At 38.5% G+C, this 69,478-nt stretch overlaps 8 protein-coding genes and 1 non-coding gene across 24 annotated transcripts in view; 6 read left to right on the top strand and 3 right to left on the bottom strand.

Moving 5' to 3' along the window:
- LOC108428821 (BTG3 associated nuclear protein) overlaps positions 1–13,430 on the bottom strand; it is a 49,117-nt gene extending 35,687 nt beyond the window's left edge. The window contains exons 1-9 of one of the 4 annotated variants that reach the window (XM_017700132.2): positions 13,314–13,430; positions 10,406–10,487; positions 9,594–9,679; positions 9,281–9,480; positions 8,996–9,100; positions 8,512–8,780; positions 5,628–5,867; positions 3,012–3,173; positions 611–738 (exon numbers count right to left, since the gene is read on the bottom strand). In XM_017700132.2, coding sequence (XP_017555621.1) covers positions 611–738; positions 3,012–3,173; positions 5,628–5,867; positions 8,512–8,780; positions 8,996–9,100; positions 9,281–9,480; positions 9,594–9,679; positions 10,406–10,481 — 1,266 coding nt within the window. In that variant the 5' untranslated portion in view covers positions 10,482–10,487; positions 13,314–13,430. The other 3 variants (XM_017700134.2, XM_017700133.2, XM_017700135.2) reach the window with 3 other exon arrangements.
- A 1,155-nt stretch (positions 13,431–14,585) lies between these two features.
- On the bottom strand, positions 14,586–19,057 carry pdcd2l (programmed cell death 2-like). The gene is made up of 6 exons (XM_017700149.2): positions 18,925–19,057; positions 17,786–17,949; positions 17,256–17,693; positions 16,097–16,207; positions 15,117–15,274; positions 14,586–14,756 (listed from the first exon to the last, which is right to left on the bottom strand). Exons 1-6 carry the CDS (start codon positions 19,015–19,017, stop codon positions 14,626–14,628), a joined length of 1,095 nt encoding a protein of 364 aa, XP_017555638.1. The 5' UTR covers positions 19,018–19,057; the 3' UTR covers positions 14,586–14,625.
- Positions 18,373–18,445, bottom strand: trnar-acg. Its single transcript has one exon. It is a non-coding gene; the product is annotated as a tRNA-Arg (tRNA).
- Positions 19,058–19,085: 28 nt separating the features above from the next.
- syt8 (synaptotagmin VIII) lies at positions 19,086–27,012 on the top strand. 11 transcript variants are annotated; one of them, XM_017700140.1, is made up of 12 exons: positions 19,096–19,181; positions 20,806–20,904; positions 21,568–21,596; positions 21,675–21,775; positions 23,909–24,098; positions 24,402–24,571; positions 24,665–24,760; positions 25,247–25,414; positions 25,600–25,767; positions 26,053–26,170; positions 26,304–26,437; positions 26,599–27,012. In XM_017700140.1, exons 5-12 carry the CDS (start codon positions 23,939–23,941, stop codon positions 26,836–26,838), a joined length of 1,254 nt encoding a protein of 417 aa, XP_017555629.1. In that variant the 5' UTR covers positions 19,096–19,181; positions 20,806–20,904; positions 21,568–21,596; positions 21,675–21,775; positions 23,909–23,938; the 3' UTR covers positions 26,839–27,012. The 11 variants fall into 11 exon arrangements, with proteins under 11 accessions (XP_017555627.1, XP_017555630.1, XP_017555635.1 ...); XM_017700141.1 differs by lacking the exon at positions 20,806–20,904 and having other exon boundaries at positions 19,094–19,181; XM_017700137.1 differs by lacking the exon at positions 19,096–19,181 and adding an exon at positions 19,581–19,652 and having other exon boundaries at positions 21,568–21,775.
- A 3,303-nt stretch (positions 27,013–30,315) lies between these two features.
- Positions 30,316–36,785, top strand: LOC108428825. Of its 3 annotated transcripts, none has more exons than XM_037543038.1 (5): positions 30,316–30,428; positions 31,443–31,531; positions 32,077–32,163; positions 33,755–33,939; positions 34,123–36,785. In XM_037543038.1, exons 2-5 carry the CDS (start codon positions 31,453–31,455, stop codon positions 34,993–34,995), a joined length of 1,224 nt encoding a protein of 407 aa, XP_037398935.1. In that variant the 5' UTR covers positions 30,316–30,428; positions 31,443–31,452; the 3' UTR covers positions 34,996–36,785. The 3 variants fall into 3 exon arrangements, with proteins under 3 accessions (XP_037398935.1, XP_037398933.1, XP_037398934.1); XM_037543036.1 differs by lacking the exon at positions 30,316–30,428 and adding an exon at positions 30,775–30,852; XM_037543037.1 differs by lacking the exon at positions 30,316–30,428 and adding an exon at positions 30,860–31,048.
- A 1,298-nt stretch (positions 36,786–38,083) lies between these two features.
- Positions 38,084–42,598, top strand: LOC108428757 (troponin I, fast skeletal muscle-like). The gene is made up of 7 exons (XM_017700012.2): positions 38,084–38,153; positions 39,862–39,894; positions 40,138–40,174; positions 40,376–40,504; positions 41,626–41,715; positions 41,821–41,997; positions 42,224–42,598. Exons 2-7 carry the CDS (start codon positions 39,887–39,889, stop codon positions 42,317–42,319), a joined length of 537 nt encoding a protein of 178 aa, XP_017555501.1. The 5' UTR covers positions 38,084–38,153; positions 39,862–39,886; the 3' UTR covers positions 42,320–42,598.
- A 936-nt stretch (positions 42,599–43,534) lies between these two features.
- On the top strand, positions 43,535–49,218 carry tnni2a.2 (troponin I type 2a (skeletal, fast), tandem duplicate 2). Its single transcript, XM_017700013.2, has 7 exons — positions 43,535–43,605; positions 45,814–45,843; positions 46,031–46,070; positions 46,189–46,317; positions 46,812–46,901; positions 46,977–47,153; positions 48,888–49,218. Exons 2-7 carry the CDS (start codon positions 45,836–45,838, stop codon positions 48,981–48,983), a joined length of 540 nt encoding a protein of 179 aa, XP_017555502.1. The 5' UTR covers positions 43,535–43,605; positions 45,814–45,835; the 3' UTR covers positions 48,984–49,218.
- An 8,732-nt stretch (positions 49,219–57,950) lies between these two features.
- On the top strand, positions 57,951–61,650 carry LOC108428826 (troponin I, fast skeletal muscle-like). Its single transcript, XM_017700152.1, has 7 exons — positions 57,951–58,046; positions 59,195–59,228; positions 59,489–59,525; positions 60,318–60,446; positions 60,687–60,776; positions 60,873–61,049; positions 61,328–61,650. Exons 2-7 carry the CDS (start codon positions 59,221–59,223, stop codon positions 61,403–61,405), a joined length of 519 nt encoding a protein of 172 aa, XP_017555641.1. The 5' UTR covers positions 57,951–58,046; positions 59,195–59,220; the 3' UTR covers positions 61,406–61,650.
- A 97-nt stretch (positions 61,651–61,747) lies between these two features.
- LOC108428827 (troponin I, fast skeletal muscle-like) lies at positions 61,748–65,329 on the top strand. Its single transcript, XM_017700153.2, has 7 exons — positions 61,748–62,426; positions 63,618–63,650; positions 63,800–63,836; positions 63,986–64,114; positions 64,645–64,734; positions 64,826–65,002; positions 65,140–65,329. Exons 2-7 carry the CDS (start codon positions 63,643–63,645, stop codon positions 65,215–65,217), a joined length of 519 nt encoding a protein of 172 aa, XP_017555642.1. The 5' UTR covers positions 61,748–62,426; positions 63,618–63,642; the 3' UTR covers positions 65,218–65,329.
- The last annotated feature ends 4,149 nt before the right edge of the window (positions 65,330–69,478 follow it).

Genomic DNA, 69,478 nt, shown 5'->3' with positions numbered 1-69,478 from the left:
TTATGATAAATGAAGATAAAATTCTTTCTGATGGAGGAGGTGAGTCCCAGCTGCTAAAAACAGTTGGCCAGTTCACTGTGAAGCAAAACCTCTGTGGATGAATTTTTAAAAAAATCTGAGTCAGTTCTAATCATGATCTTGGGGAGAAACAATTTTTTTAGATTGAACAAAAAATTTATATGTACTGCCAAAGCACCTATGTAGTTGTTATAATGCTCCAATGATTGTACTGACATTAAGAAAATGTTATAGACTGGATGGATGAAAATTATTTTTTTTTTAGGCTTCTATGCACTGTGTGTGTGCATGTGGGAGGAAGTGATCAGATGCAGCTGTATGGTTCAGGAGTCATGGAAAGGCTCATGAGGGAAACTATAGGAGAGGGCACAGAGGAAGCGTTCAGCTGACAAAGCTCAGCTTGATTAAACACTAACACACACTCAGGGCAGGGCCACACACAGATGCTCTCCTGTGGAGATAACGGAGATAATGTGTGAGCATGTGTGCTCGACTGTTTAACAAGGAGGATGAGAAACAGTGCATAAATGTTCAGATGTGTTTCAAAAACTGACCAATGGACTCCACAAGCCTCCGAACAATGTGTACTTACCACCTGCACCTGACCGTCCTCTCCTATACGGTGGATCTGAACCTGCTGGGCAGCACCAGCCAAGGCATACTGCAAAGCCTGCTGGGTAGAAGAGTCTATGGACGCTGTTTCTGTTACAGAGACTCCCTCTGCACAAAAAAAGAAAAACACACATATACACACATCACATCGCAGCACATAGCTGGCAGGTCAAAAAACTTATCTATGTCAACTGGGTGGTTCAAGAAGAGGGAGGAAGAGAGGGACTGCATCATTATACATCCAAAAAGGGAAGGACAAGCGGATGTCCAGCACTGTCTGAATATATGCCACATGTTTATTCTCTTGCAAACATTCTCTTCATTCACACTCAGGAATAGGCTACATACTGCATTACCATTTGGCCTTTAGCAAGCATATATACATATGGGCTACACCTACTGCACATGTATATTTTAGCAAACACACAAGCATACACATACTTCAAACCAGAGGAATATCCCATACCCCATTTCTTACACTTGGAAAAGGTCCAGATTACAGTTTGTTTATACGGCATAAACCATCTCCAAAAACACAACACGGACTCTCCAGTGAGCAGTCCAAACACACTCGTACCCCTGCAGCCAAAAGTAAACGCAGGCCCATAGTCTAAACACTCACTATCATCACTGCGGCAGTCACACCCAGCCGGGGTGATGCACACTACTGACCAGCACCACACATATGCCTTACAGACTGCCATTGTACACATATAAAAATGTTACATACTTATAGAAAATCGCACATAAACACATCACACCTACACTCTTTTAGGCCTCACTCACAGTGGTACTCTCACAAATAAGACAGAGCAAGTCAGGCTTTGATGAGGGGGCTTGAGTCATTTAAGAAAAACAAAACACAACTGTTGTGACTGGGAGCAATGGAACCAAATATTTGGAGAATCGGCGATGGTACCTAAGGCCTAAGACTACTACTTTAATCTGCAACTACCCACAATACATACTGTGAAAAAGTCAAAGATCACCTATCATTTATTTAATTTCTAGTCTAAACAGCCATTAAGCACAAGTTATTCACTTTTCAGCATCAAGAAAAAAGCAGAAACACTTACTTAACAGAAAACTACACAGAAGCCTTAACAGCTAAATATAACAGCACATTTTTCAGTATTTAGTATGTTAGTATATCCTGTCTAGTATATCCTGTCTTCTGCTCAATGACAACTGGGACATACTCCAGCACCCCCTGTGACCCAGAGGGATAAGTGGTTTAGATGATGTGTGTATAGTGTGTTCACTTTTTACCATTATTACACATTTCAGGCTTTTCAGAGGACTTTTTTTTTAACAAATCTGCAGGGAAATTTTCCACACCTCTAAAAATCAATCTTAGAACTTTTTTTGCTTCTCACAATTACAAGTAATCCCAAACACATTCAGTGACTCCAGGGTGATCAGCCTATTGTTCGGAGAGCAACAGCTGGTTCTTTATTTGACTTACAAATTGTCTTCTTTTTTGCCAATTTCCTTTTCACAGTAACAGATTTGTTAAAGATAAAGATTTTTGTTCTGATCCACAGTGTTCAGCTGTCTTTTTACAGAGGAAGAATGGACAAAAAACGGATTTGGATTATTTATGCCTAATCTCCTCTGAAATATTTCTCAAACAAGAAAACATGTACTTAAAGGCCATTTTGATTAAATTTTAGATAAACAATGATGTAAGTGTTTCTATGTATAATGTATATGTGTTTGTATGTATGTACATGAAAGCAACTTTTTTAAGAACCAGACTAAGAAATGCATGACTCCCTACACTTTGTGCCATGCTCAGCGAAAATTTCCTGCTTGTTTTTCCTTGCTCTGTAGCACTCTTGATTTCTGCATAGGCTGTGTGCCAGGTGGCTTCTAGAGGCGAGCACTTCGCCTTGCTTGTTCTCTCCGTCATTACGAAATAACAGTTTAAACTAATGGCCAGAGAGCACTGTTTCCGCTGGGCCACAGGAACACAGAGATCTAGCCCCACAGGGTGTGTGTGTGTGTGTGTGTGTGTGTGTGTGTGTGTGTACACTGCAGCATTGTAGGGTGTGTGTGCACATATGACAGGACTCCAGTGCATGTGTTTATAGGACACTGCGGTGGGTTTATACAGGATATTTGGGTGTGTGCCAACAGGTCAGAGGTGGTGACCCACAGATCTCAAAGAGGAAGGAACAGGACAGGAGGCGTTATGCCGAGATTACAACCATCTGCTGCATGCTAGCACACCAGTCAAAAACCCTGCTCTCTCATACACTAGAAGTAAGAAGTTAAACCTTCTCTTTAAAGCAGCTGGGCCCCACACTCAGCATCAAAATCAGGAGACCAAAGGGTGACGACGCAGTGCCGGGTAGTCGCAAGACTGTTGCCATGGTTACCTCCACTGGTGCGGGCTGCAGGCGCTCTGCGAGAAAAGCTCTTGACGGCTAGGCTCTGTCCCCGCTGTTTCCGCCTCCATGCTGTGCGGCACTTCGAATCGATGCTCTGCTTGATGCGGTACCAGTCAGACTCTGTGATCGTGAACTTGTGAAACAGATGACCTATACACACATGTAGGGCAAAAACATTTGTGAGTTCTCTCATTAAAGTAGTGTTTAACTTTTAGAACTTGTTCTTGGTTACTGGCACTGTATCAAGGCTCCAGACTAACGCCATCCTATCATCCCAGGGACAATAAAAAGTAACTGGTGGGATGGTGTTTAAACTGCTTTAGGGAGCCTCCGGGATGATTAACTTGTGTGTGTCAAAACAATATGTCGGTAAAATATATAAGCGTAAAATTATGAATTTGCCAGCCATTCATAACCAGCCTAAAAAAAAGCAATGTTTAATCTAGAAATGTTTTTAATTTGCTTTATATTTAGCACTGATTGTACTGCTAGCATAATGCTAAGTTCCATTAGCCCATAAATGGGCATTCTCATGTAAAATTAGCATCAAGCTAACAAGTGTGTCTCATTCTTTTAACAGGTTCTACCTCTAACATGGACAGCTAAAGCTTTGTTTTTGGTTTACAGTCTCTCTGTAATCTAGTTCTGTTCAGTGTTTAGCATATGATGTTAAATAGTGCTGAAACACTGCACCCTTTAAGACCCAAATATAATGGTAATAATAAGTTATAAGAATGTTTACTAGCCATTTCCGACACCCATTACATTGTCTGTACCTGTGTTAATTTTTATAGAATAAAGTATGTCACACAGTGTCAGCAACAACATAGACAAGTCTGTTTGAATTTACTGAAAAACTTGACACTGTCTGAGCTAAGTGAGTGATAATTCATTCATGCAGTTTGTTATTTTGCAATCATAACCTCCCATTACTTGTTAGCTACCTCAGCCACATAGCTCTGCTGTAAAACTAGAATTTCAAATGCCAAATTTGAGAGAAACAAACAAGTTCTCCAACTACTGATCGACTACATATAAAATATCTATCTAGCCACATATATGTGTGTGTATATATCACATACATACATATATACATACACATTATATATATATATATATATATATATATATATATATATATATATATATCGCTGCTGTCGGAACAAAACCTTGTATCTCCATTTTCAATGTTTTTCAGTTTTTGACATCATTTGAAAATGCTTGTGGCCCTTTACAATATAGGTAAATTTCATGACGAATGGAATAAAAGAAATGGCCTAAAATAACTTGGATAAAAATTCTGGTTCCACTGACTTACATTAAAAGTAAGGAACGTATTTTTTCTTCTGTTATTTGACCATTTTGAAGATGTTTTTGATAGGACAAGCGGCGAGATATACATACATATATGTGTGTGTGTGTGTGTGTGTGTGTTTTTTTTTTTGCTGAACTGATCGCATGAAAAGGGTGCATGAAGACTATAATGTTACATTCATCCTCATTCCAGGTGGAAACCAATTTGCTGCAAATAAGATCTTAACTGCGCCAATCAATCTGTGAAGAGTATACACTAACCTTGTGTACCAGGCTAACTGTAAGGGAGTGTGTTGCTGTAAACTGAGTCGGGTTTGTTTAGAGAGATTTCAGAGAAGAAAAGGTCACACTGACGGGGCAGGTGTGTGAGTGGTCAAGCGGATAGAGGGCGGGAGGCACTGGGTGTGGGACTGCTTTGCACATTCAATAGCCACTTTTATCTCAATTGCGCAATCGCTGCTATAATCTACAACATGACTCAACCGTGTGTGTGTGCGTGCATGTCTTCAAGTACAGACAAGTACAACAGGTGTTCTATGTGTAGCCTCAGATTACCAGCTTCTTGCTGGTAAAGAAAATACTCTTCCTTGTTAAACCATCATCTTTAACTGTTTAAAATAGCCCCTAGTAGTGAAATTAAGAGGAATTATTCATTAAACAGCAACTTCACTTGAGTGTACAGCACTACACTGAAGCATGCTGCCTAAAAGGTCATGGCTGAAGTGCTGCCTTAATAATGCTCTCGTCAATCATCACAGTCACCCATTGAAAATCATTAGAGCATTAGTTGTTGCATGGAACGTGAACTGAATGACCTATGTGCATGCCATTTAGGATTTCCTTTGGTATTCAGTCTGTTCCATATCATTGAAGAAAATATGTAATGAAGAATGACTTTAACTTGTTTTGACCTGCCCTGAGAAAAAAGACAGAAGCTTCCTCTTGATCTCATCATAATTTTGTATATAGAATGGGTCACCACCCATGATAAAATGGGACCTCTGGGCTTTGCCTTTTCTAATAGAATAGACAGAGCACCATAGGTAAAAGATGCCAAAACATATCAGGTTACAAAAATGGCCCTACACAGAAAAACTGTATCCTGTGATTCTTCAGAATGCTCTTTCTGAAATCTCACATGCATGACTTTTCTCTAACAGTCTAAATTAGGGATGTTGTGTTGACATTTCAGATATAAACTCATGGCACAGTTGTAGCCATATATTAACTTTTGTGAAGGTCACTGTTTCAAGTGATTAGACTAAAATGAGTGCTTTGGCACTGACTCACAGCGAATGCCGTAGATCATGAGAGGGTCTAGCTGCTTCTTGCCGTGCTTTCCCTGGCCGGACAGGTTGGAGACAGCTTGCACCTCACGGTGGAACAGGTAGTCCAGCAGTGTGAGGGCCATCTTCTCTGGTGTGCGACAGTTGCTGCTGATGTGCAGCATGTCAGCTGCTGACACAGGGCAGCGTACACGCATTTCCGGATTATTCTCATCCCCCAGCCATGTACCTGATGGGTAGTCTTCTGCAGACACGCACAAGAGAGAAGAGACAAGGAAATATTTATTCTATTACGGATTGGATGGTTTTGTCTATTTTCCAACTAGTTTGTGCCTTTTGGATTAGGTGGCATAATCGTAAGCCCTTTTTTGTGTTGTATAAAAACAGCAGTACTTCTGTTTACTTAATGTCTTGCTCTATTTATATATTTATTGAAGAAAATAAAGAAATCTTGAAAGAGAGCTCAAGAATTGGGTAAATATTCAGTGAACGAGATGAGAGTGTATGCAGAAAAGAACCACTAAAGCAATACAAACTAGTGGACTGCTATGCACACCACATGAGTGTGCATCTTTGAAGCAACAAGCCTGAGAAAAAACAGACTGCGTGTAATACCCCATTCTCTCATAGACAGCAGATGTCTCTAGGTCTAAAAAATTTGCAGACTATGAAGGGGAAACACTTTTGAAAATAGGTGGGCAAGAAATACCCACTTTAACCACTACTTTTAACATAGTGTTCTCACTTGATACAAAACTGACCCCTGGTGGTCACTGTAAATACCTAAAGAGAGAAGCACAAAACATTTCATGACATACTACACACTGTGTGCATAATGTCAAAACTCTTTCTTTCCACAGGTTCAGTGACTACTATAAGATTTTTTTTAAAGAAAAAAAAGGTATGACATAAAAAAATAAAAGCATTACTGCTGTCTTTCAAATTCAAATGTTTATTTAGGCTAGAAGTCATTAGGGGACTTGAGAGTTAATACTCAAAGGCCATGCTCACTCTATTATGTCATATTTTTTTAAACCGTCTATGATTTTATATTCAACACAAGTTTTACACAAACATTTCTCTTTTAAACCATCTGTTAGAGCTCACCATACAGGCGTGGATTGAAATTATCTAAGCAGTGGGTGCAGCTTTTTTTTTGCATGTCCAGAAGAGCATCAGGGAAACCTCATAACAAAAACAGGTAATGCTGACAGAGACAAAGACATAGGAGATGATGGGTTTGATCATGAGTAATATATTCCAGACTGAGTTGACAGAGGGAACTGAATGGAAAAAAAAACATCAATAGCAGACGCTGTAAGAAGGAGAGAGAGGGAAAACAGAGAAAACATGCAGAGAAAAACAAAAGGATTTTAAAGTCACATGCTGTCCTACAGCAATTTGCTGATGAAAACACACTGTCATTGAAATTCACAGCTCCAAACATGTGCGTATATGCAGAGGAATCATTTTGAGGCCACCCTCTGAACTGCAACTCTGACAACAAATGAAACAAGCCAAGGCAGAAACTTTTTGATCAGAACCTGACCAAAGCCCATGGATCGTATATGTCCTATATGGAAAATTGTACTGCATTTATTCAAATTGTGGTCCTACAGTAAAAAAAAACTACATACAAATAACAAAGACTTTTTAAAAAAATTGTAATTTAAATATTGAAACCAATTTAAACCCAAGACATTAACTGAGTTAATTAACTGAGTAATAACCTAAATACATACAACTACATACAAGTTTCAACATTTGTTTCTCTGTGTTTTGGAACAAGCAGGCCAGTTTAGCACCCAGACTCTTACTACGGGAGCCATGCTGCTGTTACATATGCAGAATGTGGTTTGGCACCATCTCACTGAAATAAGCATGGCCTTCCCTGAAAATGTCACCTGGATGGCAGTATATGTTGTTCAGCATTAATGTTGCCTTAACAGGTATGTAAATCACCCATGATGTGTACTGATGGACCCCCATACCATCACGAATGCTAGCTTTGTAACTGTGCACTTTTATCATGCTGGATGATCCCTCTTTTCTTTAGCATTGTCATTTACACACCATCATCAATTCCAAAAAGAATTTAAATTTTTGGTTTGACGGAACACAAGACAATTTTCCACTTCGTCTCAGTCCATCTTAAATGAGCTCCAACGGCAGAGTTACAACCTGCATTTATGGATGCAGCGACAAACTTGTTCACAGACAGTAGTTTTCAGAAGCGCTCCTGAGTCTACATGTACCGATTTCCCCTACAGAATTATGTCTGTTTTTAACACAGTGTGCCTGAGGGCCCAAAGATCGTAGCCAGCCAATACTGATCTTCTGCCTTGTCCCTTGCACACAGAGATTTCCCCGAATCTTTTCAATCTTTAATGATATTGTGTACCATAGATGATGAAATCCCCAAATTCTATGCTATTTTACAATTGAGAAATCTTACTGTCGAATTGTTGCACTATTTGCCTGTGTAGACTTTTACAGAGTGGTGGAACCCTCCACATCTTTACTTCTGAAAGACTCAGCCTCTCTGAGACGCTCTTTTCATGCCCAATCATTTAACTGTCCTGATGTCAGTTGTGAGATGTTCCCGCAGGTGTCCTTTCTGACATCACACAAGTTCATGAGTATTTAAACATATTGCTGGCATTACATTGGGCCAGTTTCAATTAAATACAGGGTTTAAATGATTTGCAGATCATTGCACTCCTTTTTAATTTACATTTCGCACAGCGCCTCAATTTTTTGGAAGTGGGGTCAATTTATACAAATGATTTTCATACAAAATCATCATTTACAAGGTACTTTCTGTTGTCACAAATGCCAACCCCTGATATTTAATTTCTAGAAATGATCAAATTTAAGTGATCTCTCACCTTCTGAGTTGAGAGTGATGAGTGTGACATTGTTGGTGTTTTGGCCCGAGGATTGACCGCTGTTGGACACAGAGTCGCTGGCCTCTGAGCCACTGTCCTGTTCTTCCTGGCTCTGTTCTGGCCCCGGGACCTTCAGCACAATTGTTTTTTGCCTTCCTCTGCCTACCGTACTGCCAGCCGAACAGTCAACTGTTAATGGCTCAGAGTCACTAGCATAAGACTTTTTGGCTTCAAACTCAAAAGGCTGACATCCGTGTAAATCAAGAGTTCTGGGCACAATCAGAAATACACACAGCATCTGTTAAAAAAGCAAAAAACTGAAGCCACAGAATGAGGGAGTAGCTAGCAAATTAATGTAATTGTCTTTTAAATGGGAGGACTGTGCATCATGTGTCTTCACAACTACACATAAAGATTAAAAACTGTTAAAACCTACCAGTTTTCAAAGAATTTTTCACAGACCTGAGACATATGCAGAACTCACTTGCTGAGTAGGTTCTCCAGAGAGTCTGTGGCGCGGGGTATAGTCTCTTCCTGGGCAGCTTTAGAGCGTTCACTACTCACCACCACATTGGTCTGTGGCACCATACTGAGAACACACAACAATCCAGACTCAGTTAATGACATTAAAACCAGCATGACATGAAACTGGTAACATCTTTTTAGGTTTGTTTTGAGTGAGTCAATAGGTAAACACAAGAAAATGTTTAAGGGAAAGAAAAACAGACCAGCATATGTGTCATAATAAACGGTCTCCTGTTACACTCACCAGCGAACTTTGTCACAGGTTTGTGTTGCACCGAAAGGAGATCCAGCCACCATGGGGACCTGGATAGGCCCATGGTTTTTCCCCATTACTGTGTCAAGCTTCTCTTCTAGAGCTCGACATGTAGCCTCCAGTACCTGCAGTTTGGTCTCCATGCTGTCCAGCCTCTGGCAGATGGCCTGGCTGATGGACACCAGCATCGTCTAGAGAGAGACAGTGCCAGACAGATAACTGTAAAAAAAAATTCATCAAAACAATCTAAGTATCATGTTACTAAACCTAGTAATAAACAGAGAGACCCCAGCATTGCTCTCACCTTAAGAGTTGCATCCTGATTACTGCTTTCCATCCTCGCCCGCTTCCGCTCAGGCTTATCGGCCTCCTCATGGTTCTCCAGCATGTCTAAACCAAATCCCAGCATCCCCACACACACAGCACACGTTTTACACAGCAAATGCGCATACACCATCATTAACAAAGTTTTTCAAATAAATCTCATTGCACTTTAATAAAGTGCTGAGGAAACAAGACAACAAACCCTGAGTAAGTTTAGAAAAACATAAAAAAAGGAATTACTATATAACATATGACATATCATTACATCAAAAAACTAGGTTAATGAAAATGTATAGAAAAGCAAATTATTAAAATAGTAACTATATTTACAAAATAAATTATATTACTACAGAAAAATACTGCTTTAATCTTAGAATACTGCAATTTATCAACTGGGAAGGAAGTTCACAAAAGAATCTTAGTGTAAAGAACATCTTTACTGTCAGACAGTGTTGAGTGTGATGATCATTCTAGCACTTAAGAATCATGTTTTACTATGAGGATTCCAGAAAAGCCAGCCCAGATCATTGATCAATGTAATGATAGAAACCATAATCCAGGATCTGAAATTTCATTTTTGTTAAGAGTTCATTATTTATTTTCAGAGGATTAAGTTAAAAACAAAAACATGTGCACATGGGTGGACACAAGTACTTAGCAGCAGTACTTGAGACAACATCTAGCAGCCTCAAATGTATGAATCTTTCTATGCTGACCAACCCTGCTGAGCAATTTCTCACACAATATTTATAAATATTACATTCACTAGAGGCAGTTTAAACCATCTCTTACCTCCATCATGATCCTCATGATTTAAGTCTGCTACAGCAATTTGGACTATCTCCACTAGATCCTGCTCTGACATCATTCAAGCCTGAGAAACAGGAAAATGAGAAGTAACTGTGTGTTGTGACTGTTGCACAACACAAAAATAATTTAAGGACAAATTATCTCTGTAACAATGTGCAGCAGTGAACTGTAGGCTATGCTAGAATTGGCTGACATACAACCGGGTAACTAAATGAATGCAATGTGATTTTTTTTTTTTAAGTGATCAATTCGGACCAATTCTGTTTACAATTAAAAACACTCTCAAAGTGCAAAGTTTCAAAGTGCAACAAGAAAGCAGGAACTGATTAAATTAGCATACTTGGTTACTTATGATTGTCAGATGTGTGTGTGTGTATATATATATTTATACACACACACACACACACACACACACACACACACATCTTCTTCTTCTTTCGGCTGCTCCCTTTAGGGGTCGCCACAGCGGATCATCTGACTCCATCTTGCCCTATCCACTGCCTCTACTTTCACACCAACCACCTCCATGTCCACCTTCACTACATCCATAAACCTTCTCTGAAGTCTGCCTCTTCTCTTTCTACCCGGCAGCTCCATCTCCAACATTCTTTGACCAATATATCCACTATTCCTCCTCAACACATGTCCAAACCATCTCAACCTGGCCTCTCTGGCTTTATCTCCAAACTGCTCCACCTTCACTGTCCCTCTGATCTGCTCATTTCTAATCTTGTCCAGCCTTGTCACTCCCAACGAAAATCTCATCATCTTCATCTCCGCCACCTCCAGCTCAGCCTCCTGTCTTTTAGACAGAGCCACAGTCTCCAAACCATACATCATAGCATAGCATAGCATAACCTTCCCTTTCACTCTTGCTGCTATCCTTCTGTCACACATCAGCCCTGACACCTGTCTCCACCCACTCCATCCTGCCTGCACCCTCTTCCTCACCTCTTTTTTGCACTGTCCATTGCTCTGGATGGTTGACCCAAGATATTTGAAGTCATCCACCTTTATGACCTCTATTCCTCGCATCTTCACCTTTCCACCTGCCTCCCTCTCATTCAGACACATGTATTCCATCTTATCTCTACTGACCTTCATTCCTCTCCTCTCCAGTGCAAACCTCCACCTCTTCAGATTCTCTTCCACCTGCTCTCTACTCTCACCACAGAGTATACACACATACATATACATACATACATACACATATATATATATATATTTAACACAGAAAGAAAGTTGACTACTTTCGAGACAGCAGAGGCCCTTTGGTAAAGCAGCAAAGATCATGCTATGTACAAGTAACGATACAGGCTTGTGCTTCTATACCAAAACCGATCATAATTAATCTTTATTATTTTTCAACCTTTCTGCATCCCTTACAACCGTTTTAGTTACTGTGCCTTTAATACTGAAAGATGTAAATGAGCTCTGCTTCTGATTGGCTGCTCCCTATTGCGCCTCCCTAAAAAGCTGTCCAAGCAGAAACACTCCTTAAAAAGTAAGTGGGCGGAGCTACACTGCTGTAGGCCGAATAGGCGGGCGGGCGTTCGACGTCACAAAAAACATGAATTAAAAATACGACCGTGTGGTCCAAGCAGTGAACGGGGCGCTTAGAAACTTTACCAGTGTTTACACACTTTATATCACTCGTCAAAAAATGTGAGAAAAATTATTTTTCTATAGCTCAGGCCTTTAATCATATATGATAATATTTCTACAGGATTAAGGGGAATGACTAAACTGAGGTGAATACACAACACATGATGAAGAACTGTAAAAGGTTATTTTGCATCTCACACAAGTGGCACTACCACTCAAACTGCAACCTTTTATTATCCTGTAACAACGCGTATAGATTTAAACACAAACACACACTAATTAATTTATATATATTATGTTTATAACATACATATAAATTGGAACATTATTTTTAGGTATTTCATTCTGCACGGCAAGAATGTGACTTGATAACTTCGTAAACAGGAGTCCTCCAAAGCTCGATCCAACCTTCTGCTTTAAAATGTGTTATTTTATTTTCTGACTGATTAACTTAATGTTATATGAAACGTGTTTTGCACTGTGCTGCATAAGAACAGCTCTTCTATAACCTAGTTACATATCCGCAACAAACGTCTCTTTATATTGCGGAAAACATCGATCCCAAACTTTTGAACAGTACTGATGCAGCTAATGTTGCTTTCACTGTGTTGAACGGCCAGCAGCGCCAATTCAGGACTCTGGGAGCCGGAGAGTGGGGAGGCTCGATAACTAGATACCTGCTGATAAGACTACAGCCCCAGTGTAAACAGCGGTCTGCATATGGTTCGCAAAGCTAACCTACATAACTATTCTTTATCTCGCTAACGCTCCTCTCAGAAGTCAGTCGTAACTAATGTCAGCGCCAGCAAAGCCACACGCCGCGCTGCGCTTTCCCCGAGCTAACCTTAACGCTATGCTAGCGGGTCGGCTAGCTAGCACGGTTCCTCCTCTTATTACTGATTTACTCCTAAACGTCGCGACTGGCTATACTGCTAGCCGGTTAAACATGGCAGAAGACGTTTAAATCATCGCTGTGGGGTCTGTGCTCTATAACAGGCCCAAGTACCGTGAAGACAACACCCCGCTAGCTAGCTAATCTCGCTAATAAACACAGCTAGCCTAACGCCGGCTAACTCGCACCGATGTGCAACAACATCGAAAGAGAGCAGGGAAACGGGTCCGGGCCTTGTAGCTACAGCCTTAGTGCCCCCCGCACAACACGTATTAGGGACAAAAGAAAGCAGCAGAAAGGAGCATTTCCTTCCATAAGAAGCGTCTAACACGCGAACAGCACGGAGGCGTCCGCTGCACTGGCAGTGTGCCGCGCAACGGCGGGTTATATTACCGTGTGAAGGATGAATTCTCGTGTTGTTTGTAGGGATTCCGATAATGGCGTCCTTCCTCGCGAGAGATGAAGCCTTCACAACTCTCCGCTTTTCCTCTGCGCTCCTGAGTCGCGCAGGACAAACCGGGCATTGCAGCCTCGCGCGTCTGAGCGGTGAAACGCTCACTCCTGCTTTACTTCATAGCCAACTCTTCACTCAGGCACTCCCAGCACCAAAATTCACTCATATACTCAGTCAAACCGCAGCACTAACCGGCGGTGCCGAGCAGTTTCGAATACATGAGGCACCAAATTACTCAGATCGTATTCCTCTTACCCCAAATGTGCTTGATTAGACGATATACTTGCATTACCTGTTTCTTTAGTTTTGCATTGAAGCTGTAAAGGCCAAATCTGTGACATGAACAGATTTTTGACTTAAGATCTCATCTACTTCTGGCAGGGCTGCACCAATATGAAAAATGTGGGCCAATGCTGATGTCTGACATACCTTATGTACACATCTGCTGATGTCACGATGATACAAAAACTTTCATAAAGCACATAAATTGGGACTGCATCTGGATTCGCTTTACAGAGAAACATAACTTTTACTCTGTTTCTGTAGGGTTACAAATGCAGTAAAATGAATAAAATACAGACATTTTATCTTAGCAGCCCAGCACCAACCCAAACGTTCCGCTCTGCTGGTGCACAATAAATACATAACCAAATGTCCGTTCAAAATATCAGTCAAATCTAAACATCTGTCCAATGCTGATATTTTTTCTTAAGCTAGTATCTGATACCAGTATGATTCTGATAACATTTGTGCATCCCTACTTTGTAGTGACATTACCTTCATGGCCCAACTAAAGAAGCAACTTGAGACACCAAACACACATTTGCCAATGGACTATATTTTGAGTCCGACCAAGTATGGCTACTTTTGATTTTTCACTTGGGTATTCCGGTAAGGTGAAAGAGTCCGACACTCTTTCAAAGGGCTTCACCAATAAGGAATCTATTTGAATGATTGGTGAAACATCTTCAAAAAGAGCAGTGCTCCATGAACCTGTTAATGAAGGTTTTCAGGCTTGAAGTTGCTGAATGGTCCAGCAGCAGTATAGTCTTAAGAAAGCCTTAAAGGGAGTAGTGAACTGTCTTCAAGGTTACATTTCAAGTCCAGTAGCCTTTGCTGACTACTACTACAAATCAAGAGTTCCTGGAAACACTGCAGTGATTGGTCTATGCTAAATAACAACATTAAAAGATAAAAAAAGAGAAACATGGTGCATTTGATTTGCTCTTTATTGTCTATCAGTTATTACTGTCACTTAAACAGCTTTTGATCTGGGTCAGCTTGCACAAAGAGGAATTCTTTGACAGGAGCATTTGATCCAGATGTCCAGCAGCTGTCTCTGCAAGTGTAGACTAGAACTGTTCCAAACTCCAATACAAGCTCTGAAAAAGTACAGAAAGAGATAAACACCAGACTCCATCCATCTATCTATCTGTTTATTCGTTTATTTATTCATTTGACTTTAATCTGCTGTGCTTTGTACCACAGTGTTTAATTATCTTGGAAAATGAATAAAGTTGTAGTAAAACCTTTATAATAGATGTTTATATTAAATAAATCACACTTATGATCTACTAAAACTGCAAACAGAAACTCCATTTCAAGAAACAAGTAAAAGTAGCAAAACTAATTCTGATATGAAAAATGTACTGCAATAGCCAACATGTGTAGTGTTTAAAAACCCTGACAGAAAATACCATAATCTAAAGATTTACCAAAAAATCTCCATAATTCAGACAAACCTGAACTTAAGTCTTTACTGCGGAGCAAGCTGACGAGCGTGGGCATCAGCTGAAATTCAAAAACTCTCGGACTGCCACACTGTGCACAGGTTGGCACCATCTGATTTATGTTTGAAGGAGGTTCAGCTATAAATAACGGTGACCCACTCCAACTGTATCTGCAAGGCACAAGAATAATGAATAAAACATCATATCCACAATAATGCAAAGCTACAAGAATGTTAAAATCAATTTAATGCTAATTGCTATCCAAAAGCTCTGTAGTGGTAATACCTTGACCGAAGAGTACAGGCATTTCAATGCTCTGGTCTGGAAATCATTATTCTCCTACACTGTCTTTGATGCATAAACACCATCACAAAATTGTCCAATATAACTGTTTATTAGGTACTGGCTGGCTTTTTTGCACCCACATGGAGTCTGCAAGGAACTAAGACCTTAAAGGGTATTAGTGATCCAACAAAAAGCCATACCATAGGCCAGTTTTCAGAACTTACAATGTATTCCACACAAATATAAGAATTTGGGCAGAGTATCAGGATAATCAGTAACACTAATATCTATGAGGTCCAGCACTGATGATGTCTTGCAACAGCCCAAGCGCAAATAAATAAGCATTACTCACTGCTGCCATAGCACCAGGCAGAAGTTCGAAGTTGTTTTTGTAAGATCTTAAATGCATAAACTCTGCTATCTATTATTTATCTTCATTTGCCTCAGCCCAACTGATGAAAACACCAATTCAGGTTCTGTTAGTTGTGAAGCAAACAAGCAAACTGTGGAAAATAATGGTGATCAGTTCAAATAGCTGCGATCAGGAGATAATGTAATAACTGTGACTGGCCTATCCAGAACCATCTGGCTTCTCAGATGAAGTATGTGACTGCTTACTGCATTTCTTGGAGACTAAAGTGGCAAAAATGTAACATAAAATATACGTTTAGCTTTGTTACACTAACAGTACTGTGTAGTCCACTCACCGAAGAACTTGTTCTGGACAGAGAGAGATTCTTTTCATGAAACTTGAGAAGACTGCATCTCCATGTTTGGCTTCTGCTTTCTCATACTTCTCGGCCCTTTCACCTTCACAACTGAACAACACAATCATAACAGGAAAAAAAAATCATACACAACATGAGCTGTTCCTACCTTTACAAAGTATTACCATGACACTGTAAGCAAAATAGATTATGACTAGTATCCAAACAACACACTGTATCAAAGCAACCAGCTTAAAATACAAAGTTGTTCTATGTATTTGTGTCTTTACTCATTTCATGACCCCCCCCTGCTGGAGAACAGATACATTTTGCACAATTATATCATTTATTTAGTATATAGACTTTTCTTGTCAGTGTACATCAAGTGCATAAACCTATTACTCTCACTCCTATGTAATTGTATCTTACAATAAATCTAAAAGAGCTGAACATTTCCTGATGATTCAGCTCAGTGCAGGTCCTGCAGCATTCACAAACTTCCATACACCATAAACACATCTAGACTTCATATTTATGTCTCTCTGATTGATGTATTTTCCATAAAAGTAATTTTTACTAATTGTGTACTTAAACTTTATAATAATTTATGATTTCTCATTCACAGCCATCAACAATATTGGCCTATGCTTTTACTTCACCGGCTTGAAATTCCCTCACTTGAAATGATCTGGCAGACAATGGCCCAGTGGTGAATTGGAAGCATATGTTTTTTTTTTGGACTTCAAAACTTTTTAATTAGCTCTTCACGTTGATTTAATTGGCAGAGATCACACAGGAGGCAAATTGTGAACACATGTGGTGAGAAGAGCCAGCCAGCCAGCATTGCTGTGTGTACATGTAAACAGGCGATCACTACGGCAGCTTAAATCAATTTTATTCATAATCTTTAGATTGGAAGCTAAAATAAGCTCAAAATAACTGTTTTTAATGAGTGCATTAGTTGCACTCCTTTTTGTCCAAAAGTTTGTCAGTAGGTGCCTAACTTGGGATACATCAATGTAAGTTGGCTTGATTGCTGATAGTTGCAAACTTTCTACCTCCACAGACAAATAAAAAATATATTTAATTAGTGTTCAGTCTCTATTAAAAGCTCCAGTAAAATAAACAATTGAAATAAAAAGAACAAAGTTATCCTTACGTTCCAATCTCCCCAACAGCCACTCCCTCTCTCTCCTCATATTCCCTCAACAGTTTATTGGCATGTTGCAGGTCGTCATGGCCCACGAGGTCTGCCTCCTCCACAACACTGATGTAAAATGGTTGAAAGGTGGGCACAGCAGTGGGGGGTACAGCACCTCCATGGTCCCCTGGCCAATTTAAACAAAGGCCTTGAAGCCTATTGCTGACATCCAGTCCAGCTGTAAGGCTGTCCATCACTGGCTGGGCTGTTTCTGTGTGAGCCTGTGACCTGCTCTCAGGTTCATTGTCCTCAGCCTCCATCCCCCAGTCATCAGCTTCATCGCACCAGTCCGTTGTTGACATTGCAGCTTGTTTTACTTGTAAACCATTCATATCCTGGAGCGCTAAAGGTTGTTTCATCTCTGATTCCAAAAACTGGGAACGCAAAGCCTTCCAGCTAGACATAGGAGAGGCCAACAGGATGAATATTGTGAAACAGTGTGAATAAAACGAACTGATGTGCCAATGAATTTGGAAACTAGTATTTACCTTTCTGGCTTGCCACTACACTGTGGATTAGGGCAGGCAAACACATGAATGGTGCGGTGATACGGAGATGCCGCAAGGGGGCAGTAGATCTGCACAACATGACCGAGGATCCCATCACATACAGCGCATTGGTTATATGCATGGGATATACCAGGAATCGGGTCCTATAATCATTCGAGAAAATACAATTAAAAATATATTACTTGTGGTACCTTAATATCCTGATTTTTTTAAAGCTCACTGGTAACACGCTTCCTGACCTAGTGACACCAAGCTGCGTCATTGTTTTATATACTGTTTTATACTGATTTGTTTTATATATCACAGTCTGTCTTATGGCCCCTACTTAAAACTAGGTGTTCCACTTGACTATACAGATTTCAACTTTTATCTTGTGGATACATTTACTAGCTTTAGATGCTTCTATTAGTATCATTGAGGTTTCTTTGTGAGAGCTCTTAATATAAATTGTTCTATGTTAAACTGTACTTATAAACGATGGGCTAATGACTTTGACTCCGCTTCTGAAGTTTCGGAAAGCTAAAAACTGAAGTTACTTATGTGTTTAAAAAGACTCGAAAAGATTCCGAGCCAGCCAGGAGTCGAACCTAGAATCTTCTGATCCGTAGTCAGACGCGTTATCCATTGCGCCACTGGCCCGATACAGACTGCCGTTTTCGCCCAGTCTATAAATGGCAGCCAAACGGCGGAGATGCCCTTTACACAAAACCGGAAAAATGCTGTGACTATTAAACTTTTATTTGAGTGTCCTGAGACCTACTGGACTCGCAAAACTAGGTGTTTATAACTCCCTAACGTTAATCCACTGTTTAGACACGGGCTAACTATCTGGCTAAACATCTAAGCTAAGCTAACTGTTCAGCTAGCTACTAGTCAGTAACAACGGGTTATTAGCTTGTTCGGCTACACCCTAATATCTCCAATCAAGCGAACAGCGTCTGTCATCATCTCTCTTACTGAGCTAAACAGACAGTTTACCGTCTGTTGGCTAGTTACGTTAAGTTCAGGCAACAGTCATGAAATGTGTAGCTAGTTAGCACGTAGACAGCTTAAATAGCATGTAGCACTGTTTAAAACTCTTTAGACAAGACAGCTGGACGAGAACATGCTCCTCTTACCGGTGTGCCTCCGATTTTATTAGTGTAATAAAACGTGCCTTTCTTCTTCTCAATGGGGCCGTCAGAGAACCCTATGAGTGGGGACTCCTGCATTGTTGCCTCCAGCAGCGAGCTAATGTAGAAACCACGTGTGACAAACTTTAAGCGGACTAACCCCAACGTTCAATGACAAATGCATGTAGCTATCTAACGTTAGCTATACACAGAAGACGACCCTTTCTCGACGTATTGACTGAGAAGACTGAAAGAGTGATCAGGTAAAAACAGCCAACGATGGTCTCACAAAACGATGTTGTCGTTACGTTGCCATTTCGGACTAGGCTGCTTGTGTGTGTATTTATTATATTGGGAATATAAAACGCACTTCCCCATTTTCAGATGACACACATTGTATGCATCAAAATTACGAGATATGAGAGCCTCAAATGGGCAAGTTTGCCAGCTGTTCAGGTGTAAAGCCCATGGATGAAGGGCTATAACTCCTGGCAATGGCTTTAAAATGGGCTCATGACTGTGACGGGACAATTCTTAATGAAAGGGTTTTCATTTTAACCCTTACGTTACTCAGCTGCTTCCTGATTCTAGTCCTGATTCTAGACCTGCGCTGCCCTGCAAATTCTTATTCCCTGCCCCAACACACCTGATCAAACTTATCAGTTATTACCAAGCCCCTACTGAGCCTGTGCCGAGCAGTGGGATCCCTGTGGAGGATCAAGAAACACAGTAGAGTAACGTTACCGTTCTAACCGTTTGTCTTAATTGATTATATTTTATTTGCATATAAATAGTAATGAAAGTATATCTTAGTTTGTTCTCTTTACTCTTTTAGCTCTTGTGTCACTGTGTACAGCCCTTTGACTTATTACTTGTATTAAATATGCTAACTATATAATTGAACATTTGATTGATGTCACCTTTTCTTAATTATTAATCAGCGTCACTGCAGCAGACGTAGGATTCGAGACTTGATCGGACAGACGACGTATCGCGGGCTGGTACTATTATCAGCCAATCAAATCACAGCTCATACCACAACTCTACCAGGAATGAGAGCCTCGAGCCAATCACATCGCAGATTGGACCAATCAGCTGGCCCAGCAATTAGTGGAGCGTTTAAATTTGTACATAGCGGTGATAAAAGTTACATTTATCTCAGAGATCAACACGAAGGTTAAGCGATGATCACAGCTCCTGACAATAAACACAGGACTGTGTCGCACACGGGATTCAAACCGCCCGAGGAGAACAATTAGTTGTGTGTGCAGCAACCAATCAAATCAGGGCGATTCTACCAAGAATGGAAACCTGGCGTCAATCACAGTTCAGATCCCTGCCATGATCCGACCAATCAGCTTCCTCACCAATCGGAGGAGGGTTGCTGGGAGGGGTATAGGCCTGTAGAAGTTCACAGCCAGACAAAAAGTTGTCTTAGTTACCAGTAAAAATATTTAGATTAATTTTCAGTTCTGTTCTTTGATTTGTTGGTGTTGGTGTGGCATTTGCAAGCTTAGTCCTCTGTGGTGACAAGGCTTCACACCTTCTCACATTTACTTTGGTCTGTCAGTTTTTTGTCTTTCTTTTTTTCATAATAGTCTTGTTTGAATCATTGGGTGATGATCAGCTAGCTGAATTAGAATTAGTTTTATTTTATACATTATTTGTGGCTAGCTTTTCTGTTCCACGCTTCCTTCTAACAAGTCATTTTGAGGTGAATTCATGTGGTGTTCTGATGTGATGGAAAACAAGCAAAATCTTAAAACTGAATCCATTCTTAATGATAAAATAGGTACACATTTTTTTTCCTTGTTTCCTTTCTTTCTTTAATCCTTCAAATATTTCATATGTGCATTGAATTTTTTACTTGCATTTTGTTTCCTACAGACATCGACAGTGAACCACAGTATAAATGCAATACAATAAGCAATAACTACTAAACTGGATTAAACACAAGACAAGGCAACATTAACTGCATAGATACAGGTAGTACACAATGCCCACAATAAACAAATTTCACTGGGTCAAGTAAAGTGACACATAGTCAGTAAAGTGACAGTGTCTATTCAGATTAAGGTAGTACTGTATATGCAACGTGTATAATAGGGCAGTATAGCAGTACACTCATTCACAAGGTGTTCATACAATTCATACATAAAGGCCTAAATAGGGCCTTTTGAGCTTCCTTTCATTTTTTGTGTCTCCTTGATATGTGATATCAATTGCCTCCTTGATATATTGATATATGATATCAATTGTCCACATGTTGTCATATACATAAGAAAACAGTTTCTAAAACTAACTGAACTAACACCTGAAGTCTGAGTCAGAGCAAGGCTCAGAGAGTTTCTGGTTACACAGTGATATTACTAACAAACAGTATTTACACAGAACTGGTTTCTATCCTTACTTCCACCCTCAAGTGCAAATATATTTGTATGCTCTTTTTGTCAACACCCTTGTGCACTGTTAAAGTGAAGACCCTGACAAATGATAGAGGATGCATTATATAAGTCCACCTTCTTTAGCAAGTAGAAGACTGCCTCTTAGAGCTGTATTTTTTAACTGTATTTGTCACCTTATCTGTATTGACTTTTTTCCTCCAAAGGTTCCACCTCACATAACTTGAACAATTTCTGTTCCTTTAAGGCACACTGTGTGAAGATGAGGTGTGGCAGGTAGCTGTGTGAGAGAGTTTGGTACACTGTAGGGAAAGCTGCCTCCATGGCCTGCTTATGGTTCTCCACTTTCTTCAGCATGCAGAAAGTGGCACGAAGAAGCCTACGGAATAAACAACCTTGATGGAATTAAAGGAATGAAAAGGAAAATATAGGCTTAACTGAGACAGTATTAAAAGGTATGTTTAAATTGTATATATTCTTGATAAATGAAATACACCCTGTAAGCAAATACTTTAGTGAGCAAATTCTACACATCATTGTAACAAGGTTAAAGGAGAATTGCACCAATTACAATAATTTCATGTCCCAGACATAAGGCAGTGTATTCAAAATCATTTTGCGCAGTAACTTCTGTGAGGTAGTTTTCAAAGACATTCAGTGTTTTCAAAATTTCTGCATAATTCACTTGTTGAGATCAAGTCAAGTCATGCAGAGAGGTTTGATGTGAATTAGTTAGTCATAGATAAACTTACTGACTCAGATTTGTTCACAGTGGTGATGATAGGAACCAGGGTATGTGATGTCTATAACGTGAACATAGCTTTTTTAATATAGTTATTTATATATATATATGCAAAATAACCAGATTTTCTTCAGCGACTGTTTTGCCTTACAACACCTTTCATGTACTTCTCTGCCCCTCTCTCTCTCTCACTCTCTCTCTCTCTCTCTCTCTCTCTCACTCTCTCTCTCTCTCTCTCTCTCTCTCTCTCTCTATATATATATATATATATATATATATATATATATATATAGAGATAGATAGATAGATAGATAGATAGATAGATAGATAGATAGAAAATCTTTTTAATGTGGTTTACGTCAAAATCTTATCTATAAATCATCGTAAAACAATGTTTTTGGTATCAGACAGCGTATTTATTGCATGAAATGGTTATAAATACCATTTTGTGCAATAGCTTACAGTGAGATAGTTTTAAGAGGCTTTAAGTGTTCCATATATCTGGTTATTATCACCATATCATAATTAGTTTCTCTGGAACAGAGCGTTTAACTTCAAACCGTTCGGATTTACTGTTTACACCTTAACCATTAAATTAAGGTGGAATTTTGAAAACATTGGTGGAATTTCTCTTTGAACATTTTAGATGTCCAGCTCCTATTACCACCACTGTGATCAATCCTGATTCACCAAGAATCTCTTCTCTTCTCTTCTCTTCTCTTCTCTTCTCTTCTCTTCTCTTCTCTTCTCTTCTCTTCTCTTCTCTTCTCTTCTCTTCTCATCCAAACACTCTGAATTACTTTGTTTACAGCTTAACTAGTCAATTATACATTTTGACATATAGGTGGAGTTCCCCTTTAAGTCTCCTCGCAACACTATAATAAGAGGGCTGAAATAAGAAAAAATGGTAACAGCACAGACAAGCTAAAAGCCTTTGTTTCATTTCTGAGTTGATTGGCCTTTGCTTTGGGAAGTAACTTCCTTCCCCTCTCCATTAGCTGTTGTGTAGTGTAAAATCTTTGGAACACAATAGGAGCACTGTGTTTTACCCAGGGGGCTAGGACCACAACTGAAGACGGCTACTAAAGTAAGATTCTGCGAAAGTGAGTGCTATAATGATGTGAAGTCTTGGAGTTGCTATATACACATTAAATTTCATCTTTTTTGCTGCTCTGTTAGCTTCATTGTTGATTGTCTGGTTGTATTACTGAAATAGAGCACCAGTGTTTTGTGGTCTTCTTGTAACTGTAAGCTTTAGCGTGTTGGGAACATTCACAACTAATTCTCATATTTTCTTTCTTTTTGCATGAGAAACTGCTTTGATATGCGATGTCAATGCAACAAATATCTACTCTGTAGCACTATGAACCAAGTTTGAAGTTCTCTTCATTGTTGCGTATAAATGTAACACAGTCATTTCTGTGTGGATCTCCTTTGCCCCGGTGCTCTGTTGAATAGGGACATGTTTCATAGTAAAAGAATGTTATCACCACAGAAGCACACCCTGTTTAATGGACTGTTGTAGCAGATGTCAACATTCTTTGCAGTTGTTTAACTATGGTGGTGGCTAAATATGCGCTCTTTGTCAAGTATTCTATATACTTGGTGCATTCAGGTCATGCAGTTTTTTTTTGTTTTTTTTTTAGCTCCCAGTGAATCTCATTCCACACATGCTCACTCATTAGCCCTTTTTAATGATTGCTTCTCTTAGTAAATGAACCTAAGGAATTTCATCCCTGTTCAAAGAAGTGTAGTTACCATTTTATCCAGCAGAGAGTGATATTGAGCAACATTTCTTTCCAGCAGCTAAACACAAGACTGCTGCTCTTTTTACATGTATTCACAGTGAGCCTCTGACCATCTCCACGCATCAGCCATGGCATCTAATTCTACATTAAACCGCACAAGCACTAACACGTCGATCAGTGTCGCTTCAACTTCTATTGCTCTCAGTGTCACCAAAGTAACTACCAGCCCCTTCAACTCCACGACTGCAGCTCCTGGCTTTTGGCCCTCTCTGCTAGACAAGATCCCATGTAAGTATCTACAACGCTTGGCCCCTTTGGCTTTCCGCCCCCCTGTCTGCCCTGTTCACCCCCTGTCCCAGGATGGAGTACTGCTGACACCTGTTCCATGCAGCGTATCTAATTCCACTCCCAGCGCACATTTCTTACCTCTCACTTTTCACTTGTTACAAGTTTATCTCTCTTTAATCCTGCTGGCTGTGCTCTTGCCTAATACTTCAGATGTGTGCCATAGTGCTGGCTACAGCTACACCAGCTTTGCCAGTCTGTTTCTACAATATTGGGGATAAAATTCATTTTAAACCCCTCTCACAGTGCCAAGATGGGCCATCTACACTATCATCGCCCTCATCCTCCTGGTAATATTAATTTGTGTGCTGTGCTGCTGTGTAAAGTGCTGCTGCAAAGGGAAAAAGAAGAAGAAAAAGAAGCCAGATCAGAAGATCAACCTGAAGGAGCTGAATGGAAGCACTACAACAGCACTGGTGAGATAATGGGCATTTTAACTTTGAGCAGATACTCATTGGTGAATTTAAAGGTGGAGTCTTCTTTGACTGGATGGCTAATGTGATTGACAGGTGCAGCCTGAGACTGAGGATGCAGAGTATGGATCAGTTGATGAGAGGAGAGGGAAACTACTTTATTCCCTAGAGTACAATACAGCACGCTCAGAGGTCCCCTTTTAAGTCTACTTATTATGTGAATAAGTGTTTTTCCAAACTGGAGCTGCAAAATGTATGAGTTGCAAGAAATTGAATCAGTATTGTAAGATTTCACGTGTTCCACACAATTCATTCATCCATTCATTTATTCATTCATTCATCCATGTATATTCAGGAACAGCTGTTCCATGTGTTTCTCTTGATGATCAATACAAATTTCACACCCCATCTAGTTATTTACGATACGAAGGGTTTTGTTCCAAAATACATGACAGCCCACTTTCCAATTATTATTACTTTTTTTGTTCATGATATACATTCTTAGAAGTGGGTAAGAAATATTAGTGCTATATTATGGTGAATATTATCTTTATTAGGGAAATAAAATGTATTTTCTATTATACATCCAAAATTGCTACAAATGCTACTGCACTTTGGAATTAAACTCTTCATTTCTTAGCTAGCATTTGACCTTGCTATGGCTGTTTTTTCTTTTAGATGACTGTTGGAATAAAGGAGGCCACAGAGTTAAAGGCTATGGACCATGGAGGAACGTCTGACCCTTATGTAAAAGTTTACATTCTACCCTACAAGTCCAAAACCTTTGAGACCAAAGTGTTCAGAAAAACTCTCAACCCAGTGTTCAATGAGCACTTTAAATATCAGGTAAATGAATCATTTCCCAAAGGGAATAACTCTACAGCACTTACTGGCAACAAAATGGCTATGGGCCATAACGAGTTCTTTATTGTTGTTGATTCCAATTTGATATTTTAGAGATTTTTTCTTTCTTAAACATTAGGATTCTTCTCATTGGTCATTTTTCTCATGGCTGTTCGCTCTGTGTTTAGATGAGTCAAAAGGAACTCAGTGAGTCTACACTCGTGATGCAGGTCTACGATTTCAATAGATTCTCCAAGCATGATGTGATTGGTGAGCTGAGGCTTGAGCTTTCTGCTGTGGACTGGAACCATGTGATTGAAGAGTGGAAAGACCTGAGCAAGCCCTCAAAAAATGAGGTATAGATTTGACCTTCTTCTCTCAAGGATTTGGTTATAAGAACTGTAAATATGTCATACCAACACTCAAAGCCTCAGTTATAAGTTCAAGAGAGCAATACTAAACTGTTTTATACGGCAGTTATGCAGTAGTGATCACAGCAGCAAATGATTCCTAGTCAAACAAATCAGTTAATATGAAGAAAATCAGGCCAAGGTTAAGCTTATTATTTGAGTTCGCCAACACACATGAGTCAGGACCAAGTCAAAGTGCACGTTTTAATATAGCAAGTTGTACCTTCACAGCAAGAGCATCTGGGAGAGATTTGTTTCTCACTGCGATATGTTCCTACTGCAAGTAAGCTCACTGTAGTGATTCTAGAGGCCAAGAACTTGAAGAAAATGGACCATGGGGGATCTTCAGGTTAGTTGTAAGGTCCTTTCCTTAAGTGAGAAATTGAGCATGAGTTTGAATTGTCAGATTTAAGTGATTTTGCTGAAATGAATCCATACAGTTGTGATTCAGATTTCTCATTCTGGTTTTGACAATATTATAGACCCATATATTAAAGTTCAGTTGATTCTGGATAAGAAGAAATGGAAGAAAAAGAAGACGACAGTGAAGAAGCAGACACTGAATCCTTATTTCAATGAATCGTTTACCTTTGAGGTGTCCTTTGAACAAATTCAGGTGAGTCATATGTTTACTGTTTAGCAGTCCAAATAAGCAAAGTTTGCTACATTTGACGTAGAGATCTCTCAATATAATCAAAAGTTATTCTCAATTTTATTGGACATAAATCGTACACACTTAAACTATAACCGTCTTTTACATCAATTCTGTCTAAACAGAAAGTGCAGCTTGTAATCTCTGTGTGGGACCATGACAAAATGAGCAGGAACGACGCCATTGGGAAGATTTTCTTGGGCTGCGATGCTACGGGTAATCAACTACGGCACTGGGCGGATATGCTGTCAAACCCACGTAGGCCAGTGGCTCAGTGGCATACACTGCTCTCAGCTGATCAGGTGGATTCAACACTGGCCTTAAAACACACATTGAAAATTCCATTTACCAATAAGACTTTCTGAAAGTGCTGCACTACAGTACCCCACTTCTCCAGTCTTCCACTTACTGAGTGGTGCTCTGTTGCCACTTTTTAAAAACTTTACAAATGTGCAATTTCTGTAATACATATTGGAAGGAGGTGTTGTCTTGAATATTATGTAAAAATGACCTTAATAAAGGAACAACTAAGACTAAGATTTTATAGAGTGAAAACAGTCACTATTAAGACTTTTATGTATTTTTTCAGTTTTATGAAATTGTACACAAACAGTGAACACTGATACACGGGTGAAAGTTTTAAACTTTTAGACTATATTTTTCACTATGCCCAGATTTTTGCATATATTAATACAGATGATGACTGATTGTCTTTTTGCTATTAAATATATCAGTAACCTTGGTAAACAGAAATCCCACTTACATCTTAATTAAAACTTATTCTGCCTCCATGTTACCTTCTAGTAGGTTCTACAGGAAAGACAGCATAAGCCTGGGGAATGTTCTCCAGTACATTATATGCATTGATTTCTCTGGTGGCAGTACACACACGCAAACAGATTTCTCTGGTGGCAATAATAGATAAGGGTCTGTATGCACAGTGTCAGCACACATCTGGTTTAATTAGGCCATTTTAATGAGAATTCAAGTCCTCTGTGGCCGCACACAGCTACAACATTGACGAAATTTCACACTGATTAACATACAGCCAAGAATAACACATTAAAGTGATGGTAAAAGCAATCACTTATTACTTTAGCTGACATCTTCTAAGCTTTGGAATTGCAAACAATTATGTGGGGCTGATAAAAGTTTGTTGACAAGCAAACTGTGTATTATTTTATGGAAAATAAGTCTTAATTAGGCCATGTGTGTTGGTTGGATACAATTTTTTTTCTTTCTTGGAAGCCCTCCCAATCCTAAGATTTAAGCACTCTACTTTCTGAATGTTGGTCCTAAAGCATTTTTAGCAAAGATCTGCATTTGCTGATCATAAGAGAAACCATGAACACCATGTAAACAATCTCAGCCGCACAGAAAAGGGCACCCTGTAGCATCAGAGCCATCCAGCCGGCGTGACCTTCAAGCCGTTTCTTATCCCTGCTGTGAACACTGCAGAGCTGTGATCCTCAGAGAGGGACAGCACTGATAAATGGACAGCTAAGAGGGCTACTGACAGGCTGACACATGTCCAACTGAACTGCCTGTAGGGGCTGCAGACCAAACCAAAGCTTGGATGATCTACGGAGTAACATGCGTGCTGTCTAGTCTAATCTGTTAGACTTCATTTCAGCCGATCACTGAAAATGACGACTCACATAGATGTAATCTCTCTGCCATATATGGAAAGTTTTTTTCATTTTGTCCTTTGACAGATCTTTGTGTTTCAGCATGACCATAAATTGAAGGAACACACAGAGTGAGGAGTTTTTAATAATCACCTCACCCACTAATTTATGAAGTAAATCTTATTTACATGCTGGTAATCACACTTGTCTGTTCAGAAAACTTGTGTGTGTGTGTGTGTGTGTGTGTGTGTGTGTGTGTGTGTGTGTGTGTGTGTGTGTGTGTGTGTCTGTCTTCATTGTACTCAGGCCTACGAGAGTGGTGGTTTTAAGATATTCACATCTTGTCTGAAGCTGAATGCGAGGGAGCAAGGGACAGCTCTTTGTAATGTAAATCAGACAACCCACTGGTGTGGACTACATCTTCATCTTTATGATGCATCTGTAAGGGTCGATTAGCCCCACGTCTCCTTTACATCATATGCAGTTTGTGATGTAACCTTTCAGTATTTAGTATTAATAAAATCTTCAAATTAAAAAGCAGAGCCTGTCTGTCAACAGCTCAGTTTTAGTTTTAGTTGATCAAATCATTAGTTTAATTTCATATCATTCTCTTATTTACCAGAACCAATGAAGATTTATTTTATCCATCCATTCATCCATCCATCCATCCATCCATCCATCCATCCATCCATTTTCTAAGCCGCTTCTCCGTTAGGGTCGCGGGGGGGTGCTGGAGCCTATCCCAGCAGTCTTTGGGCGGAAGGCAGGATACACCCCGGACAGGTCGCCAGTCCATCGCAGGGCAGACAGACAGACACAGACAGTCACTCACACACTCACACCTAGGGGCAATTTAGCATGTCCAATTGGCCTGACTGCATGTCTTTGGACTGTGGGAGGATTTATTTTAATGATGCAATAATACAAATCTCATTTTTTTATAAATATAAGTGTTTAATGTAAAATATACACATTGTTAAAGTTTAAATACATTCTGTTTACTCCACAGTCCATATGGGAAATAAACTGCGAAAACAATCCGCTGTGAATTCACCGTATTTGTAATGTCGCAAAAACAACAAATTTACATCTACCCACCTATTCAGCCTACAGCAGTCTAAGCTTGCTTGTTCACAATGAAGCTAAAAAACTGTTTTAGCCTGTAGTGCTTTTTAAATGAGGGAATACAATCAGAGCAGAAGTCATTTACATACATATTTTGAAAGGTCACTAATGTAAACAGCCTATTTAAAGGGGAACACCACTGATTTAATAGTTCTACATTATGAAATAGTTGAGATGTAAACAAAGTCATTCAGAGTGGTGTGAAATGTTCTGTTCTAGAAAACCTACTCCGAAGTAGTCTGAACTGTTCACAGTGGTGGTGATAGGAACCAGCTGTCCACCTCTAAAAGCTCCCTCACTGAAAGGTCTTACAAGAAATGGTTATGAATTCACTGCCTGATACCTGAGACAGTTTTGGGATGAGGTTTTGGCTTAAAATTTGAATCAATTTAACTTAATTCATTCATAGTGGAGGGGTACATGCAAGGTTCAGTAAGGCAAAATAGTCCCTAAAGAATATGGCTATTTTATCATCATCAACATTACATATGAAAACTCAGAAGACGCATACAGTTTCACTGCTGGCTTTATAAATAAAATGGCTGTATTGGAATTGTAGACAATGTGAGCCCTGGTTCCTATCACCCTCACTGTAAAGAAATTTTTACAATGAATCTTTAAGTTTCTCTATAATTCATCTTTCCCCATCAGGCCACTCTGAATGACTCTGTTTACATTGCAGTCACTGAATTATGCAGAACAAAATTGGTGGAATTCCCCTTTAATTCTAAGGGTTAAAGATAATAGTCTAATGTTTAGAAAAACAGCTCATTCTTAATAGTCAATAGTTATTCTAATAGTTAGAGAGTATACTGTTAAAATGAATTATGATGCAGACAAATATGGACTTGAGGCAGAAATACAATACAAGCAAAATGCAGGATATGATCCATTTACCTCCACGCATTGTATGTTTACCCTGTGAGCAAATAAGTCGCAGGTAGGATGTGGACTGGATTAGGCTTGAACAGGTTACTGGGGCAGTCACCACCGAGCAGAGCATGACATCATTGTCATGCAGGGTTTCCTGGAAACCCAGAGAGGTTGAAGCAGTCCAATCAAACAGTGATAGGAGGCAGAGGGGCCTCAGAAGTGATTGCACGGTCTGATTGTCCCTAACGCAGATAACAAACAGTGCTAAGCTCCCTCAGCCACCTGACAGCTTTGGTCCACATCATCAGCAAGAAAGCAAATATCACCAGGTAAGTGAGCATCTGTGACTGAAAAACAACTGGAATAGCATGTTTCTTTTCCCCTTGCTCCTCTTATAAGAGAACGTTTTCAACTATGCTTTATAATAAAAAGTAAATGTAAAGAAAAAATAGCAATAAAACGTATTTTACTAAGACTGTACATAATTTCAAAGCGAAATACTCAAATAATATTTCAAGCACATGTACTGGTTTCTGCTAAGCTTATCGTAAAGTGGCTCCAAATTAATATACCGTATCAATTTACACAAGAAATGCATTAGAAAGAGAAGCAGCGCGCGGTAGTCCACTGCAGAGAGCTTACAAACAGGTCGCACTACATTTCCCGTCGTGCTTCCTCGTCGCTTGTGTGAGCTCACGCTTCCACGTGAGCTCCATTCAGCTGAGCGCTGTAAAGGCTGAGTGAATGGCTCGGGTTCGTGCACTAACCTTCTCACTTTAATGGCATTTCCAGCAGATAATGCTTCGTAGTGTGCTCGATATGGTCTTCTTGCGCTGTTCCGCAACCTTCGTAACGTGTTTCTTGGAGTATTTTGCATGCATGGCTCAGGAAATAACGGCAGCTGCATCAGCCAGCCACCCTGCCAGAAATCAGCCAGTTGATGATAAAGGTGCTCTCTCTCTTTCTCTCTCTCTCAAGACAAGGACATTGGTGGTGGAGCTCCGAATGATTTTACCCGAGCCAGCAGATCGCAGTCTGCGGCACTAGATAGTTACGTAAGGATTAGTTGAAATGCAGGAGCAGTAAGACGATGCAGGAGCTGTTTAACGTGATTTTTCTGCTCAGACTTTTCCCAACCGCTCAGTTATGGAATGCAACGTTGCGGGTTGCGGGGGTGTTCCCCTTCCTTACCATCAAGTTAGTTATTGTGTATGCAGAAAGAAGGAAAGAGAGAGAGAGAGAGAGAGAGAGGGGTCCTCTCTAGCTATGCATTACATGTGTACATATATATATATAAATCGCATCACATACAGTACAGAATGTAATTCATGTGTTATCAACAGGAGGCAGAAGATGGAAACCGTGAAAACATGGAACCACGACTTTATTTCACTTAACCATCTGGATAAGAAAATCCACTCAAAACAAAATGGTAAGAGTTTAAACCCTCATTATCAAGCCTAGTATTTGATCAAAAATGGACCAATATGATGAGCGCTATAATGTTGGTTCACCAATGAAGATTTTGGCCTTCTTGATAAATATTATATTTGCATTATCACATATTTCCTTCTATTTCATTGTAATGATGTTTCAGGAAGGATGGCCTTTATGCCTACTTATATGTTTAGAGTTTTATTCTCAACTGCTGTATAGCCATATGTCGGAATTGTGGAGGCTTTGGAAGTTTTTTAAAAGAATAAAAGTTGGTGTATAATGGAAAACACATTTTATTTTGCCGACAAATAATTTTGTTGATTATAAAATAGCATAGGTATTTTTGGTTTGTGTAAATTCCAGTCCCAATACTGTAGGTCATTAAAAAAATCTTGAAAGTGATCTGTAATGCGTTTTAGTGCAGTGCAGAGATTTTGTTTCTAACAACAGTTGAATGCACTTGGAGAAGTGCAGAAAGTAGGCCACTGATAGCTGATGTCTAAGGAACCTCAGTACTTAATTCAACATTTGTCTTTCTAGGCATGATTGCCAAAAATCTCCTCAACACTCTCAAGATCCGCAACCATTTACAGCTCCAGCCCATTTCTCGTTCAGCATGTGCTACTGGTAAGTAATAGCAACCTCTTCATTCAATTCCAGCAATTTCAAATGCATCGTCAAATGCTTTTTTGTATAGCAGAGAAGATGCTACAGAATTATTATGACAGCATTCCTCGTCTTATCGAAAGGAAATCTGATTTCTTTTGTTAATTTTGCTTAGTGAGTCACATGCTGAGGAATTTCTCACATGGTCTGATGGAAGGCCTTAAGAAGTTTTTTATAATTATACTTAGTGATGCACAATATCAAACACAGACAAAGACACACATTTTCCTGTGTTTCTGTATTTACCCATTAAGTCAGTCCATTGTGAATTTGTATATGTGGTTATGTATAGAAAATACCAAGTTACTGAGGAGAGAATTTTTTTTAATTGAGTTTATTTTGTTTAGCTGTTTCACCATTTTTAAAGCTTTGTTCTGTCTCCTAGTAAACAACCAGCTCATTTTGCTTGAAGATGTATGGGCAGTTGTCTTGTGTACTTCCTAGTACAGCACAGGCTGATGTAGAAGAGTGCATAGAGACGAATGCTTTGTGCTGCTGCAGCTATTTGAAATTGCACTCTGTTATCAAATGTGCTTGTCGTCAATCAGCTGAACAATAAAGCGTTTGAGCAGCAGTCTGAAGTGAGATATGTGGGAGTATTAATGCCTGCATCGTGTTGCTGTGGATCAAAAAGACCCTTCAACTCCCTTAATGAGTCTCCTCCTAGGATCTGCACACTGGGTTTTCACTGCCCCTCTGAGACAGGTGGCTCACACACATGCGCTCCAGGTTAGCCTTTTAATTCCCGTCACTAAGGGTCTAGACTGAAACACCTCTCAGAATGAGATGTGGCTCAGCTCAGTTCCTTTATTTTGAAGGAAAATAGTGAATCAGATGGAAATATAGGAAAAATGAGTAAATTAGTTAAAAATTGTATGTGTTTTCACCAGTCCATGGACTCAATTTGCTTTAGCAGTTAAATTGCTATTCCTGTGTTTTTTTTCCATGTAAAACGTGCCCTGGCTTTATAAAGAAAGGCAGAGCTTGATTTAAGAGGGAGCTCTTACTTACTGTGATTTTCCCATTGTGAGACTAATAAATAATTTTATGTTACAAGACCAAGGAAACTTAGTTCAGCTGAAGCACAAATACAGCAACATTTTTTTCCCTGAACTTTTACAAATTACTTTAATGTAGGTTCCTGAACATATTTCTTCCTCATGAGGCGTAATGCAACATTTGTAGGTTCTTGAGCAATTCCCTGTTCTCAGACATGCTGTGGTAAAAGCCATTTAGCTGGCTCATGTTAAGAAGACATAATTCTTGGATGGAATCTGTGTAACTAGCTGTCTACAGTTACCTGATTATTGTGAGAATTTGAGTAAACCTTCAAGGCAACAAGTCATTTGCAGCTGCATTCAGTGTTAAAAATATTTGTCTTTTGAAATTGTTGCAGGCCCAACCAACCAAAGTGCTGCCTACAGCAATACAGGGAGAGTCACTTAGGGACACTGGCTATTTTTTGCCTGTCTGATCGACTGTCAGACAAAGAAGATAAGCAGTAGTAAACAAGTTATCCTTCTTGTTATTTTCCCTGTCTTACCTGTGTCAGGATCCTGTCCAGATCTGATCATGAGTAGGAATGAGCAGACTGACTCACGACTGGTCCCCATGGCACTGACCCCACAGCTGCCACCCAGAACCCACCGCCCCCTCTGCCTTTCAGTGTCCTCTGACAGCAATGGCCGCTTTAAAGCTCTGGAGACACAGGAATGGAAGAACAACCTCAAAGCTCAGGTATGGGCAGTGGGTCTACATCTCTGGTGTGTTGCACCAAAGTTCATCCAGCCAGTGCACCACACATGTCTTTATTATTTCAATATGTTCAATACTGAATCAAAATGGTTAAATATGACATGTGGAGCACTATGATTGGAGACAGCTTCATCAGCTATGTTTGTGTATGTGCTTGCTCTGCAGATGGAGCAGGCCCACAGTGCTGGGGCTGCCAGCAGCACAGGTTCTTTGGAGAGGGCATCGCTCTTCTGTGCTTCTGGCTCCACCACCACCTCCAGCTCGGGCCTCTCCAGCCCTGTGGAACTGCTCACGAAGAGCAAGTCGTCAAGCCGCTTCTCTCTCTTTTCCCCACCATGGAACAGTAGCTCAGAGTCTGATTCCAACCCCCCATCTCGCTCTGGCTCCAAGAAACTGCGCAACTACAGCCGCAGGGCAGGACCTGGTGGGCTCAAGACTGGACCTGAGACCCCGGAGCCCAAACAGAGCGGCCCAGAGCACTTCCAGTACTCAGAGCCCGTTATCTCCAAGGTGACCGACTACATTTATGTGGGGAACCTGAACGCAGCCTACAGCGGCCGAACACTCTGCCGCAACAACATTGACAGCATCATTGACATGAGTAGCCTGCCGGGGGAAACTTGCTTAAGCTTGATTCCCTGCACTTGCTCACGGGGGGCCAAGCACAGTTGGTCTCGACTTAAGGTGGACATAAACGAGCTGCCAGATATGGCACGGGATGGCCTGGCCTTACGCCAACGCTGCTTTGAGGATATCAATGAGTGCATTGATGCCTCCACAGAGAAGAGGAAACGTGTGCTGGTGCACTGCCGCGATGGCTTCTCACTTGCCCCTACCTGTGTCATCCAGTACCTCATGATCAAGCAGAACATGAGGCTGATCACTGCCTATGAGCTGCTGAGAGCCAAGCACCCAGTCAACATTCGCGAGTGCCACCAGAATGTACTGGTGAGCCTGGAGAGGGCACTGCGGCCTGGGGGAAACACGGACCCTGAATGCTTCAAACAGGCCATCTCACGCAAAGTGGCATGGACCTAACTGTACCATAATACACTTCATGTTTATGTTCTGGCTTTTATCTAATACATTTGTTTTCTTCTGTGATAGGTGAAAGGCAACATTTTTGCATCAAAGAGTCAGCTACAAGCCTGGAAAAAACTTCTAGCTGTGACAATATATATATTTTTTTTAATCGGTGCACTGGCCAGTTAAAAAAGCTTGAGAATTTAATTCGGTTCTCTTCCAGACTTAACCTGAGGGGAAAAAATGCCGAAGAAGTAATGCACTGTATAGCTGCTAAACATGGGGGGCTTTCTGAGGGTATGTCTCCTGTGGTTAATGATTGGACTCTCAGTTTGATGCTGAAGTCTTGTGTGTGTGAGTGAGGGGCTGCAGCCATAGGACTCTGCTATAAAATTATGTTTCAGGGGAACATGAAAGGAAATCTCAGGAGACCCAATGATGTCAAACATGGCTACATGATGAAGCTGACCAGAGATGAGGTCGACTACTACACAAACATGTTCCACTTCTCCAACTGGACTACCTGTGAATAATGGTCACTGACTTTACTATTGAGTGTCAGTGTAGTGAGGTCATTGGCTGTTACCATTGTAAACATAAACACACAAACTTTGCTTGCAGTTTAATAGTCTGAAACATATTGAAATCTCTGCATTTTCCAGAGTCCTTGGACGTTCTAAACAGTATGTAGGTAGGAGTTGTCCTCCATGAGGAATCCAGTCACTTACCAGCTGTGTTCTCCAGTCATGTGAAAAATCATCTTTGGACGAAAATAGCCTTGGAGCTTGAAGTGCAGCCTATCGTTGTATTGTTGTTTGTGCAGTAAATCTGGAACTGACCCATCTGTATCTTTGATGGATTGTCAGCATTAGTGTTAATGAATTTGATAGACTTGTGAAGCAGTGTCCAACTGCAAAGACCTTGGATTGCACTAAGTTGTGTAGAAACTGCACAAGTGAAATGCTCATTAGATGACACCCAATTTCTTTTGGTTCTTCATTGCTCAGCACAAATAGATTCATTATTTTTTGGATTAATATGGTATATAGTTCTTGTGTTCTGATTGATTGCTATTGTATTTTCCTTATCCATTTAGGATAGGAAAAAAAACCCTCAGAACTATGTGGTATTGCTTATACTTGTCAGCAGTGCTTATTATATTTTGATATTTAGTGAGCAGTGTGATGAGGAGAGAAGCTCCTGAGTTTTTGGTGCCTTTGTTTAAAATCGTCCCGTGTGATTGTATTGTGACATTCACACACTATGTATGCAGTTGTCAGGCACTGACAAATTGTTTTTTACGCTCTGAAATGTTCTGTATAAACGCTACCTTTTGTTGTACTGTGAGTAACGCATTGTGATGTATGGTAGAGCACAATTCTGTTCAGTTATGTAAAGGTTTTGTTGCAGTGGCCATTCTGTGCACAGTGGCAGTATTTTCAATCAGTGTGGTGATGGCTAGTGCATCTCAGTCTGAGTGGTCATTTCTTAGTCCCTACAGGTCTGATGTTCATTAAAAACATTAACAAAATTTAAAACTATATTGAGCTTAACTAGAATGATTTCTGTTGCTGTATATTTCTAATGGATGCTACTTTTAAGGTCTAACTTGATCTCAGGTGAACTTTATTGGCTTAGACTATAATGCTCTCTGTTTAAGTTAGATACCAGAATAATGTGACTATGTATTTTCTGTGTCATGTTTTTAAAGTCTTATGCATTTGTATATGTAGATATTAAAGAAAAAAAAAATTCACTTGTGACTCTTTGTACTTAAACAGTAATTAAAATACTTACTACAGGAAGCTGTGATGCTTCAAGTAATTAATCATTAGTGGGTTGTTCTCATGCCTTTTTTTTCTGTTACATTGACCTTAAAGGTAACTGCAGACAAGATATCAGCACTTCATTATTTATTCGTAACAGCTTGCCTCTCTAAGGAAACAGCTAAAGTGTCTCTGTTAAGAGTCGTCACTCAACAGTTTAAACCTCTGACCAATCCAACTAAAGCTTTTCCCCTCTCCATTACGCACACTGCATGTGTGCACTTGTATGTGCATAGGTTATAATAACTCAGGCTTCACTCCCATAATACCCTTCAGAATTCTTGCTGAGTATACCATTTCCACTAATGCTTCTGTTCTTCCAATTGGTCTAGAAACCCCTAACATCTTTTCTTCCCTATCCATTTAACACTGATGGAATGGTGAGGTATCAGTTTTCTTGTCTACTAGTGATGGCATATGGGAACAGCTTTCAAGCTCAAATATTTCTTCCTGTGGGGTAGTAGACTGTTTGAATTGTCTGAGCATGATAGCCTACTTTTAAATGCTCATCTTGAGTAAAGTGCTTCAATTAAAAATATATTTTAAAGCTTAGTAATTTTGGTGGCAAAAAATTGGCTAATACTCAAGGTTTCAATATCAGCATCAGAAACATAAAGGTATCATGCTGTCTATGCTGTCTTCATGTCTGGACCACCAGAAGCCTAGAAAATCAGAAGAACATTAAATTTGCTACATGCTTGAGAAAGGTGCATGTGTGTTGTGGTGGGTTGCTTGAATCAGCTCCCTAGGTTGTTTCCTTTGCTGCATCAGGCTCTTAGTTTCCATTCCATTACATCCACATTCGTCCTCTCCTCAGCTCTTGTTTCTGCAGTTGGATTCCCTCCTGCTGGTCCCCCAAGTCCCTAGTGCTCCACCACATCAATGACTGCTCTGCACCTGCTGCACTGTTTACTTTAGCAGTGTCCCAACTTCACCACCCGAAGTTGCTGCAGCTCAACTCTTCTTCTCTCAGAACCAGCAAGAACACCAGACCTGTAGCAATAAAGCAACTTTTACCAGCCCTAGTAGGCCCAGTGTGGCCCCACCCTCACCATAAGAGGCATTCAGTTTGTGTGAATAATTAAAAATAAGAATCACAATCTTAAAGGAAGGGTTATTTATATTGATGGGGTGAAGGGAGGAGTTGGGGCTAAGATATAATGTTTCAGGTGCTTGCTAGCCCATTGGCCTCGGAGTGAAACTACATCCATAAAGAGAAAGATGGGATTTCCTTGGCCATTGGGGAATGCAATATATACCTTCACATAATGCCAGCTGCCTGCAGCGCTCCCAGTCTTCCCCCATTCTCCCGGCTGTGCGCTCCACTCCACCTCCTTCTACACATAGGTGAGAGCCTCCTTTCCATTTTTTGCTCCGTCCAAGCCCTAGTCCTACATTTGACCTTTTGGATTAGCACCTTGGCAGTGGGAACTGTCCTGTCTGATCTATTGTGCACAGGAGGAAGATAATGTGTTGAAGTTGTCCTTTGCTGTAAACAGATGTTCTTGGTGTCTGTGTGGCACTATTTGTTGGCTGCTATGTTTGTAAAGAGGCTTGCATGTGTGAAGCTGGCTTGGAGAACTGTTATTTTGTCACACATTTAATATTTAATTATTTGCAAATCTGACCATATTTGCATTTATAGAATTATATATGCCATACATAGATGACATTCCTTATATTTACTGCAAGGCTCAAATGGCTGTAGTGAGAGATATATCCATATGTCATCTCTGCTGGTTGATAGATTGTGTGCTGAAATGACTTGCTGAACCTAAATTACTCACAGTGAGGTGCTCTGAAAAGTAATATGGCCATGTTTATCTTCTTGTCACTGTGAAATTCTTGATATGTAAATGTTGGGTTTTAGATAGAACTCCAGATCCGTATGGAATGTTAAAAGTGCTACAAAGACATCAGAATCCATAGGTCGAGGCAGAGGTGTGTGCAAAGGGATTTGTGAGAGTGAAAACGAAGATTACAGAAGATTAGCTCACATTATCACCATTCTAATATCAGTAAACACTTACGACATGGCATTGTCATGTGCATTGTGCTGGCTAGATTCTTTCCCTTGGGGCACTGTGAGAGAGGTGATGATTTTTTTTCTCTGCACATTACATATTTGGATCATGGAGAGATGTTTTTTCTAGTCTTTTTACATTTATTTTACTTTTGTTCATGGCCTACTTTCTCAGTTTCCTTTCATATATGACACATTTTTCATATTTGGTTTTGTCTTTTTTGACATCAGGAATCTTTCTTCTATGTTTGAAATGATTAAAAATGATTGCTTAGTGGAAAGCTGAATGAAATGTGATTATATTGCACTGCACCAAGGCTTGCAATGGCTTATTGTATAAATTCTTAGTTTAAGCTACTTTCTGATCTATATGCTGTAATGTCTTCACCATGTCAGGACTGTTCTAGAAGGCTGGGTGGGCATAAACTAAGGAGGTGTCATGTTTTTTGATAATCATCCAGTGACAAGCTTCCTATAACAGAGACCCACAAGCCAGTCAGCTGAAGAACTTCACCCCCACCCAAATATAGCCACTGATTCTCTTAAGCTGATTTGCTCCCCATACCCTCAGTCTCAGCCACCCCTCCAAACCTCAAACCTCAGCCCCCAGCCCTGGCCCCTTGTCTTTGCCCTGACACCACCACAGCCATTTTCCACTATTACAACATGAAGATTTGGGATAATTCAGTAACAATTAAGAAATTAATTAATAAGCTATTTTTAATGACTGATCGCTCCCTCTTGTTTTTTTTCATGATGTGAAAAGGTGCCTCAGTCTGTGGGAAGTTGCCTCAAGAACTATATAGGTTTTTGGTCCAGAGTGTTATGCAACATTTTAATAAGGCTTGATGGCTTGCTGTTACACGTTGTCTCATCAAAGCTACCTTTCTGTACTGTCTTTTTCAGTACATTATCGTACATGATCAAATTGTAAGTCGCTCTGGACAAGAGCGTCAGCCAAATGCCATAAATGTAAATGTAAATGTATTTCTTTACATATTAGAACTCACTGCATGTTCTTTTATACCGCAGGGTGTGAAAACAAAACTCAGCCAAGATGTCGGAGTAAGTAAACCCTTATGTTGTTCTAAGTGTGCTTTACAGTTCCCTCAGTTCATTTAAAAAACAGTGGTTGCATGTTTGTAATAGGATTTCACACAGCAAATTCGCAAGGGTTTTCATTAGCCTGTGTGCGTGTGTAAGTGGAAATAATACAGGCAATGTCCGAGTTGTCACTGTGTATGTGTAAAACATGATGTGCCTGGTATTCTCATGGATTTCCTCTTCATTCCAATGCAAACTCTTAAGGAAAAAGATGTCATCGAGTCGCAAGCATCATCTGAAGGTATATTCATTTCTCTCTCCATTCATTCATTCATTCATTCATTCATTCATTCATTCATTCATTCATTCATTCGTTATTCATTTGCTCGCTTTCATATTATCAAGAGATTTACAATTGTTTGCTTTGTGGTGCATGCGTTTGCTACTTTTTATTGTACTGTCTAGCTTTTCTGGGAACTAATTCAGTCTGTCTGTCCTGCAGAGCTTGATGCTCTCCATTGCTAAAGGTTTACTGGAGGTGGAAGCAAAGGAGAAAGAGTCGGAAAGAACACGATACATGGCAGACATATGCCCTCCTTTATCCTTGCCAGGAGGTGTGCAAGCTTTACAGGTACTGATCTGAACACACACAAATAAAACATAAGCGAGTAGATCAAGAATACAGGTTACTGTGGTTAATTGTGTCCTTTTATGTTACACTTATCCAATTTTAGAATACTGACATTAGAATGTTAGACAACATGTGATCTGGTATTATTTTTATTATGCCACACACAGTGCTGTGCAAAAGCGAAAGACCACTGCTCAGTCAAAATGTCCATATTGTACAATTTATTATTTTTTCTGTAGATATTTTTAAGGACACTAGAAAGCCAAAGCAAATAAGTTGGATAAGAGTAGACATTTCCAAAACTGGAGTTAAATATATTAAAATATATGATGACTCCTAACAAGACCAGACAGACCACCACAACTGTCACCATCATATAAACAGGAATAATATCTTTCATCTTTGAGAGAGACGAGAAAATCAAGCTCCACCCTTGCTTGCTAAAAAATCCACAGATGTTTCTGTCCATCCTTCCGCTGTGAGAAGACATCTCAGCGCTCTGAGTATGAAAGGATGTGTAGCTATCAAGAAGCTGTTAGTGAGAACAGGAAGTAGACAAGAAAAGGAATTTGCACTGAACACTGAAACTGTGAAAAGGTGCGGTAAGGTTTTACAAATTTGGAATTGGGATTACTTGGATTGGCACCAACTTCAACCAACTTCTAAGATTAAACGTCAGAGGACCAGGATAAAAAAATATCCCTATAGATTTATTTGGAAAACTCAAATAAAGTTTCCTAAAAAGAATGGAAACTGTAATATAAATAAAATTTGAACACACTACACACTGACACAAATTATATATATTGGTGTTGAGGCTTCTACACAATTTTCTGTTTAAATGCAGTGGAACATACTATATAAGAAATACAGACATGCTTGTTAGACTTTTTGCATAAAGATTTTTTTGCTGATCATATAATGTGTAATGAAAAACTATATTTAAAATAGAAGTATTTTATTTTCACTAGTGCTCTCACACTTTTGAACACCACTGTATATGTTTACTGCTTTTGACGGGAAATTAAATAAATGAAAGGGCTCTGACATTTGTACAGTACTGTATGTAGATGAGACATTCCTGTTTTCTGTAATATGAAGTGGAAATGATATGTATGCAGGAACTATGCAGAGAGCTTCATCATAAGATTGATGTGACTGACGAGGAGAGATATGATTTGGCGAGTAAAGTCGACAAAAGCTCAAAGGAGGTACAGCCAAGATCTTATTCATGAGCAAACTGTGAACTCACCTCAATGTGTAATATTCATGACTTGATTTGCTGTTGATATGGTTGATATTCTGGTCCACTCCAGATTGAAGACCTGAAAATTAAAGTTCAGGACCTGAAGGGCAAGTTTAAGAAGCCAGCTTTGAGGAAAGTACGTCTCTCTGCTGATCAAATGCTTCAGGCTCTGCTGGGCTCCAAGCACAAGGTGTCTCTGGATCTGAGAGCCAACCTGAAACAAGTGAAGAAGGAAGTCAAGGAGGAGGTGGGTGCTAGATATCTGATATTTACAACATTTTCATCATTAAACTTCACTTTCTCTTGACTTTGGCCTTTTGTAAACCCCCTATATGTCTTTATAGCAATGGCAGGTACCATTTACCCATCATTCACGTCACTTCAAGTCTCATAAATTGCCAGTGACAAATGTGATGAGCCCAATTCCCATATTTATTGGACATGATATGATGGTATCTCTCTGTATGTCACAGGATAAGGAGCTGCGTGATGTTGGCGACTGGCGCAAGAACATCGAAGACAAGGCTGGTATGGATGGCAGGAAGAAGATGTTTGAGTCTGAGGCTTAAATTTTCAGATTTAATCTACTCCTCAGTGCTTTTGTGGATTCACTGTTGTGGCCTGCTGCTAGATACTCAGAATGAAAACATCAAGTTTAATTTAGCAAATGGACATAATCATTGGTAAGTGATGTAGGAAAGGTACAAGCAAAACTGCAATTCTTTTCTGTTAAAAGTTTAGAATTCTAAATCTTCAGTCATATTCTGTCTGCTTATAAAGGACTTCACACACAACATATGTTTTAAGTATTTTTGCAATGTGTGAATAAACAATGTAAATGGAAAGTACTTGTACTACTTGTGTCTTAATTTATATTGAAATCCATGTTAATGTATAAAAACATCATCATTATTTTCATATATTTTTTCCATCCGAGGCTACAAGGGGTTTACCACATGTTCCTAATTCTTCTCTTTTTGAATTACAAAGCATAACATATGGCATTCATTCATGTTTGAGGGAGTTATTTGCTCAGAGCTCTGACAAAATAGCCATATATAAACCCACATCTAAAAGCCATATAAAAGCACTTACTGAAAGTAATGAAATAGCGGAGCCAAAAAAACTGCGTAAACAGAGTAAAAAAATGTGCAAAACTGATGTTTATTCCTGTTTAACACAGATTATGTATCATTACATATCTTTACATATGTAATGACTGTATAATTCTTCTGAATTCCAGTAAAAGGTAAGACTTTTCTTTACTGAAACAATGCAAAGTTAGTCCCTGTTGTGATGATACTGTTTTTAACTCCATTTTAATGTTTTGCAAGATGACTCATTATGACTAAAAGGATGGATGACCATTCTGGACATTTCACTCCCCTTCTCTTCAGACAGGATCATCTGGTAATAAGGTAAGAGAAGTCAGTCTGTATGATTATTCAGTATAAATAATAATAAAAATAAACATAATTTCCCGTGAACTTGTATGATTTTACAGTTTGCCCTATGTTCATTGGTGTTTATTTGTTAATTTCTATGGCTGCTGCTGGACCCTTTATCACCAAGCAGGACCAAAGCGCCTGCTAAATACAAGATAATAAAGCCTGAACAACTATCTTGAAGGATGGGTTATTTATATTGGAGGAGCAGGGAAGGAAGCCATAGTGCTGTATTTCATGACCTTGTCAGCTCATTGGTTTGGTCAGTAATCCATTTCCATAAAGAGAAAGGCAGGATTTACAGAGCGATCAGAGAATGCAATATATACCTTCTTTACACTTCAGATGTGTCTCTGCCCAAGAGTCACCCATCTTCAAGAGAAAGCCTCGTTCCTCCTTCTGTCTGTGAGGTGAGAGCTATTCCTTCCTTTATTCTGTCAGGTTGTCAGGTTAAGAAACACAGTAATTGTTTGTGAAAATGTGTTCATTATATTTGCTGGTCTTAGTACTTGTAATACTACAGAGTGGTAGAGTTTTTAAGTGATTTTTTTAAATCAAACAATGTTTGGGTGCACAGCACCATCAATGCACAGATTGGCTTATGTGCATATATGTGTTGTTTTTTTGAAACATAATTTTCAAAAAAAAAACTGATTTTTGAAACATAACTTTATTGGTGGGATGAAACATCTATGGAACTATTTGACTACTTTAGTGAACAGTGGTCAGGGAGGGCTATAGCGTATGTCACTACAGCATGATATATGAACTGATGATGTGACACTTGAAAGGCAATACCACCTACACCAATAAATTTTGAAAACGATACTCCAATGTTTTTCTTCTTGTCAACACCTACTGTCAGTCTTGTGTAATTGCTAGTTTACTATAGTGTCTCATTCTAATTATTTGCTTTTAAACACAATGCCAACATGAAAGGAAAGTGGTATGTATAATGTAGTGAATGTTCATTAAGCCAACTAGTTGCCAGTACAGCTGCCTGAGTTTTGTAAGCTGTCCTTATTTTTAAGCTATGTCTATATTGTAATAGTTTTATTTTTTATTTTATGACGTCTTTATGTTCCTCAGCCTACCTTAAGGCTCCTAAGAATAGCCTCTATCTTCTTAGAATGGAGTGAAAGGCTTTATATAGTCTCGCAACTGTCTTCGCAGCTTTCTAAGCATGTAGTTAAGGAATGAGGTGAGCGTTTGACGGCACTAAAGCAGTCAATTAGTAACTCGGTCATCACTTAGCCAGTCTGTCTGCTGCACTCAACTCAAGCTGGATAAAGAAATTCTGGTAATGGTACACAGCTGTGAAGGGAATAAAGGACATGTTGTTATTTCAGAACTGTGCTCTAACGTCTTGGCCATCTTTGGGATGTTCCATAAGGCTAGCTTGTCTCTTGGGCTTATCTACCAGTTGTGGTATCATGTTGCACTGACCTCTCTGAGAAAAGCCTATGATGTCGGTCAAGGAGGGATTTGAGAGCAGACAGCCTACTCAGATTTAGAATCACTGCTTTGGTCATTTGTATGTGACATTTAACGCTATAATTTGTTCAAGGTTAGATTGTCTTGAATATACTGTTCACTATTCATTAGAAGTACACTTCTTAAGATTTTATGATTTTTATGTTCTGTGATCAAATTCATTTTACATTCAGAATTCAGAAATGTCATCACTACACTGACTAGCAAATTGGTATGTGCAGAAATCTTCACATTCATTTATTTAATTTCCAGTCAAAAAGGCCATAAAGTACAAGCTTTAATACAAATACAAAGCAGCAGAAAACCAGTTTAACAGAAATTGAAACAGAAGATACATTTGTTTTTCAGTATTTTGTGTGTGTCTCCCTTTTGCATATATCACAGCTCCCTTTCTTGATGAGTGACTTGACTTTTTTCAAAGAAATGCACAGGAAAGTTTTCCCACACCTCCAAAGTTTAATCTTGGAAGTTGATTGCGTTTTCTGCTTCTCATGATAGAAGTAATCCCAAACTCATTCAAAGATGATGAAGTCTGGGCTCTGGGTGACCTGTTTGTTGTTTTGAGAACATCAGCAGCTTCTTTGTTCGATCTGCAAATTTCATTTTTTTTGTCCATTTTCATTTCTCAGTCACAGCTTCCTGACAGCTACCTCTTCTTTCAGATCCATAGCATTCAGTCATCTTCTCACAGTGGAAGGATGAACAGAAACACGTGTGGATTTTTCCATATCTGAAGCAAGATTGGAGCTTGTTTTTCTCCTCTCTCTCAAAGATAAAAGCTTTACCTACTGTCTATCTGGTGGTGCCTCATCAGGTCTTGCACAGGTGTTCTGTCATCTTTTAATATTTCTTTGAACTCCAGTTCTGGAAACTCCTGTTTTTCATATATTTTTCTTTCTTGGACTTTCCCCTTGCTTATTAAGTCTAATTTCCTCAGACATATCTCCTGAAAAATTAATAACGTGCACTTAATGGCCATGTAGAAATTAAATACATGAAGCGTGGTCAGTGACTTTTACACAGCACTGTACCTTCCTCAAAACTTTTATTCTTGACTAACAGAAAACTCAGAGTAATATGTCATAAACATTTATGTGGTTCCTTCTTTGTGTTACTGTCACCAGGAAATAAAGACAAACAGCCAGCATGACTGAGTAAGTAGACCTGAGCCTGATCATTTGCTAATAATTAGCCCTTAATTTATGATTATGTAACTACTAGAATTACTAGAACTACGAGAAAGTAAATCTAATGTAGATATTTGTTGAAAAGTTTAAAGTTGTTTAACTAAATAATAAATGGAATGAATAAACACTGAACACCTTTTTTTGTTTATATTAGAAGCAAAAGGATGTCCATGAGTCGAAAACACAACCTGAAGGTAAAAGAAGACAAATAATACATAATGATCCAGTGATAATGTAGAATATGTGCTAAAAACCAACCCTACACAGGAATGAATCAAAACTCTTAATGTACTTTCCTATATCTGCCTGCAGAGCTTAATGCTCCAGGTAGCAAAAGATTTGCTAGAGGCTGAGGAGATAGAGAAAGTGCAGGAGAGGAAGAGATACATGGAAGAGCAATGCCCTCCGCTTTCTTTGCCCAGCAGCAAGGACGAATTACAGGTAAAACCCATAGCAACTTTATCAATGGATCAGGAAGCCTTGTCACTAACTCACTATGACCTTATTTGTGTTTACTGATATGCTAGTATGTCCAAATATATCCAGACACCCCTTCTAATTAGTGAATTCAGCTACATTAAGGTGCACCTATTACCATTGCTGACACCATCAAATACCTTCAGAATGAGTTGTAAGGTTTCTAATCTAGCTAATCATCCAACATCAGCACTTGACCTCATTAATGTTCTTAATCTCACAGCAATATTCCAACATCCAGTATAGTGTAAAGCCTTCCCAGAAGAGTAGAGGCTGTTAATGCAGCAGGTGTCTACAAACTTTTGAACGTCTAGTCTACAAAGACTAAGCAAGATGCATGAATTCATAAATTTAGTCAAAGCACCATTCATATCATTAACTGGTCTGATTTTCACTATAGCTGAGATTTAAATGCTAACAGCTGGTCTTACTATAAGTATACATGTTTATATCATCAGGCACTCTGCAGAGAACTTCATGAAAAGATTTGTGTTATTGATGAGGAGAGGTACAATCTTGAACACAAGGCCAACATGGTTGTTGATGAGGTAAGCTTTCCCTTGCCTGTCACTTTCCTAATGTACCACTGAGACACTTGTTTACTAGATTTTCTCTGTCTCCAGGTTAAGGACTTGAATATAAAGATTGTGGATCTCAAGGGTAAGTTCAAGAAACCTCCTCTGAAGAAAGTGCGCATGTCAGCTGATGCTATGCTTCAGGCTCTGCTGGGCTCCAAGCACAAGGTGAACCTGGACCTGAGAGCCAACCTGAAACAAGTGAAGAAAGAAGTCAAAGAGGAGGTGTGTCTTTTTTTTTTTTTACCGATTATACTCAGTCTGTTTTAAAAACTCCCCCACACATGAATTTTAGCTCAAATAAGAAGTTTATCCTGAAAAGTTCTCTCCGTGGCTCTGGGTGTGTGTGCTAACAGAAATAAATGTGGTGAATTCAAGGGTGTCAGTTCTGGGGAGATGGGGATGCATTACACTGAGGTCCGTGACGCAGGCCAGGAGACCTACAGCAACCAGACCCTCTTACATTTTTATTGGACCCATGACTCACAGAAAGATCCAATTTCTTAACAAAATACCTCACCACTTAGCTTCCATCAACACGCAGGTGGCACTGACATCTATTTATCTGCCTCTTCTTCAGGAGCTTATACATGCAAAATGTTTCAAACAAATCCTTCACAACCTGCAATGTTATGAGAGACGTTTGTACAACATCAGTATGAAAACTTTGTCCTATGGGGAGAGTTAATTTATTGTCCTATGTACACTACATGTATATGAGAAGTAGTATGATTACAGGATAAATATATTGTGATACCTCATTGGGGGTATGAGCTGGAAAGCTCCATCATGTTCATTTCTTATCAGTTGTTGTATCAGTTAGCTAGGTGGTTAACTAACACCAGCTAAATAAGCAATGTGGCTAAATGAGCAAATTAAAAACGTCCAAATGTGATCCTACTAGCTAATCGATTAACTGTATTCCCTAAACTCAGTTGTTTTGCATAGGTGACTTTAGCAAGAGAATTTAGCTTACATTAACACTCGGTTAATGTAAGTAACTGCTAATAAAAAGCACTTTATTTTAAATTAATTGGTCTCATTTCAAATAGTAATGTATTGCTGCATTTTGTAGCCTACCTTTTACCACCATAATGCCATCATAGCCAAGCTACTTAGCCCTCTACATCGCTTATTGCTGAATATGAACACACAGGTAAAACATGAATTTTGATTAGTTTGCCCACATTCATCAGCTACACTGATTGGCTTATGCAGACAGACCCTTACTACCCTTACCACATCAATTTATCACGCATTTTTCAAGAGGGATCCCTTTACTTTTAAAAAAAATCCCCAACATACAAAATACAGCAACACCACCACAACATTTTTTTATTTAGGTAATTAAACTGTTTAAAAATTTGTACATAGTCTTCAACTACATTATTTATTTTTATATTAGAATCAAATGTCATTTGCATTTAAGTATAAGTCTTTAGATAAAAATGCATTTAAGATTATTCAGTTAGCATATTAAATAATTTAAATAATGGTAGCTGCTTTATATCTGATGTTTCATATTACTATCACAATCACCGCCACCTTACTATATTCTTAAGTACTTAAATCTCGTGTACATACTGTAAATTCTCTATATTGTCTTAAATTATTAGTAAAGTGTTTATTTTTACATAAATGGCTGCAACTGTAACAATTGCGATTTCCCCCTGGGATCAATGAAGGAATCTGAATCTGAATATTAGATGCAAGTCGGAACTAAACTATGTAGGGAAGTTCTAGAATGTTCTCCCTCCTTCCCATTGTTCTAGAGAGTTCCTCCCCTTTAGCACTAGTTCATTTGATTGATCAGTTCTGTCTCTAAGATAACTTTAGAAAGTTGGTGTTTGTTATGCTTTGGCCTTTAGATACTCGTTCTTTGCTGGTTAGCTGTTCTGAATCTATTTTATTTTGCTGTGGTCCTACCTACCTGTAATCATTTCTTTCTGTTCTTTGCAGGATAAGGAACTGCGCGATGTTGGTGACTGGCGTAAGAGCATTGAGGACAAAGCTGGCATGGGTGGACGGAAAAAGATGTTTGAGTCAGAGGCTTAAGCGCAAGGACCAGAGCCATTGATTTCCTGTTATTTTAATATTCACAGGTCAACTACACCATGAACTGTTCCCATTTGTCTTCAGACAGATGTTTTAGCCTCTGTACAAGCCTAAATTGCATTACCATTTGAATCCAGCAGTTCTTTTCATGACACTCCTTTTTAAAATGAGCCCAAGGATGATGTGATTTTTCGTAGCCAAATAAACATTCTCTTCTATGATTATGAAAAAATAATAGTGAGCGTTTTCACTGCCATGCGCTAAATGCAACAGGAGATTTAACAGTACTTCAGCATGTCTCAAAATCCATTTTGCTTGTTTGGTTGATGGTCGTTGGTTTTGTGAGAAAGGTAAGTTCCACATCCACCATCTTCTTTCTGAAACATCTGTGATCAGTTTAGTGTATCATTTAAAGCTTTTCCCCCCATTTTTATACAGATTCAGACCAGGTTTCTTCATGCTCACACAACTTTTTCAGCTTACCAGAGGTGAGTAATACATCTACATGCATCAATATATTGAGTCTAGGGTGTGTCTCCTGGAGATCTATCCCCCACCAGAATTTAGCTCCAGTTATAAAACAACATACTTGGTGCTAATATTTAGATGCTCCTTTAGGCCTTATGCTGTCCATGTGTACATTATTGGCATAAGGATAGGTCTTGAATTAAAATATTTAATGACTGAATACTTGCCAGGGACCCTTCATTCTTTCTTTTTATATGTACAGAGATTGAGGAGCAGTATTGAGGGTAGAGTTTCAGATCCTGTGTGGGGGTCCAGCTCCATAATGTTTCGATAGTCATCATAAAATGATATTAAACCCCTCAGTACATTTCAGTAGCTTGTGTGAGTCTTGGATCTGGATTCTGCTTGCTGCGTTCTTTTCTAGGCTAGAATCACTCAACTGTCTCCTCTGATTCCAAGACAGCAAATTTTAAGTTTTTGACACTTTTTAATGGATTGGAATCTGTGGAATCAGGATTTTCCTTCTGCTGTAGCAGAAGAAAAGAAATTGTGAAAAGAAATTGTTAAATCAGGGTTTTGTTTAATACTGGAAACATATTATATTCCAGTTGACATTCCATTATCTGGTGATAACTGGTAACTATGTTGTGGCCACTGCAATAACGAAGATTTAAAAACTTTATTATTGCCAAGAGTTTGATCATAATGATTCAAATCCAATTAATTTCTAATGTTAATCTTGTAAATCCCATGTGTGATGTTCTAGCTTTGTACAAAGTAATTGACCATTATTGCCTTTGAGATGGTGGTTTATTGACTGCTGAGACTGATTCTTATTAATGGCTGTATTTACGTTCTGAAATTGCTGATGTAGACACTGTGAGGAGTTACATTATATGACACACTACTGCTATTGTAGAAGAGGAATTACAATGATTTACTTTCTTGCATAATTTTATCATTGAGATATATACAAAATCATTTAGTGATTTGATGTAAGATGGTGTATTTTAGAGAAAGTTATGAAATGACTTTGAACAAAATATTTTTTATATTCCATTATAAATAGTTTTTTCCTTATCCTATAAAGTTACTAAATTGGCACTGCAAGGCTTTGCATGACAGAAATGAAACATAGCCATTTTATTTGCTATCAAATTCGCCAGCAAACTTGCATGTGTCTACTGAGTAATTAAATGTAATGTTGGTAATAGTAAAATGGTGGTAAATCCAAAAGAAAGGATCTTTTTCTTTGGGTGCTATTTTTCCTTATGCTGCCCTGCAAGTATCCATCTGCTCTGCATACAGTTTAAAACCATGTTTTAGACCAAAACTATCTCAAAGCTGTTGTTGAACAAAGTCTCAGGCATCAGACGATGTATTTCTAATGGTTTCATGTAACAGCATCCTGTAAGGGAGCTTTGTCTGATTCCTGTCACTGCTATTGGTAACAATTCTGATAGTTTCACTAGAATGGTGCATTTCACAAAAACCCACTCTTTACTTTTATCTTAATAGTTGAATAATGTGGAAACTTGTAAAAAAGCATTCTAATTAAAGTTTCCCTTCAGCTATTGTTGTGGTTTTATCTGTGAGTCAAAATATATGAATCGGTAATTTTAAAACCTTACCACTGCAGTTCAACAAGTTTTTCTGTAGCTGATTGAAGGACATGCACTCCTTGATTTGTGAAGAGATGATTTGATGTTCTGAAAGCTTATTTCTGTGTGAACAGTTCCGCGACAAATGTTATTACGCGGTTCCTTTAATGTTACAAGTTGTTCTTTTTAGTGTATGTACTTCTTATCAGTTTACAGAGAACCTTCCAGAATGAGAAGGGAAAACCATAGATTACTGCTTCCCAGTGAAAATATCAGTATTAGCTGGTTTTAAATAGCAGTGTGACACTGATCTAGATATACACATGACTGAAGTATCTGCAATGTCCACTCTCCTATGGCAGTTTATATGTTATTTTAGACAGCTGTCTTATATCAAATAAGCTCAAGATTACTTCACGAAAGCAATTTTGAGCTATTTCAAGAGTACATCTAAACAGTTCATGCCTGCATGGTTTGGTTGAGGCTTCTTTGTGTTTGTCTCTTGTGGCCTCCAGAAAAAGGCTGATGAATCTTAAATGGCAGGGTTTGTAGCACATGCCAGGGTGTTAGGTTGTAAAGTGTCCTTGAAGACAAACATATACCCAGAAGTGGGATTTCAAGTGGACAGCTGGCCCCTAACACTGCCTAACTTAATTTAGAAGTGATTTTCCTTCTGTCTGTGCAAGACTTTCCTCCTGTAGTGTGTATCACCTTCCCCAGTTCAGTTCACTTAGACCACTCTTGTGCTTCATTGGTACGATTTGAGCAAACAGGCTCAACTTTGCCAGCATCTTGCTTTAGACTGCCAACATTAGAATTAATCTAATTGGGTACTTGTGAGTGAACATAATGATGCCTTTTAATGAGTAACTACATTGTTCATCATGTTTTGTTGTTTCATCAAAAGAAGAGTGTGATTTGACTAAACTAAAGACAAATATCTCAACATACACATCTTTAGAGCAGTTATATGCTGATAACAAAACTAGCCATAAAGTTCTGACCTGGTCATTATTTTTTCCTTTAAGTCTCTTTCAACAGCTTTTTTCCAAAGCATACTTAAAGACCTAGACGTGTCTAAAACAGAAAATGGAATATATGTGGTGATGCAGTGAGTTCTAGAGCTTTTACAAGTGCATCCTTTTTACAGGATCTAAGGCATCCAAGAAACCAAGATGTCTGTGTAAGTACTCTATAATAGAAATAGATAGAAATCAGTGCTGTATTTTTTCATTTTGTGATTATCATCTTTATTAGAGAAATAAACACTAACTATTATTCTTTTCCAAGCTTGTTAAATTTAAAACTGTGACTTTTAATTTTTTTTTTTTTTAATTTCAGAATGAAACTCTTAATTGTACAATATTGTACATGAGCAGCAAACATTTTAGTTCATGCCCCCTGAGGGCCTCCTCCATCTAGGGCTCTTGGGTAGTCAATTCCTCTATTTGCCCCTGACTGTAGCCTTTCTGCCATGATGCTTAATATGGTTTTCATAATATGTTGTTTTCTAACAAATTTCCTTTTGGTTTTCTCTGCTGAAAAGGAAAAGGATGCCCTTGAGTTGGAAGAATCAGCTAAAGGTTAACCGGCTTGCATTGTAAACGTTTAATCACATTACATCCTAATATTGCAGTGCTTTTAAGGGTGATTTATATTAAATGAATGTAATGTTTCATACATGTTTGGCAGACCTTGATTCATGTCTGCTGGCGAAAGGCTGCTGAAGGCTGAGGCAGCTGTAACTGAGGCCACAAAGAAGGTTTATTTAGAGGAACCAGACCTCTCAGGAGTGATGGCAGACCTTCAGGTGCCCTTGCATTATTATTCTTTGAAAAATGTTTGTCTTTGTTGTTGTCTGAAGATTTTCATTTTGAATCAGCTAGAGAGTCTCCTTGCTCCAGTGTGTACACTGTGTATGGGATGTCAGTTTTCCATGGAATATGTAATTTTCATAAATTATTAATTGCAGGATTTGTATAGAAACTTCCACTCAAAGATCAACAAAGTAGATGAAGAATGATATGACTTGGCAGCCAAACTGACCAAAAATAACAAGGAGGTAAGGTAGGATACTGTAACAGCATGCACTTTTTAAAACCTGCTTTTGCGCATTAGTGCTACTACAGTTGCAAATGTCTGCTGTGGTCTGTCTGCATGTAACAGATTGAGGAACTGAAGAGGTCAGCCAAGTTCAAGAAGCCTGGGGGGGCTCCTCACAGAAGGCAAGTTTAAACTTAAGGACCAACCTCAAACAGGTGAAGAAAGAAGTCATAGAGGGGGTGAGTAAACACCACTCAAAACAAATACATTTAATCTTTTGCAAATTGAAGATGAAACTTCTCTTTACATACATTTCTATGTGATGCCCACACACGTTTTGCTGTATGTACTTGTAGTGGGGTAAACAAGATCCAGTGGATCTGGATCCTTTTGTTAAACCTAGTTCTCTGTCCTCTTTTTCCTGTTTTTGTTCCCTTGTATGAAGGAAGCTGTGGGTGACCATCGATGCCAATGCTGGCATTAATGACAGGAAGATGTTTGAGGACCTCCTAAATGACCTCGCTGAATAGTGCAGCTGTTTGTTTCCAAATTGAAGGTAGCCAAGACAGTCCTCTTTCTCTTAAATCACCTGATCATAATACTCTGTTTACATTAGAGGTCATTATTGATTTGTACATGACCTTTAAAACTCTGACTAAAGTCAGTTTTCCTCAAAGCAAACATGCAACAGTTTCATTTTCATTACTGTAACCATGAATCAAGTTAATTTATTTAAATAAACATCAAAGGCATGTTAATGAATAAGCAACAGATTTCAGATTCCACGATAACCAAAGCTGCAACTAATGTTTCTATAATCGGTTAATCCACTGACTTTGTTTTGATTGTTCATCTATTTTTCTGTGAGAAATATGTTTAAATAATGGTACCTGGCATCTTGATGTGAAAATTCATTATCAAAATATTCATTTGCTTTTGCTGTTGTTGTAAAAATTCCTGTTTAGTTTATTTCTGTTAAAACTTATGCTGAGTTAGAAGTAAATACAAGAAATCCTAGTTAGAAAAGAAAGCTTTAAATTATACTACAGTGTCCGAACAGTTAATAATATGAAAAAAACAACAACATCACTGTATATTACTTGTTCATTTATCAGTTACTGGCCATTTACCCCCAACTTAGCACCTTTCTCAATTTTGGACCATTGATTTTTAATAATATATTTCACTTCTTTGTTAATGTTTATATGATTCTGAGTGGGGATTTGCTACACTAATCATCTAACTAACCATTGCAGCCCTAGCTTGAAATTCTCCAATTATGAGTTATTAGGGTGCGTTAGACTAGTAAAACACCACATCGTCACTGGTGTGTATCTTGTCTTCATTTTTGTCTTCATTTTTTGTTTAAATGCTCCAGTAACTCTTTGCATTTGATTTACATTTTGTGTGGTACAGACCAACAATAATGATCCAAAAGTACTTAAAATAAGTTCAATTAACTTTTGCACATGTTTGTTCTGGACTTGACAATATGTTGTGTTTTGGATGATGGTATGTTGGTCAGCAGCAATTGAAGCTGTTACGCTTATCAACACTAAAACCCCATATGTTGTGCTTTGGATGCTGGTATGGTCATGGTGGTTGACCAGCTAAACTTGCACCAGACCAGAATAAACATGCTGTTGTTTTCAGCAGGGGGACTTGGTGTAAATGTAATCTATGTAGGTCTTTTCTCAGTCTCACCAAAATTCATCCAAAAACATGGGTAGCAATAAATTCAGTGTCCTGAACCTATTATAGAATTATGTTTGCACAATGTCAGTGGGGACTTTGAGAGGGTGTCATAGTTAAAGAAGACTCAATTAAGATTTTAGCAACTTGCAAGGTAACTCTGCTTTGAGTCTGTGTTCATCTATCTATCTATCTGTCTATCTCTTTATCTATGTCTCTCTCTGTCTGTCTTCGCTGATGGCATGTTAACACTACTTAGGTTTTGATCATATTCCAGCGCTGATCAATCTGATGTCTTCTTGTGATGAAGCACTAATATGAAGCATCTACTTCATACAGCTCACATAACACAAGTGAAGCTAATTTATACATTCAGAAGGTGTTTGGTCTTAAAAGTCTTGTGAACACACTGTTTTGATATCCCTACACAGAAACTGAAGATGTCTGGAAAAAAGCTTATGATGCAGCTCTTGAAGAGTCTTAGATATTCAGAGAAATTCTGACATCTATTGGTCAACACTGGACCTACAAGTATTATTCAGCGCACTATACATCCACAGCATTACAAGAACTCACCATCAACTTTTTTGTTGTTTTCTGTCCTTGAGGAAATGAAATGAAATACCTTTTTTGCCCACAAAGTCCATGGAATGTAGCATATATTTGACACAATCTGTTCACTTTGCCTGTGTTGAATAACATAATGCACTGGTTGTGTTAAAAATAATGCAAAATGTCTTGTACTTATGTGGAATGTTTTTGTAAAGTTGCCAGGTACATTTGTAAAATCAAACCTAAAGTCAAACACTTGTCCTTAAAAAATGGACCTTGTCACAAAAAATATGAAAAGTACTTATTGGGCAGGGGAGATGAAGATTCAGAAAAAAAAATATATAAAGAATAGTCCCATAGCAAAAATAATCCCAGGCACTATCTTTGAAGAAGTAAAAAATATAAATTAGCACATGAGAATGCATTACTGCCTACTTAGGCCTTCAGCAGGACACACAAAATTCAATACCATTTAAAATTATGTTTCCCCATAATTTTTGATTGAAGTGCAATGACTCTAGCCCACATTGAAAACATTCTCTGAGTTTGGATTACATTACACAGTGCACAGTGCATCAGGAGGCAGGGAAAAAACATTAACCAATAATATCATGTCTCACTTTACCTTCCCACACCCCACCTATCACTGTGAGAAAATATTCAGCAAGCTCAAAGACCCTCCTCATATTGGGTTTCATTTGAAAAAATGTCACACACATACAAACATTGTCTAAGCCACTTGTCCTACTGGGCCATGGCGGGAGCTAGAGGCTATCCTAGTGGTCATTAGACAGAAGGCAGTAAATACACACACACACACACACACCTAGGGGCAACTTAGCGTGTCCCTTTGGCCTGACTGGATGTCTCGGGACTGTAGGAGTAAACCCATGCAGTCACAGACAGAACATGCTCCACAGAGAAAAGACAGTGGTTGCCCAGCCTGGGAATCAATCCTATGCCCTTCTTGTTGTGAAGCGAGCAGCCTGAAAAATGGTATGAAAAAAAATGAGTTGTGATTTTTGATTTATGTTGAGTTTGTATGTAATAATCCTGTAATGTTAAGAGGTTAGACAATTTTTGACAGCGTTACAAATATGAAAATGTATTATATTCTAATTATCACAAATACAGCAGATACACAAATGCAAAGAAAATTCATGGTAAACAAATAACAAACATGTGGCTATAAGGCTTTTTGGCTTGGTCTGGTATAGCTCACCTTACAGACAACTCCTTCCACCTCACCACACTTACTGGCTTTGGGTTACCGTGCACTGGTTTAAACTCTCCCTTTGAGTGCAACATGAGGATTGCCTTCTTCATGTCAAGTTAGAGGGAAACTTCAGGCTAAGGCAGCCAGCATGCATAACCCAAAATGGCAGGAGTGTAATAACACAAGCCTCACAAAACGAGCTAGCAGTCTTAATAAAACACTAAAATCATAAGCTTATTTTGTTGTTTTCACTTGTTAAGAATGTTTGGTGGATTAGATTTGTACCTTTTTCCGTAGCTCTTTTCCCACATTCAGCATTACATATGGCTTTTAAGACTTTTGACTGTTCTACTGGAAGAGAAGTATAGAAAACTTGCATCACTCTGCCTCAATTACTCTCACCTTCCTTTCCACTCGTCTGCCCATTTTCATGTGTATGTGTTTGTATGTGTACAGGCAAGTCTGGGCGTACAGCTCTGTGTGTGTGTGTGTGTGTGTGTGTGTGTGTGTGTGTGTGTGTGTGTGTGTGTGTGTGTGTTTTATGGTCGTGCATGTGTGTGAGTGATATGGATAGAGGGTGGCATGTAGAGGGTCGTGTGTAGACAGTGGTGAAAATATTTTTTAAGGATTGCGTCCCTCTCAGCCTTGGATGTTGGCATACATATGTGTGAACAGTTGGAAAGTAAACTAATTCTCCTTTTCAGGAATTGTTGGAGAGTGTCCATCCATCCATTCCTTTGTTCACTTGTTTTTTTGTTTGTTTTAGCATTTTATTTAGACTTTTTTGCAGAATTGCATTGAGATTGCATTGAGGCTTTCTGACTCTAACAAACCCATAAGATGATCTGGCATTCCTCAAACAATTCTTTAAAGCCTCAGTCAGTGATTTGTTGGATTCCAGGCATTAGTCAGTGGGTGTTTAAACAGTGGCAATTTCATTTTTAAATTAAGGTCTCATTGTGTATGTACTTTAAAACATACTTCCCTTAAGCAATGTTATGTGGTTGTGTAAAAAGCAGTGCACTCATGGGGTCTTTTAGCCATGGCAGTAGGCTACAGTGTGCTGAAGACAGGTGTATTTGCAATGAGGCCAAACTGATTTATGAGCTTTTCATACATGTCTTTTTAAAAAATATATCCTTACAGCTTGTCTTTGGTCCATACCATCAGTGTTGGAACCCAATCTTTACACGTACATACATCCCAGTAAACATCATTATCTAATTTTGTGGACACCTGGAAATTTTATTTTCCCTGTCTTATCTATTTAAAGCAAAGTAATTGGAAGAGATAGGATGCAGTAGATATTTCGGGGGCCTGGCAGGCTAATATGTTTGGTACCATTACCATAAACAGGGGTGGAGGCACTCTTTATTACTGGTCGATGCCAGCCTTATAAACTCTCAAAGGCCAGTGTTTCGGTGCCAGAGGCTCGCCTCCCTGAACCATTCCTCCATCAAGCCAGTCTCACTGCCACAACTTCTCGTTTAGGTGAGAATAAGGGTCACTACACTTTGCAAAGCTTGCTTTCTGTACTGCTTTGCTCTGAAAGGCTGTGTGGCCATTGCTTTTGCTGATGGATTATTTGGGGATACGAAAGAAGGATGCGTCAAGAAGTTTTATTATTTAAGATCAGGGCCTGTTAATGTTGTTGTTTTTCTGGGTTTCTAGATTGTTTTCTCAATCTGTCTAATAATTATGGATATTCTTTTGTGGAAGAACAACAAAATCTTTAGGATTGCCCATCTGTCAAGAAAAAAAGAAAAAGTGAGCACACCTCTAATCAGATTATATTTAAACATGGTAAATTTTGAAAACGTGGAGTTATCAGTGTTACATGAACAAAATGTTTCAATTGATTAGCTTAGATTTGTACAGTTGCACAGTAATAAGAAATATAAATAGGATTCTTTTGTAATTAATTAATTACAGTCTTGCTTGAATATCTTGCCGGTGAAATGGACTTGAATAACTCTATAACATTATTTTGTGATACATATTTGAGCAGACTTGCTAATATGTCAGCATTATGAACTCTCAGCTGTTTTTGGATGTTCTGTTCAATTTGCCTGTAACTTTGTGGATACCATACAAGTATTTAGTCAATATGAAAGGCACAGAAAATTTTACTTGAATATGACCTGTAGGACAGTAACATTAGCCTGCTGGTGATAGAGGTGGACGTAGGGCGGGGTGTCATACTTTTTCATTTCCAGAGATTGTTCCAGAAGCTGAGGGTGGATATTAGATGTCAGAAGGTGAAATACATACTTATTTCTCTGGCTTGTGTGGAGCTTGGAAGACTTGTAGCAGCTGATTTAAGAGTGCTACTTCGCATTCCATTAAAGAAGACATGGATGTCTGAAGTAATGAATATGACTACTGCTTGTGTGAGATCTACCAGTAGATTTTAGTGAACAAAAGAAATCACTTACAGCAATCAGTGACTATCAGGAATAACCTCATATTTTTTCACTGTGAAGAAAATCAAATTCTTTTCAGTTTGTCAGTATATTGACCACTATACCAAAAAAAACCCAAAAACAACAAACTAACAAAAAGAAACAAGTAAAATAACTAGGCCACTTGAAATGTTAATAAAGTAATAATAAAATACCTTTCTTTCTTGTTATATACAGGGGGTGAATAAAAAGAAACCGCCAAGATGTCTGAGTATGTATAATGTTTTTCTTTATTAAATTTTCTTATTCATGATCTGCTTTCAAACTTACATTGTTTCTTTTTTAATCTTTGGATTATTATTTCTTATATATGTTACTATGTTTATATGTTACTGTACAAGTGTGAAACTTATACTGTCAGTTAGCTCAGTTACTGTGAGCTACTGAGCTCCTGTGTAACCAAAGACAAATTCCTTACATGTGCAAACATACTTGATTAGTAAAGCCTGTTTCTGATTTTGATTTATATAGAAAAAAGATGACCTCGAGCCGGAAGCATCATCTTAAGGTAATCATCTCAAATATAAGACTTTTTTTGTTTGTTTCCATCTTGTGAGCTATTTAGATGCTTATAAAAACAGGAGTTTGGTTCCAGAATTCTCCTTAATGCCCTCTTCCCATGGCACGTATTTGTTCATTTCCATGCCCATATCCTACATTTTTCTTGCAATCTGTTTCTATCCTGAGGCCCACATATGTTTTGTGTAGGTTTATGTACCACAAACTGTCCTAATTCATTTTTACATGACCATTGTCCAACTTCACTTTATACCTTATACATTTATATATTTATATTATTTATATATTTATAGAAATAAGTGGTCCATTTTTGTTACTGTTCCTCTCTTCTGATTGGCTGCCCTGTGTTTTGCCTCATTCAAAAATCAATCCAGGCTGAAAGACATCTTATAACTTCATTGTGAATGGGCACATCTAAATTGTTCTTGGCCAAATAGGTGGATTTGTGTAAATAATTTGGTTTTTCATGACATCACAAAAACAGTGAATTCAAAATTCAGTTACCTTTTGAAACTTCAGCACTGCATCAAGATATTTTATTCCAAACAAGCAGGGAAAAATAGTTTTTCCATAATGTGGATCCTTTAACTTAACAAAGCATTGCTTAGCCAAAGTCAATATTGGATGATAGCTACAAATAATAATTTATTTATTGTGCTATCATTGTCTTTCTGAGTCAATACATTTTTTAATGCCCAGATAAATAGATCTTTCCATTTTCATGGTCTAAAACCAGATGTCTGAGTAAATTATCATTGTGAGTGTGTTTTCTTTCTCATAGAGTTTGATGCTGGGCATAGCTAAGAGTTTGCTTGAGAAGGAGGCTGCTCAGTATGAAGTTGACAAGGCTGCCCACATGGCACAGAACTGCCCTGAACTGTCCCTGCCTGGCTCAATGCAGGAACTGCAGGTATGTCACACTCTCACACACTTTTTCACATCTCCTATAAAATTCTGATAGCCCTCCTGCTTAGCAGAGTTCAGCCTAAATAATTAGAGTGCAGGGTGGAGAACTATTAATGTATTAAAGTAATCACTTGAAATCATGCAGTTTTACAGTGGAGTGCAACACTTAGACTATGATACAGAACAATATATTCTGATTTACATTTTCACAATTTAATAACTGAATAATTCAACTTTTCTGTAGGAATTGTGCAAGAAACTGCATCAAACCATCGACAAGGCTGATGAGGAGAGATACGACACGGAGGCCAAAGTATTTAAGGCAGACAAAGAGGTAATTTGATTGTGTATGTGACGTGTTGATGTGTTTATTTAGGTATATCTTGGTCCTGAACCTTGTTTGACCCCATCTTTGTTTGTGTGTCTGCAGATTCAGGATCTGAAGATTAAAGTTCAGGACCTGAAGGGCAAGTTTAAGAAGCCTACTCTGAGGAAAGTGCGCATGTCTGCTGATCAAATGCTTCAGGCTCTGCTGGGCTCCAAGCACAAGGTGTCTCTGGATCTGAGAGCCAACCTGAAACAAGTGAAGAAGGAGGTCAAAGAGGAGGTGGGTCTCGTGTACACGGCGTAATGGATAACTTATAAACTGTACAGAGCTGGGAACATAAATGCTGCAGTTTCCAAGTCCATTTTATGAGCGCTGTAATGACTGTGGAAGAAAGACAGAAAGACAGCAAATTGTTGGTAATTCAAACTCAATGCAAATAATTTTCAGTTTATTGCAGATTCTTTATTGTCATATATCATTAACATATCTCATCTGCATGACCTCATATGATATACAGTTTGTGACCCAACTGCATGCTGTTGTCTGTTTCCCCTTAGGTTACTGATGTTGGTGACTGGCGTAAGAACATTGAGGACAGAACAGACAGAAAGAAGATGTTTGAGACTGAAGGTTGAGATGGATGCCGATTGGACAAGGCAGGCATGATGGCAGAGAATAAGATCTTTGAGGGCGAGGCTTAAGTCTCTGGACATTTCCTTGTTTGTTATTTACTCTGATCCTGCTGCAGGGCTGTGTAGTGTCTCTCCTTTTGCAATAATTGCATTGTTTATGCCGGTGCCAATGCCTAATAGCTGCATTTGTTTCATTCAGTATATATTATTGCAGAGTCACTGCCATTAAATGAATACTTTTAATGAAATCTGTTATGATGTTTGTTTTGTTTTGTTTTGTTTACATTTCTTTCATTTGGTTGTGCTTCTGGGCTCATATAAAGTTTATTATGGAACAGCCTGAACATTTATTAACTCTCTCATGCCCTCTGGAGGTCATATCTCACTGATCCATCTGAGACATTCCCTGCTCTTTCCACTTCGATCTTCTTTATCTTCGCTCTTTTTCTTTACTCCTGGCTCTCTTTAAACCTCCTCTTTCATTATGCATGTGTGAAGCCTGCCTTGCTTTACAATGACACCAACATTCTTTAAATCATATTTGAGAAGTATTTTAGACTTATAATAGTGGAATGGTGGCCACTGGCTTTGACATATAAAAGGGTAAGGGAATTTCAACATTTTCATTTGAACATGAAAATTGCTTCCTTAAAATGATTTTTGTTGGCAATTTTTTCAATCACACAGAAGCAAAAACAACATGACTTTCCATTTTCTCTTATTGTTTTATTGCATCCTAGTATATTGAGCTTTGACTCTTTTGACAGTGTTGCTTAAGGAGGACACCAGCACCTCCTCAAGGAAAGGAAATTTACAAGGAGTGTTGAGGTTGGGCAGGGAGTATTTCAGGAGCTCGCTGGCCTATTGGTCTGGGGAGTTATCCACTTCCATAAACAGGACTACTGGGTTGTGCTGAGCCATCAGAGGGACCCATATATATCCTATTTAATTTTTCTCTCACTCGGGCTTGCCAGTCTTCCCTGTCCTTTTGCCAAGGGTGTTCTGCCCTCGTTCTCGTGTATAGGTGAGCATCTCTCTTGTAGAATTTATTAGATAAAGATAAGAACACTTAGAAAGCATTTATTACATCATTACTGCAAGTATTTGAGATTTAAGGAGCAATGCAAAGGTATGTAAAAATAAATTCTATTAATAAAACATTATTGCACCTATGGTAAGTGTCTTTCCTATTGCTTATAGCATTGCATGGGTACATTCTAAAAGAGTCACTGGGAGATTTGAATTACTGCCCAATACTGCCTGATTTGCTGCTTCATTAATTGCCATGCAGTATGGCAATTAAGTTGTTAAGACATACAAGTAATTTATATTACTTGGCATTGATCATGTGTCAATTCTGAGTCTTCTAAGAGTTTTGGGCATTAGTACACAGGCAGTCTTGGTTGTTGTGCATTCACAGTCCTGACTAAAAACAGTTAGTTGACTGCATGTATAGGAAAGTGTTCTACAGCTTGCAAGTCATTTTCAATGGCAGATCTAAAATAATTATCCCTTCAATTATTTTTACAGTAATGCTTACATCTGTGTTGACAGTAGTAAGCACTATCAACAGTAGTCCTAAAATGAAACTGACATATGTTCTTCCACATGTGGCTTCTCTGTTTATGGTGAATATTTTTTGATGTAATAGCCTCTTCAATAGTTATAAAGATAATGTTTTAATAGCCCTGACCCCCTGCTTAGAATTGCTCTTTAACTCTGGTCTCAAGAGATGAAATCTTGAGCTAAAGATATGTTTAGTTTTGTTGTTATTGTTATTCTGACTATCTATTTTATTTTTCAATAATAATTCACCATTTTACTCAAAATATACTTTTTTATTGCAGAGCAACCTTTGCTTTCTACAGCTCAGTGTATGCTCATGATCAGTTCTGAACATCTTTAAATTTCTATTTTTATCTGTTATAATATATGAAATTATATATTGATAAATGGTTTCAGAAGTTTTGACCTTTGAGAAGTCTACTTCTTGCAAAAGATGATATCTGACACTGCCTGGCTAAATTTGGCTTTCTCAGACATATGTTAAGGGAATGTGCAGTACAAGCTTATGGTGGGGCACAGTGGGGATTTATACAGGAAGACCCTTAAAAATAGTAAAGGTTTGAAAAATAGACTATTGTGTCTCATCATGTGTGAAGTCAAGGCTGTGTAGGAACAAAGCTAATGTTGCCTTTTCTGTTTCATTTTTCAGGGTGTGGACACAATAAACTGCCAAGATGTCGGAGTAAGTGCTCTAACTATGCTTCAGTTTGCAATTAATCTGTTATTATGTTCAGTTGAGTTAACCAGTTGAATGATACATTCTGCTCATATAATGTGTCAGTTGATGAACGACTATAGTGAAAGTAATATTACGTATTCCTTCACCAACAGGAAAAAGATGACATCCTCCCGCCGGTACAACTTGAAGGTAAAAGACTGAAATGGAAAAAATTCAGAATGCATGAATGAAATATTTTAAGAATCAAACGAGAAAGTAAAGTAGTGAAAGTAGAGCATAACCAAATATACTTTCCACAAGTGTATCCATGCTCATCTCTCTCTTTCTCCCTTCTTCAGAGCTTGCTGCTCTCCATTGCTGCCGGATTGCTGGAGGCTGAAGCCAAGCAGCTTGTGGTTGATAAGGAGACTTACATGAATGAGCACGCCCCATCCCTGGATCTTCCTGGATCCACACAGGAACTTCAGGTATGAACCTAACAGAGCTCAACCCAAAGCATGACAAGAGTTGTATGTTATAGATCTGGATCTATTAAGAACACTTAGTCCATCTCCAGCCTAACCCATAGGCCCACTAATAGCATAACACAGTTAAATCTAGGAAAAACACATAATCCAGAGCAGTTCTGATAGTTTAGCCTGTACTTTAAGGTGCTAAAACATCAATGCAGGCTCTTTTAATTTTTTTTCCTTTTACAGTTGATATGTTGATGGTTGATGACAAAAAGATACAGCTATACCAGTCTTTTAAAGCACAGAGCATGTGGACATCTCTGAATACTAAAGACATAAGCATTGATTTTTTAGACCTCTGAACTGAAACATAGTAGTGCATTTATATTTATTTATATAGCTTAAAAATGTTTCTTTGAATGAGTCTTTACATTGTTTAGTATTTCATTATCAGTGTAGCTTGCTTTGCATGGAACATGCATAATCTTGTGTCATCATAGTATCTATGCTCTGAGGATATAAAACTATATCTGGTCTTCTGTTAGGAGTTCCTCAAAAAGCTCCATCAGTCCATCGACAAGGTTGATGAGGAAAGGTATGACTTGGAGGCCAAGGTTCTTAAAACAAACAAGGAGGTAAAGATCATAACTCACAAGGCACACTATCTAGTTACATCATCTATGGCTTTACATCAGCTATGGTTTCTGACTTGACATTTCCCTACAGATCGATGACCTGAAGATTAAAGTTCAGGACCTGAAGGGCAAGTTCAAGAAGCCTGTGTTGAGGAAAGTGCGTATGTCTGCTGATCAGATGCTTCAGGCTCTGCTGGGCTCCAAGCACAAGGTGTCTCTGGATCTGAGAGCCAACCTGAAACAAGTGAAGAAGGAGGTCAAAGAGGAGGTGTGTATGAAGCCAAGCTTCCGGGCAACATGTATTGATCACATGTGGTCATTTCATTTTTTTGGACATTAAATTATCTGTTACTTTCGGCAACATTAACAATTTTCCATTTCTGACACATGGTTTATTTTCCACAGACTGCAGATGTTGGTGACTGGCGTAAGAACATTGAGGACAGAACAGACAGAAAGAAGATGTTTGAGACTGAGGCTTAAGATGGAGGACAGATGTGTTCTGATAGGTCTTAATTTTTCTCTGGCAGTAGTTCTGTAACCTAGCCCCCCACTCTCATTCCAATAAAGGTGGTTTTCCAGGACATTTTTCACACTTTAATGTCATGGCGTATTGTATACAATGCATGTGATTGTTTTGCCCATGGAAATAAAAAAATATATTCAAGCAAACACCTTTCAAATACAAGTTTGCATTTGACTAGATTAAACCAAAATAGAAGATGTGTAGAATGTTTTAGAAATGCTATATGCCACAATCTTCATGCGAGATGACTAAATACAGCTTAGTTTCTATGGGACAAAATGGTGCAGGGATAACATCATGATTATTTATTAAACTGGTTCAATTAGCTGAGAGTGGCTGAATTTTAATACAGAATATGTTTAGGAGGCTCACTTAAAGTCAGCTTATAGAACATCATCATAGACTGAGCTGTGACATAATTTTTGCAATGCTTCTAAACATTGTATATAGTCTGCATATGAGAAGACGAAGAGATCCCTTCAGTGAGATTCACATTTCAGCTTAGGCACACACACACACACACACACACACACACACACACACACACACGTTTTGTCTGCCCTTTGCTTTACTCTAGTTTGAGCAAAAGCCTGTCACGAGTAGATCAAATCCACTTAAGATTTTTTTAAAAAATAAATGTGGTACCATTTCATTGTTGAAAACAAAAAGGGGGGAGGGGGTAAAAGGCATGCAGTATGCAACAAAGTATGCAGAGAAACAGATGGACTACAGTCTGTAACTGTCGATCTATACAGTGCGCCTTTGGAGGTAGGAGAAGCTAAAACTGTAGACAATGAGTATATAAACAAGTAAGTATTCCTAATAATGTACACTTTTTAAGTATATAAGGCTCCTGACGAAAAAATTATTTGTTTATCTTGGCAGTGAATGTTAATTTGCTCATAATATTAGATTAAATACAAATATAATATATTGCAATTTTATGTATGCTAATGTGCCAGAGTTTCATCATCACCAAACAAAGTCCAGTATAATTTACAGTTATTATCCAACACCCAGTTTGGCTAATCAGAACTTGATTATGTTATTTCAAGTGTGCTACTGATAGAATGTAATAAATCTCTGTGATGGCTGGGACATCCAGCGGCAATCTGGAACCAAATTTTGCTCTTTAAATTAGCTCATATCAACTACTTTTATCAATATAGATAGAAGAAATTCTTGCTGTCCCATCTATTCTGATGACATATAGTGTTTTTTATTGTTTAATGGACAAAAATACACTTATTGTCAAGGTAAATGCTCTTATACAAAGACATTTTTTACAGTACTATATCACTGCTGTCAGAGCAAAACCTCATCTCTCCAAAATGGTAACTTTACAGGAAAAGGAAAAAACAAACTTTACCTTCAATGTAAACAGACTTTTTTCCAAGTCATTTTGGGCTGTTTCTGTTCGCCCATTCATCATGATGTGTACACAATGCAAAGGGCAACAAGCATTTTCAATGTCAAAAACGGAAAAACTGGAGGTACAAGTTTTTGTTTCTGACAGTTTCTGATGTACTCAGAAATATTGCTAACATAATTTCAGTAAATCCCAATATTATGTATATTTAAGTAAAATTTGCAATTCAGTAAAAGAACAAATTATTTTATTTACTGAATTACAAATAGGCCAGAAATTTAGAATTAAAAGAATGGTCAAAGAGCAACATTTGATGATCTGTCAAATGATATATGATAACGTTTTTAATGGTGCTGCTGTAATGGCAGTCAGTCTGCCCTACACTAAACTAGAATGGCTTAAATTCATTTCAAGCAGGGATATCTTGTTTTCTCTTCTCCACATTGAGGCTGAGACTGTTGGTTACATAACAAAAATAACTACAACATGCTGTTGTAATCTGTAGGACGATGACATTTTCTACATCTACAGATATTCCTGTCCTTGTTCTTTATGCAAGTACCTTATATCTTTAAAATCCTTGGAATTTTTCTGGGTTTTTCAGCTCATCCTTCTAGAGAAGCTATTTTTCATGACAGGTAGCACTTAGTCTCATTTTGCAGGCTCTTCTATATCAAGAAAAGAAACATATTTCAAAGACAAGCCAGACATACAATTCTCGTTAATCATATAATGACAGTGTTCTGTCAAGGTACCATTTTTTTAGTGCCATTTTCCTTGACGTAAAGGAATAGAGCTAATTAGTGTTTGGTTCTCCTTAATTACAATCAAATTTTCTGGCACTAGACTATGCATTTTATCAGATTTTAAGCTATTTAAACTATTCACAAGTCAGTTTAACTATTGTTCTCTCTTTCATTATGCAGAATATTTTAAAAACCCTATTTACACATTTTCTGCTCATAATCATTTCATCCACTGCACTGAAAATGATTCACTTTCCTTCCCAAACGAGCTGTTTGAACATGGTGCCAGAAACACCCAATCCTTTCACTGCAGAAAGTAAAAACCATTCCAGACACACTTTCTCAGACCCCATCATGGCAGTCAGTCTCCCTCGATTGGACTTGGACACCTGGCACCTCCATATATGGTGAGGGTTGCCTGGAATTAATGGCCTCTGCTGTGCCCACTGTTTCAGAGTCTGTTGCTCTTAGGTTTCCTCTCGAAGCTCAAATGTAGGATGAAGATGAGTTGACCTGCTAAGTATATCTCCTGACCCTGAATGCAAGAGGATACCAAGCTATGTTAGGAGCACAAGGCTTGCACTGAGACTCACCAAACCTTAAAACAAGGTTACAGATGAGGTGCAATTTTAGAAATGTGTAGGAAATCTAGTGTTCCACTTTGTAGAAAGACTGAATTTCTTTGAAAGAGATTCCTCTAAAATTAGCATAACAAAAAATAGAACTTCTTCTGATTGGTCTAAAGTGATTACACTGTTATATCTTGGAAGAACATCTAACAGTATCCTTTTGATTGTTTTGATTGCATGTAATTTTGACTTTTTTTAATCTTTTGTTTAGTATGAACAATTCAGTGATACAGACACACTTTTAGCCAAGTAGTTTGATCTGGGAATATTTCTTTAGATTTTGAGATTTTTGAGTTTGAGATATGAACATAAAAGGTTAATGTGTCATAGATTCCTAGAATTACAATTTTCTATTTTAAGACACTAATAATAATAATAATAATAATAATAATAATATATGAAGATTGTTTCCTGCTGTATTTTATTTTCTAACAAGACATTTGAAAAGAATATCAGCTGATGTATAACACAGTTAATAAAAAATACATTTGTATTTCTCTTATATCTCGTATATCATAAGAAAATCATTGGCTTTTAATTCAGTTTGGAATGAAATCCTTTATATAATTATTAGTATGAATAACTAACAATATATATTATTGGCAGTGGTAGTAGAAATTTTAGTATTATTATCACTATATACATATCCTTTTTTTTTACCAGGTGCCACATTTGAGGAGTGATGTAATTCAAAATTTTCAAGGAGCAGACCTGCTAATGCCTAACACATTATTATACCAATGATGTCATGACCCTCTGCAGAATCTGGCTTCTTTCAGATGACTGAATGTGTGAGAAAATAAACAAAACATCTCCTCCCACTCGTTACAGACATGCATGCATATACTTGCACAGCAGCAGTTATGTGGTGCTGTTACACTGAGTCATTATGTTAAAGTCTTCAACACATTAAACACACTGAGGATTCACCACAAAGGATTCAGACATATCCTGAATAACATGAGGCAATACAAGCTGTGTTCGTAGCTGGCTGTAGTGGCTGGGCTGGCTAAGAGTGTTGAATGGATGGCCTCTCTGGGCTAATAAATTCCCTGCTGATTCACTGAGCAGGTCAGTTCTACCACCATCTGGTCAAATGTAACATGTTTCATGTGACTCAGTATGTCATCTTTACACTGTCTCAGCGTTGTAACAGTGCTGTAGCTTGTACAGTCAAAAGAGTCATTCTATACAGCTGTTATGACAAACCACTTAAATTGCCAGATACTATGAAATATGGGCTTATGAAACAGAAATAAAAAACAAAACAGTCAGATGGCACCTCCAAACATCTTGTATTAATCCTTTCCTGTCCTGGAGGTGCAGAGTCTTGCACATATTAATGTTTTTCCTGCTTAAACACATCCAATGACTGTCACGGTTGAATTAAATGTGTTTGAAAATGCCCAAGTTGACCTGGACTGATGACCTGGAACTGAAACTGATGACCCCTGTTTTATATGAACTGTATTTA

This window comes from Pygocentrus nattereri, chromosome 11, assembly GCF_015220715.1.
Source record: "Pygocentrus nattereri isolate fPygNat1 chromosome 11, fPygNat1.pri, whole genome shotgun sequence".
Taxonomy (NCBI): domain Eukaryota; kingdom Metazoa; phylum Chordata; class Actinopteri; order Characiformes; family Serrasalmidae; genus Pygocentrus; species Pygocentrus nattereri.
Note: the sequence above shows the minus strand (reverse complement) of the source record. Positions and strands in the feature narration are given on the sequence as shown.

Excerpts from the sequence above, each read along its gene's own strand:
- pdcd2l (XM_017700149.2), bottom strand. The coding sequence starts at position 19,017 with ATGCAGGAGTCCCCACTCATAGGGTTCTCTGACGGCCCCATTGAGAAG. Across the intron at positions 16,208-17,255 it reads GCTGTTGGGGAGATTGGAAC|TTGTGAAGGTGAAAGGGCCG; the intron begins GTAAGGATAACT and ends TGTGTTGTTCAG. Across the intron at positions 14,757-15,116 it reads CAGTAAAGACTTAAGTTCAG|AGCTTGTATTGGAGTTTGGA; the intron begins GTTTGTCTGAAT and ends GTACTTTTTCAG.
- syt8 (XM_017700138.2), top strand. The coding sequence starts at position 23,939 with ATGGCATCTAATTCTACATTAAACCGCACAAGCACTAACACGTCGATC. Across the intron at positions 25,415-25,599 it reads ATGAGCACTTTAAATATCAG|ATGAGTCAAAAGGAACTCAG; the intron begins GTAAATGAATCA and ends CTCTGTGTTTAG. Across the intron at positions 25,768-26,052 it reads GCAAGCCCTCAAAAAATGAG|CAAGAGCATCTGGGAGAGAT; the intron begins GTATAGATTTGA and ends GTACCTTCACAG.
- LOC108428825 (XM_037543038.1), top strand. The coding sequence starts at position 31,453 with ATGGAAACCGTGAAAACATGGAACCACGACTTTATTTCACTTAACCAT. Across the intron at positions 31,532-32,076 it reads AATCCACTCAAAACAAAATG|GCATGATTGCCAAAAATCTC; the intron begins GTAAGAGTTTAA and ends TTGTCTTTCTAG. Across the intron at positions 32,164-33,754 it reads TCGTTCAGCATGTGCTACTG|GATCCTGTCCAGATCTGATC; the intron begins GTAAGTAATAGC and ends TACCTGTGTCAG.
- LOC108428757 (XM_017700012.2), top strand. Across the intron at positions 40,505-41,625 it reads GAGGTGTGCAAGCTTTACAG|GAACTATGCAGAGAGCTTCA; the intron begins GTACTGATCTGA and ends ATATGTATGCAG. Across the intron at positions 41,998-42,223 it reads AGAAGGAAGTCAAGGAGGAG|GATAAGGAGCTGCGTGATGT; the intron begins GTGGGTGCTAGA and ends TGTATGTCACAG.
- tnni2a.2 (XM_017700013.2), top strand. Across the intron at positions 46,071-46,188 it reads GTCGAAAACACAACCTGAAG|AGCTTAATGCTCCAGGTAGC; the intron begins GTAAAAGAAGAC and ends ATCTGCCTGCAG. Across the intron at positions 47,154-48,887 it reads AGAAAGAAGTCAAAGAGGAG|GATAAGGAACTGCGCGATGT; the intron begins GTGTGTCTTTTT and ends TGTTCTTTGCAG.
- LOC108428826 (XM_017700152.1), top strand. Across the intron at positions 59,526-60,317 it reads GCCGGAAGCATCATCTTAAG|AGTTTGATGCTGGGCATAGC; the intron begins GTAATCATCTCA and ends TCTTTCTCATAG. Across the intron at positions 61,050-61,327 it reads AGAAGGAGGTCAAAGAGGAG|GTTACTGATGTTGGTGACTG; the intron begins GTGGGTCTCGTG and ends GTTTCCCCTTAG.
- LOC108428827 (XM_017700153.2), top strand. Across the intron at positions 63,837-63,985 it reads CCCGCCGGTACAACTTGAAG|AGCTTGCTGCTCTCCATTGC; the intron begins GTAAAAGACTGA and ends TCCCTTCTTCAG. Across the intron at positions 64,735-64,825 it reads TTCTTAAAACAAACAAGGAG|ATCGATGACCTGAAGATTAA; the intron begins GTAAAGATCATA and ends ATTTCCCTACAG.